Source organism: Convolutriloba macropyga, chromosome 14, assembly GCF_964194025.1.
Source record: "Convolutriloba macropyga chromosome 14, txConMacr16.3, whole genome shotgun sequence".
Lineage (NCBI taxonomy): Eukaryota > Metazoa > Xenacoelomorpha > Acoela > Convolutidae > Convolutriloba > Convolutriloba macropyga.
In genome coordinates, this window is record NC_134481.1 from 28579762 (window position 1) to 28651850 (window position 72089).

The window sequence follows — 72089 nt, forward strand, 5'->3', positions numbered from 1 at the left end:
AACAAACTTTTGTTAAGTTTGCTTCAATTTAGTAGAGTTTATGCCATTTGATATCAATTTTGCGTGATTTTGAGCTTTTTTCTTGCATATTTGTTGGGAATATCTGCATCACAACAAACTGTACGCTCTGACGAACGTTATATTGCAACTAGTCAACTTAATACTTAATCAGTTTTTTTGTAGTTTATATATTGTATTTTGCTCATGTAATCTCTATACTTGTACTGAATTCAGTTAAGAATGGACAGTATTTTCAACCAATCAGAGTCAAGTATTTAACCTAGTCTAGAGTATCTAGAAAAGAGCACTGTATGACGTTGCAAAGTCCAGTATATTGCTGAAAATAACATTTTTCTAATTAAAAGAAAAGAAAGCTATTTTTCTACAGTTTTACTCATTCTTAGCTGAAAAATTGTATCATTTGTAAAACTGTTCATTATTGATATCGTTCCAAAAATCAATCTATTAATAAAAGTTTACATTAGATAACTGTTCTAGCGTTGTTAATCACTCAATAAAAATTCGGTTGTGTCCGAACTTTTTTTGGTATAACAGTTTAAACACGGTAGCCAGCAGACGAAATTATCAATTTGCTGAGCTTGAGCTCAAATTGATGATGACAAAATATGTGCAATGTCAATGCTCTCTATCCAAAATACTACCAGACTTTGTTGTTTGACATGAGAGAAAATGTTTTACCAAATTTTCTCTAACATTTTGTTGTTAATCTATCTCAAGAACAATTTGTTGAGTTTGGTTGGCAAAGTTCTGTTTTTTCTTGACATTTTTAAAAGACTTTGAGAAACAAATATTTTGAAAATAGTTTTTACAATTTTTACGCGTCGAATATATAATTTTTAGGTCATATGCAACGGTTATTGTGTGAGTTCTATATTTCTTCTGTTAAATTTTGCAGCTGAGTTGTTTCACGTAGACGATTGGTTGAGCTTGGTGGGGAAAATCCTTTGCTTTCATTGCCTTTCTTCGAAAATTCTCGTGGAGAGCCTCATTTTTTCACAAAATTTGTTTGGAATCAACTGATTTTGTACTAGTTGATACAAAAATATGTTTTTCAGTTTTTTAGCTGTCTTTTTTTCTGATAGTCAAGACTTTGTAACAAAAATTAGTGCGTGGAAATTTAATTTTGTCATTTCTTATTATTCAATTTTTACGTTAAAAACAACAAACTTTTGTTAAGTTTGCTTCAATTTAGTAGAGTTTATGCCATTTGATATCAATTTTGCGTGATTTTGAGCTTTTTTCTTGCATATTTGTTGGGAATATCTGCATCACAACAAACTGTACGCTCTGACGAACGTTATATTGCAACTAGTCAACTTAATACTTAATCAGTTTTTTTGTAGTTTTTATATTGTATTTTGCTCATGTAATCTCTATACTTGTACTGAATTCAGTTAAGAATGGTCAGTATTTTCAACCAATCAGAGTCAAGTATTTAACCTAGTCTAGAGTATCTAGAAATTAGCACTGTATGACGTTGCAAAGTACAGTATATTGCTGAAAATAACATTTTTCTAATTAAAAGAAAAGAAAGCTATTGTTCAACAGTTTTACTCATTCTTAGCTGAAAAATTGTATCATTTGTAAAATTGTTCATTATTGATATCGTTCCAACAATCAAACTATTAAAAAAAGTTTACATTAGATAACTGTTCTAGCGTTGGTAATCACTCAATAAAAATTCGGTTGTGTCCGAATTTTTTTTGTATAACAGATTAAACACGGTAGCCAGCAGACGAAATTATCAATTTGCTGAGCTTGAACTCAAGTTGATGATGATAAAATATGTGCAATGTCAATGCTCTCTATCCAAAATACTACCAGACCTTGTTGTTTGACATGAGAGAAAATGTTTTACCAATGTTTCTCTAACATTTTGTTGTTAATCTATCTCAAGAACAATTTGTTGAGTTTGGTTGGCAAAGTTCTGTTGTTTCTTGACATTTTTAAAAGACTTTGAGAAACAAATATTTTGAAAATAGTTTTTACAAATTTTACGCGTCGAATAAATAATTTTTATGTCATATGCAACGGTTATTGTGTGAGTTCTATATTTCTTCTGTTAAATTCTGCAGCTGATTTGTTTCACGTAAACGATTGGTTGAGCTTGGCGGGAAAAGTCCTTTGCGTTCATTGCCTGTCTTTGAAAATTCTCGTGGAGAGCCTCATTTTTTCACAAAATTTGTTTCGAATGAACTGATTTTGTACTAGTTGACAAAAAAAATATGTTTTTCAGTTTTTTAGCTGTCTTTTTTTCTGATAGTCAAGACTTTGTAAAAAAACTAGTGCGTGGAAATTTATTTTTGTAATTTCTTATTATTCAATTTTTACGTTAAAAAAACAAACTTTTGTTAAGTTTTCATCAATTTAGTAGAGTTTTTGCCATTTGATATCAATTTTGCGTAATTTTGAGCTTTTTTCTTGCATATTTGTTGGAAATATCTGCATCACATAACAAACTGTTCACTCTGACGAACGTTATATTGCAACTAGTCAACTTAATACTTCATAAGTTTTTTTGTAGTTTATATATTGTATTTTGCTCATATAATCTCTCTATTATTGTACTGAATTCCGTTAATAATGATCAGGATCTTCAACCAATCAGAGTCAAGTATTTAACTTAGTCTACAGTATATAGAAAAGTGCACACTTTGACGTTGCAAAATACAGTAAATTGCTGAAATGAACATTTTTCTAATTAAAAGAAAAGAAAGCTATTTTTCAACAGTTTATCATTTTTAGCTGAAAAATTGTATCAATTGTAAGGTTCTTCATTATTGATATCGTTCCAAAAATCAATCTAATAAAAAAGTTTACATTAGATAACTGTTTTAGCGTTGGTAATCACTCAATAAAAATTCGGCTGTCTCCGAACTTTTTTTTGTATAACAGATTAAACACGGTAGCCAGCAGACAAATTTATCAATTTGCTGAGCTTGAACTGAAGTTCATGATGACAAAATATGTGCAATGTCAATGCTCTCTATCCGAAATACTACCAGACCTTGTTGTTTGACATGAGAGAAAATGTTTTACCAATGTTTCTCTAACCTTTTGTTGTTAATCTATCTCAAGAACAATTTGATGAGTTTGGTTGGCAAAGTTCTGTTGTTTCTTGACATTCTTAAGAGACTTTGAGAAACAAATATTTTTAAAATAGTTTTTACAAATTTTACGCGTCGAATAAACAGTTTTATGTCATATGCAACGGTTATTGTGTGAATTCTATATTTCTTCTGTTAAATTTTGCAGCTGAGTTGTTTCACTTAGACGATTGGTTGAGCTTGGCGGGGAAGGTCCTTTGCTTTCATTGCCTATCTTTGAAAATTCTCGTGGAGAGCCTCATTTTTTCAAAAAATTTGTTTGGAATCAACTGATTTTGTACTAGTTGACAAAAAAATATGTTTTTCAGTCTTTTAGCTGTCTTTTTTTCTGATAGTCAAGATTTTGTAACAAAATTAGTGCGTGGAAATTTATTTTTGTCATTTCTTATTATTCGATTTTTACGCTAAAAAAACAAACTTTTGTTAGTTTTGATTCATTTTAGTAGAGTTTATGCCATGTGATATCAATTTTGCGTGATTTTGAGCCTTTTTCATGCATATTTGTTGGGAAAATCTGCATCACATAACAAACTGTTCACTCTGACGAACGTTATATTGCAACTAGTCAACTTAATACTTCATAAGTTTTTTTGTAGTTTATATATTGTATTTTGCTCATATAATATCTCTATAATTGTACTGAATTCAGTTAATAATGGTCAGTATCTTCAACCAATCAGAGTCAAGTATTTAACTTAGTCTAGAGTATATAGAAAAGAGCACTCTATGACGTTACAAAACACAGTGAATTGCTGAAAACAACATTTTTCTAAGTAAAAGAAAAGATATCTATTTTTCAACAGTTTTTCTCATTTTTATCTTAAAAATTGTTTTAATTGGAAGATTGTTCATTATTGATATCCTTCCACTTATCAATCTATTAATAAAAGTTTACATTAGACAACTGTTCAAGCGTTGGTAATCACTCGATAAAAGTTCGGTTGTCTCTGAACTTCTTTATAACCGTTTAAAACACGGTAGCCAGCAGACGAAATTATCAATTTGCTGAGCTTGAACTCAGGTTCAGGATGACAAAATAAGTGCAATGTCAGTGCTCTCTATCAAAAAATACTTGCAGACCTTGTTATTTGACATGAGAGGAAACGTTTTAGCAATGTTTCTCTAACATTTTGTTGTTAATCTATCTCAAGAACAATTTGTTGAGTTTGGTAGGCAAGTTTCTATTGTTTCTTGACCTTGACTTTGCGAGGAGACTTTGGAAAACGAATAATTTGAAAATAGTGTTAACAGATATTATGCGTCAAATAAACAATTTTATGCCATATGCAACGGTTATTGTGTGAGTTATGTATTTCTTCTATTAAATTTCGAAGCTGAGCTGTTTCACGTAGACAATTGGTTGAGCTTGGCGGGTAAAGTCCTTTGCTTTCATCGCTTGTCTTAGGAAATTCTCGTGGAGAGCCACGTTTTTTCACAAAATTTGTTTGGAATCAACTGGTTTTGTACTAGTTGACAAAACAAAAGTGTGTCTTTAGTCTTTTAGCTGCCTTTTTTGTAGAAGGTTATAAGTTGTAACAAAATTTGTTGCGTAGAAATTTAATTTTCATTTCTTATTATTCGTTTCTTACTTGGAAAATTACAAATTTTTGTTGTTTGCTTCGAGTTAGTAGAGTTTATGCCATTTGATATCGATTTTGCATGACTTTGAGCTTTTTTCTTGCCTATTTGTAGGGAAAGTCTGCATCACATAATCTGTTTACTCTGACGAAAGTTATATTGCACCATTCAACTTATAACTTGTTGCTCAGTTTTTTGTAGTTTATATATTGTATTTTGCTCATATAATATTTATATTTGTACTGTTTTAAATGAATAAAGGTCAGTATTTTCAAACAATCAGAATCAAGTATTCAACCTAGTCTAGAGAATATAGAAGAGGGCACTCTAGGACGTTACAAAATACATTAAATTGTTAAAAAAATAATCTTTTTTCTAAATACTTCGTATAGATTCTAACCAGCGAGTCCGCTAAGCACGGTTCAAAACCAGCTTTTTGATTTAGTGCAGGTAGGAATTCTCAGGTTTCGATGTAAATTGGGTGCAAAAAACATGATTAAAAGAATCTGCTGGCTCATAAATTCGATATCAATTTTTTATCAATTACACCAATTACTCAGTTAGCTACGCAAGTTTTTCAGTATATCGACTTTATTAACCCACTAGGCTAATTGTGTTACGGTTTTCAGTTATTTTGATACCTATTTAAGGTGTATCTCTGAGTCGTTTTGTAGTTTGATGTGCATAATTTTTACTGTCTGTAATTTTACTGTTTTAATTCACTTCCTTGGATAAAAGTCAGACATACTTTTTTAAATATATTTGAGCACGCAAAGACCTAATTGCGCATAACTCGTACTTGGTGCAACCACTAATTATAGGTGAAATCCATTTACGATCTTAAAACAAAGGTACGTCTTGCGAAATAGGAGGAAAACAGTCTGATATTAATCCTGATACATAGAAGCTATATCTAATCAAAATAAGTTGGAGCTATAAGTAATCCTAAGACATGGGAACTATTGCTAATCTCAATACATGGGAATTATATCTAATCGTAATACATTGCGAAGACTATAGCTAATCTTAATACATTGAACCTATGGCTGATCTTAAAACATGGCGTTTACACCCAACCTGAATACATGGAGGCTATACCTAATCTAAAAGCTTGGAAGCTTTGCCTAATCTTATTACATGGAAGTTATGCCTAATCCTAAGACATTTGGCCTATTTCCAATCTCAATAAATGGGTGATATAACTATTCTTAATACATGGGAGCTATACCTGATCTTAATACATGGGAGCTTTAACTAGTCTTATTACATGGGAGCTACATCTAATCTTAATTCATGGCTGCTATCTGTGGTGGCTATCCCTATTTTGATTAAATTGAGGATTAAAATATGAAAGTGTGTTTTTCAATCAAAATTTATTTTTTATTAAAATTTTACAAACAAGTTTAATTTGGTTTAGCAGAGTTTATGCTGCTTGATACAAATTTTTCGCGGTTTTGAGCTTTATGAAAGCTATATAGTACTAGTAAACTTATAGCTTGTTGATCAGTTTTTTAATGTCATTTTAAATTCCACTTGGCTAATTTTATCTATCTGTATTTTTTTGCTGTTTCGATTCATTGTTTTTAAAAAATTGTGGCACTTTCAACAAATCAGAATCAAGAATTTCACCAATGCGTGTCTCGAAATAAATAAAGCGGTAAAGTTTGAAAAAAATTCTGCAATATTTCTGTAGAATTTGCATAAATTCTGCAAAAATACCCTGGAATAACTTAAAATTTTTGCTGAATGAGCCTTATGGTTCTGTACCTTACCCTATTACATAGGTATGTCTGGCAAAAATGGGAAAAAAGCTAAATGTAATCTTAATACATGGTGGCTATAAATAATTTTAACAGATACAGGCTGTACCTAATCTTAATACACGGAGGCTATACCTAATCATAATACGTTACGGCGGCTATACCTAATCCTAATACGTTGCGGCGGCTACACCTAATCTTAATACGTTGCGGTGGCTATACTTAATCTTAATACGTTGCGACACCTATACAAAATCTTAATACTTGGGGGCTATACCAAATCTTAATACATTAAGACCGCTATGCCTAATCTTGATACATGTAGATTATTCCCCTTATCTTAAAACATTAGGGAGGACCCAAATCTGGAGAAAAATACGATATATCTATCTTAATTTATGGGAGTCCTCCCCCCCCCCCCAGTTCAGGTTGTTCCACTATATTACAATTTTCCAGTCTTGGTTTGAGTTTGTTTGTGTAGTGAGTGCCTCCAAAGATCCGGTCGTGCCGCGAATCTAATAGTGCGCACCAATAGTTTGGGGCATTGGTGGACGCCTTTTCGATGGTGACCCTGTTTAGGGTTTGTACTGTGTGCGTACTCAGCTGAGATTTACTTAGGAATTAGATAACAATGGAATTTTTTTCTAAATGATTGGTTGATAAAGTGCCCAGGAAGTAATTCCAGCAGTGCGTTATGTTTATTTAGTCTTTCGTTCGAACTGTTTGTCATTGTAGTGCGAACCGCTAAGGTTCCGGCGTTAGCACGAATTTTGATACAGCTCTCCAATAGTATGGGGCCATAGTGTTTGCCTTCTCGATTGCCATCCACTAAAAGTATGTACTATGTGCATACTGAGCTGAGATTCACTTAAAAAAATTAAACTATACTCAGTTTTTTATCAATGATTGGTTGATAAAGTGACTAGACAACTGTTCCGACAGTTGTTCACTTGTTTCCAGTCTTCTGTTTTCCGTTTGTTTTTGTATTGAGAGCCTCTAAGGATCCGGCCCTGTCGCGTATCCGGAGTTCTCCCCAACAGTCTGGAGCCTTAGTGGACACCTTCTCGATGACGGCAGTGTATAAGGTGTGTACTGATTGCATACTGAGCTTGACTTAAAATTTAATTTATACTGGAAATTACCTGAATGATTCAGGTGTCCTTTAAGGCAAAACTACCTGAACTTTTTCCAGAGTAATGGGAGGAGTCACATAATAAAAAAATCAAATCACTAGAAAGTTTTCAAATTTTATCCTATGAACATTGAAAAAGCTTTTGAACACGAGAATAAGAGACTAATCAATTGTTGTAAACGTGGAACCCACCCTTTTAAGCGATCTAACTTTTTCTGTCCCGTTCGAAAATTATTTAGCGTTTTCAGTGTGCAGAGCTGCGTAGCAAGGGAGCAAATGTGCGCGAGGGAGTAATTTTTCGATTTCTATTTCAAGAATTTTAGGCATTTCTGATAAATCTTTGAGCGCCTGTCGTTTTGAGGAAGTGGATCAAGAAGGATTTGTGGTTGGCGATTTGAAGTGCACCCTTAATGAGATATGGTATAATTTCTTCGAATTAAATGTCTGTGACTTCGGAGCCACGTTGCCCAAAAATAACTTTTTTGACAATATTACTGAGAAAATGCTTAAAACTTTGTCTAATATCTCTGACGAGGTAAAACGCCGAATGAGTCTGACGTCCAAATCAGCAGCCATTAATTCGAGATTAAAACAATATTCCATCAAAACTAAATTTATTCATGTATAGAATATGCATGTGAAACGTGAAGAGCTGGTATTAGCGCTGAATGGGGGTCCAACGAATTCTTGGTTTTTATCATCTAATTCAACATCAGCAGTAAACTAGACATGTACATGTTAAAAGCAACGAAACTAAAACTAACTGAGGTAGAACAAAATACATTAACAAAGAGAAGAAATAAACAACATAACTAAACAAACAACACCTCAACGTAACGAAGATTCATCATATTTAGCATGCATGGGTTCAACTTGACTTCTCCTTGCCTCTTTACTACATAGAAAATTAAAAGTCACAAATACAAGGTAGAGAAGAGGTAACAACAATTTTCACTATTTCGCAACAGATAAAACATTGTGGGTCCTTCTATTATAGCCCCAACCATCAACCTTAGTGGGCATAAAGCCTATACCCCCCCCAATGGTCGCATACCATAATGGCAGGTTATAATTGTTTCGACTCCAAACATGTACATCAGAACTAACCACTTCTTGTTTTCCAATAAATTTATTGTAATTAAAAAAATCTGTAAACATGATTATAATATTATTATCCTTGCCGCGTGGGGTTGGGAGGCTATAACGAGAAGGCTATAACCGGAGGCTATAACTATAACGAGAACCCATAAATTGATGGCGGCCAAATCGTTGCTGCCACATTCTTTGCAACAGGTAAAGGGCTAGCAACAAATAGGTGATTGGGCACTTATTCTAAAATACACACCAAACAACACAAAATAGTTGTGGCAAATTGACTTGTCAGCACCGAGAGTCATTTTAGCATAGATTTCAATGTAATCAGAACAGAACAGAACAAACAAGCACTCTAAAAATAATTATAAATTTTGGTTCATTTCGCGTAGAAAATATCATTATATGTCAATGCACAGATCGGGTACCAAACTTGCACATTTCAATTTTTGACCTCCGGATAGTACGTACTTGAAAACGGCCATTCTGTGGATTCTAGAGACATTTTTTCGAAAGCCAAATCAGCGAAATTGGTTTTCCAGATCTATGCTGTCTCGGCACCCAATATTTTTTATGATCCCAACTTAAGCGTTGTTATATAGCACGTTACTATTTCAAAATAGCACGTACGCTTGGGGGCTTAAAAATTTTGCGGGTGGGGGGGGGGGGAGGAGATCCTAGATCAGGTCTTCCCTATGTCAATGCACGTAGACAACCGCAGCAATTTTTGGCGTGACAAATTCTACTGACAATTACAGTGTCTTAATATTGCTTCGATTTTAAAGGTATTAATAGTGCGTTTACTTGATGCACAGTTGAGATAGCAAAATGAATTCCACTAAAACGACGTAGCAATTTTGTTAGACATTATCAGTATCTGCTCTGTTGAATATTTAGCAGCTTCATAAAATGCATCTAAAACATCTAAAATATTGCGAAATAACTTTAGGGGTCTCTTATAAAACTAAAAACTTGATCATGCAAGGAGAAACGAGAGAAAGCGATAGTCTGAAAATCCAATTTCTCTAAATCGATATGTTCAAAGAAAAGCATAATATTCACTCTTTAACTTCGAAAATAGTGTTGAATCATTTTATAGTGAGTGAGTGGAAGTTCGGACTAAAAGTTGACAGGGAAAATTGGCTTCTAATAGTCAACTCAAAAACAGTCAACCATGAAGAGTTTTTTTTACAGAACTTCAGTTTTAGGTCTTAGTATCTTCCTTACGATCGCAACAGCAAACGAGAATAGCTTATGAAGTTCTCGCATTTTACAGGGTCTCTCATCTGAAGCTCTCGCAAGATGCAATAGGTCTTACAAAAAATCCAAAACCGGTTTACCAAAAACAGTTTCTATTTAGCTAGATGAAAGCATAAGTAATTTTAACCGAGTTCAATCTATTTCGCAAGCTGTGCTCTACTCATTAAAAACGTGAAATTATATTACTCTCCTATCTCTGGAGGTCTTTAGCGAAAAAATGTACATGCTTGAGCAATATGCATGCTATCACAAAGTTATAACTAGCAGCAGTTCAGGGCGAACAACGCATGAATTAGTTACGCCGATTTTCAACAAAGTTTGAGTGCCTTTTGTGCATGGTTGTATAACTAAAACAAGTCAGCATTTCACACATACGCGTTAACATGATGTTGATTCGGGTCACCTTTAGATGTAAGAATCGGATGACATAATGCCCTTGTACAGTATGTTTTATCGCTACTTACAATCCCTTGTTAAACATAACGGATTATATGGAGGCAATTTAGAGCGACTCTTGCAAAAGCCTTGCCATTAATCATTGCAAGTATGCTAGTTGAACGAGTTGTGTTCGTGAGATGTAACAACGAAACAGACCTAACATCAGTAGTAATGTCTATTTACGAATTCAACATCTAAGTCAGTGAATCAACAATTCGACCAAAGTCCTACATACACTCCCCTCTAAACGTCTCAAAACAAGACCCACTAATCAAAACTGACCCACTTTGTTCAAACCCCAATTTCGGCCTGTGTGATCCAAGTACATTTCACGTTACTTACGGACTTTACTGTAAATCCAGGTCGATTTAAAGCATGGGTTTTGAATTGCGCGCATGACTTTAGAACCGGGAAAAAGCTCCCAAATTTAGTTCAGAAACAGGGAATCAAGAGAACAGGCAGCCATGATATTGATTTAGGGAAACAGCAATATCCATTTTTCCCTTCTCAGTAAACAAAGCAGCTCTATTAAGCAAATTTGATCAATTGTACAGGAATTATGCGCTGTATTTTTATCCCACGGGAAAAAAGGAAATGTAGCTCCAAAAGTATGCAGTAAAATGAAGCCTTCTAACTGCTAGATTCTGAATATTATTTGCACAAACATCATAATATTGGAAAAGCAGGAGGATGTATAAATGCCTCTCCATAGCCACTCACTCTTTGTGTGAAAATACTTTTCTGGGGGTATAGCGAAAGAATTGAATGCAGTCTCTTTGTGCATTTTAAATGTGCGTGTGTATGTGCATGGACTAAGCAAATATTTGACTACTTTTCTAGTTAAGCTAAACACTCGTTTTTGTAGTTTAGAATAATTTGGTTTGGCTCCATCAAACAAATCTTTGACTTGTCATTGAGACCACCGACAACAGTTTTCTCAACATTTGAGTTGTAATCTTTCGCATCACAATTCAAGTTTGCTCCTTCATACAAGACTGACATATTCTTATTGGCCTCAACTCCAGTAATGAGCGGCTCTTGAAACTCAATCAGGGGTTGATCATCATGTTGATAGGCCGATGACGCAAGGTCAATAAGTTTGTCCAGCTTTTTCTTGACCAGTAATGCTGGAATACGCGCTGAGGCGTTTCCAGCCCAGCATTCGCTCATAATATGCTGTAGTTTGTAATAGACTTCACTGCCCAAAACTCTTTCCTTTTGATGGCGGGTGATGGCCTCTTTGGCCAGGGTGGGGTGGGGGTTGAACTGGGGTCTCAACTGTCGTTTGAAGACTATGTTGTGAATTTCCTCAACTGTTGGTTCGCCTTTTGTGAAGTACTCGAAGAAAGGTAACTGTGCCGCCTGCAACCCTAAAATCAATTTCAATTTCCAATTTTGGAACTTTTTCCCCGTTAAAGCGACCAAACATAATTTTACCCAATTTTTTGGGAAAGAAGATCTTTCCACTAGACCAACTCTTTTGTTCAGCAAATCGACTTGTCAAATTGATCGAATTTTCTTTCCGAAACAAATTATTTTACTTTTTTTCCTGCCAAAAAATTTTTTTGTAGTGCTAGAAGTTAATCCATACTTACTTGTGATTACACCACCGAAACAAAGTTTTTATTTTTCATCTAACTAAGGGTTTCAATTTCCGAAAAAATGTACGTTTTTTTACACTTTCTAGCCAATATTAACCAGCCTCTTGCTTCCAAAAAAATCATCTGAAATTAAATTAGGCCAAGAAGAGTTTGTGAAACTGGAAATTTTAAACTTTGAAATTCTGTTTTTGGACCAGTAAATTTCTTCCGCCTGAGTATTAAAAAACATTCTATGAGAATACTGATAACGTTCAAGGACTATCGTCGTATGAATTGCTCATGAACGACAGGCGAGGGACGGCCTTGGTTGTAGCTAGCTTACTTAAGCTTAGGGATATCATCCGCACTGTAAGAGGAGGAGGAGGGAGGAGGGAGGGAGGAGAGGGAGGAGGGGGAGGAGGAGGGGGAGGAGGAGGGGGAGGAGGAGAGGGAGGAGGAGAGGGAGGAGGAGAGGGAGGAGGAGAGGGAGGAGGAGAGGGAGGAGAGGGAGGAGGAGAGGGAGGAGGAGAGGGAGGAGGAGAGGGAGGAGGAGAGGGAGGAGGGAGGAGGGAGGGAGGGAGGGAGGGAGGGAGGGAGGGAGGGAGGGAGGGAGGGAGGGAGGGAGGGAGGGAGGGAGGGAGGAGGAGGAGGGCAGAAAATCGGAAGCGGGGTTGTCCAAAAACATTAAAACCAAACCAAACCAAAAATTCATCTCACAAAAGAAATTTTGCTTCCTAGTAGCTTCGGTCATACGTAGACTTGAAACCCCAGAAGGGCTCAAAGAGATCTACACCTCGAATAAATGCCCTTCGGTTTTACCAGTTATCCCAGTTCTCAGCGCAAAAATTCAAAGTCGTTCAAGCGAACAAAAGAATTTTCTAAAACAGCTAAATTTTCGCATAAAAAAGACGCAAAGCCATTACAATGCCTTAAATTTGGTAAATCACGCTTAGAGGGTCTAAATTCACGCAATTTGAAATCATGTAACTTTAATCGAGCAGCAGGATATAAACACTGATCCTTAATTGATAAGTTGACAATTTGTGTGGTTTATTATTTTATCCGCAGCATAAAATCCGCAGGGAATTTAAAACGAAGCATCAAAACCACAACCAACTAACGTCGACAGAATTTCTCTTAAACACCTGGCGAGCGCGCGCTGGGTTATGGTGGCTAAGATGTAGCAGGGTGGGGATGCGGTGAAGTGGGGGGGGGGGGGGGGGGTCTGAAGCGGGAGACGAGGGCCCAACTATAAGAACCGCCCATACGACCATGAATTTCTCTCCAAAAGATTTTCAACGAATCGCATACTTAGAGTCTAGCAGACCGAAAGGCTCTATGAAATCTTAATGTCCTCCGTGCGCTACCTGTTTATGCCCCAATTGAGGACGAAAAGTAAAAGGGGCCCAGACGAAAAATCGGTCAAGCGAAAAATCCTTAAAAGACCACAGCACTGATAAAATTGATACAAACGTCGTTTGAGAACAAAATAAAACGGCCGCGATTGAATATCATAACTCGATTGAGATTGAACAAAGCATAGAATAACCGATGAGATAAAAACTTCCGTTGCTACAAAAATATTTATACGTGTTATAATTCAATGGATTTCGCAGTTCAGCTTATTCCTGATGAGAATATTGAAAGACTAGTACCAATTATATTACCATCAGACCCCGTAAAATGAGTGAAACAAAGTTTTACGTAATGCTCATCTTGACTATTAGGGGTTTTTCCTTTATGGGTATATGTTTCTCATTGTCGACACTGAATCCGTTCACTTTAGGTTGATGGATTGAGGAACAGCTCGTTAAATGCACATTGAAAACAAAGAGCGATGAAGGCAATCTGAGATAACGCAGCTGTTAAACACAAAATATTTTTACTCATTTTGGTACAAATTTTCCCATCAAAGATTTGACTGTCTTGTATCAGTACAAGAAAACTATTCCTCTATATACTATTTTACAAGAAAACAATTCTGAAAATCACAGAAACACAAACACGGAATAATTGTTTTTATTCAATCAATGAAAAAACAGAAAAAAATTTTTATCAATCAAAACAAAAGTTCAAAAATTAGAACATAAAGCAAAAAAGTACAAAACAATGAAAGACTAGCGAAAAAAATAAAGAAAAAAAACAATGTAAAAGAGATAGAAAATAGTAGACAAGATAGAAAAGAAACAATGTAAGAGAGATAGATAGAGCTTATTCCTAATTCTTTGTGAGAAAATTGAAAAACTAGTACCCATGCAATTACCAACAGACTCCGCCAAATGAGCGAAACAATGTTCTACGCAATGGTCATCTTGTCCATTATGAGTTTTTCCGTTATGCGTACATGCTTATCATTATCGACATTGAATCCGTTCATTTTATGTTGATGCATTGAGCAACAGCTCATTAAGGGCATATTGAAAACAAAGAAGCAGAGCGATGATAGCAATCTGAGATAACGCAGCTGTTAAACACAAAATAATTTCATTCATTCTGCTACAAATTTTCCCATCGAAGGGTACTGTCTTGTATCAGTACAAGTATACTTCTATATACTATTTTACAAGAAAACGATTTTGAAAATCACCGAAACACAAAAACGGAATCATTGTCTTCATTCAATCAATGAAAAACAGAATAAAATTTATATCAATCAAAACAAAAGTTGAAAAACCAGACGATGAAACAAAAAAAGTACAAGACAATGAAAGGCTAGCGAAAATATTAGACAAGAAAAAAAAATTTAAAAGAGATAGAAAATAGTAGACAAGATAGAAAAGAAACACTGTGAGAGATAGATAGAGCTTATTCCTGATTCTTTGTGAGAAAATTGAAAAACTAGTACCAATGCCATTACCATCAGACTCCGCCAAATGAGCGAAACAATGTTCTACGCAATGGTCATCTTGTCCATTATGGGTTTTTCCGTAATGGGTATATGCCTATCATTATCGACATTGAATCCGTTCATTTCATAATGATGCATTGAGCAACAGCTCATTAAGGACATATTGAAAACAAAGAAGCAGAGCGATGATAGCAATCTGTGATAACGCCGCTGTTAAACACAAAATAATTTTACTCATTCTGGTACAAGTTTTCCCATCGAAGGGCTTACTGTCTTGTATCAGTACAAGTATACTTCTATATACTATTTTACAAGAAAACGATTTTGAAAATCACCGAAACACAAAAACGGAATCATTGTCTTCATTCAATCAATGAAAAACAGAATAAAATTTATATCAATCAAAACAAAAGTTGAAAAACCAGACGATGAAACAAAAAAAGTACAAGACAATGAAAGGCTAGCGAAAATATTAGACAAGAAAAAAAATTTAAAAGAGATAGAAAATAGTAGACAAGATAGAAAAGAAACAATGTAAGAGAGATAGATAGAGCTTATTCCTAATTCTTTGTGAGAAAATTGAAAAACTAGTACCCATGCAATTACCAACAGACTCCGCCAAATGAGCGAAACAATGTTCTACGCAATGGTCATCTTGTCCATTATGAGTTTTTCCGTTATGCGTACATGCTTATCATTATCGACATTGAATCCGTTCATTTTATGTTGATGCATTGAGCAACAGCTCATTAAGGGCATATTGAAAACAAAGAAGCAGAGCGATGATAGCAATCTGAGATAACGCAGCTGTTAAACACAAAATAATTTCATTCATTCTGCTACAAATTTTCCCATCGAAGGGTACTGTCTTGTATCAGTACAAGTATACTTCTATATACTATTTTACAAGAAAACGATTCTGAGAATCACAGAAACACAAACACGGAATTATTGTCTTCATTCAATCAATGAAAAAACAGAATATAAGTTATATCAATCAAAACAAAAGTTAAAAAATCAGAAGTTAAAACAAAAAAGTACAAGACAATGAAAGACTAGCGAAAATAATAGACAAGAAAAACGATGTACAAGAGATAGAAAATAGTAGACAAGATAGAAAAGAAACAATGTAAGAGAGATAGATAGAGCTTATTCCTGATTCTTTGTCAGAAAATTGAAAAACTAGTACCAATGTTATTAACATCAGACCCCTCCGAATGAGCGAAACAATGTTCTACTCCGTTATGGCAATATGTTTATCATTCTCGACATTAAATCCGTTCATTTTAAGTTGATGAATTGAGCAACAGCTCATTAAAGGCTTATTGAAAACAAAGAAGCAGAGGGATGATTGCGATCTGAGATAACGCAGCTGTTAAACACAAAATATTTTAACTCAATTTGGTAAAAACTTTCCCATCGAAGGTTTGACTGTTTTGTATCAGTACAAGAAAACTATACTTCTATATACTCTTTTACTAAAAAACCATTCTGAAAATCACCAAAACACAAACACGGAATAATTGTCTTCATTCAATTAATGAAAAAAAAACAGGAGGGAATTTATATCAATCAAAACAAAAGTTCAAAAATCAGATGATAGAACAAAAAAGTACAAGACAATGAAAGACTAGAGAAAATAGACAAGAAACAAAACAATGTAAAGGAGATAGAAAACAGTAGACAAGATCAAAAAAAAACAAAATAAAAGATAGAATAGAGCTTATTCCTGACTCTTTGTGAGAAAATTGAAAGACTAGTACCAATGCCCTTACCATCAGACCCCGTAAAATGAGCGAAACAATGTTTTACGTAATGGCCATCTTGGCCATTATGGGTTTTCCGTTATGGCTATATGTTTAACATTCTCGACATTGAATCCGTTCATTTTAAGTTGATACATTGAGCAACAGCTCATTAAAGCCATATTGAAAACAAAGAAGCAGATGATGATAGCAATCTGAGACAACTCAGCTGTTAAACACAAAATATTTTTTACTCATTTTGGTAACAATTTTCCCATTGAAGGTTTGACTGTTTTGTATCAGTGCAAGAAAACTATGCTTCTATATACTACTTTACAAGAAAACAATTCTGAAAATCACAGAAACACAAACACGGAATAATTGTCTTCATTCAATCAATGAAAAAAAAAACAGGATGGAATTTATATCAATCAAATCAAAAGTTCAAACATCAGAAGATAGAACAAAAACGCACAAGACAATGAAAGACTAGAGAAAATAGAAGGCAAGAGAAAAAACAACGTAAAAGAGATACATAGAGAGGTACCGCGTTAGATAGTTGGCTAGAAAAGTTGAAACAAAAGCACTAAAAAGATGGCGAGATCTTTAGTTTTAAAAAACCGTAAATAAAGGCAGCACACCTGCCTCAAACTTGATCTATAAGGCTCTTTTGGTTTTTGATCATTACATGCATCAGTTTTTTTGGTACTGATATGTCTCAGAACTTACACGCAACGTTATGCTGCATTTAAGGGAGCGTCAAAGCATGTGAGGATTGGAGGTTAAACATGGTTGTATACATCCGAGTTTGAATTAAAGCATAGTACTTTATTGTGTGAATATTTCAGTCACAATCGCTTTTGCATCAATTTGTTTTCAAATGCCGCTTGATTTTCATTTCAGTGGCATTTCCGGTCAATCACTTTAAGAAAACCAAATTGTTACGGCCATTTACAGTTGTTGCATCCAATTTTTGGAGCACTGTATTGTTGCTTCAAAACTTTTGTTCATTTTCTTAACTCTCTTTCGTCAAAGATCGTTGTTTCATCAGCGTTTTCGTCAGATAACAGCCTATCTGTTCCTTGACAATGAAACCAAGGGACCACTGTTAGCCATTTTGCACCACGGCGACTCAATATAATAGATAGATAGCATATAACTAATGTCGGGCGAATTGCTCTCAAACGAACGGTTAGCTTCGTCAGTAGCTAGTGGAGGTTTAGGGAGGCCAAGTTAAGCTTAATTGGGAGAAGGGTAAAAGAGTTTGAAATACAACCGACTAACGCTCATTGCTATCGAAACGACTGGCGAGCGGTTGGCTTCGTCAGTAGCTATCTACGGTTTAGAGAAGCTAGCTTTTCATTCAATGAAGGGGCGTGGGTGAGTGCTGCGGGGTGCGGGAGGAGGGGTGTGTGCAGGGCCTGCACACCATAAATTTGTCTCCGAAACAATTTTCGTGAATCGCATACTTAGAGCCTAGTATGCCTAAAGACTATAAGAGAACTTACTGCCCTTCGGGCGCTACTTTTATCCCATTTTTTAGGACGAAAAGTCCAAAGGTTCAGACAAAAAAGCAGCAGGACAGAATTATCATTGACTAAACAAGAAACTAGACTTGGAAGCTATGATTGAATTGGACAAAATCATTTCGAAAAAAAACAGACCAAAGTTAAAACGTACCCAGCAGATTGCCGGAAAATAGCCGCCGTTGATTCCAAGAAGCATGATTGGTATTGAAAGAATAGAAGATATTGAAAAAAAAGATTTTTGTACAAAAACATTTTTTAAAGTCCGATTTATTTTGATGGCAATTCGTAGTTGAACATACTTCTCTTTCTTAGAGAGAGGCTACAGGGGCTACTAACAATACCAATAACCATAAGAGATGTTAACTAAGACTTACAGGAACGACGTTCAAATAGCGGGCATCTAAAATTGGGCTTTATGAGTTTATCCCGTTTCTATTTCTGACTGCAATTTTTTATACTGACTCTGTTCATTTTGAATTGCTTTGCTGAGCAACTGATGTTCAAAATCACTTTTGGCAGAATGAGACAAGAGAGAAACTAGCCTAGAGAAGTCAAAAAGATTTCACGCAAAATGTCGAAAAAGCGGCAAAATGGTAAAGCGAAAAAAAAATGACGAAGTAAAAAAACATAGCAGGACAAGTCCTGACGTACAATTCAAATAATTTTCATTGACTAAACAGAAAACTAGACTTCGAACGCTCTATGAATGGATTGGGAAAACCATTTAGAAAAAAATCCGATCCAAAAAATCGAAAAAAAAACAGTAAAAATCAAAGTGAAATTGCCGCATGTGAACAAAAAACCACTAGCGAGAAAGCGAATTTTTGTTCAAACACCGTTTTCTCACTCTAGTTTAAATTTAGAGCGAAAAAATCTCACGCCGCAAAACCACTCGCTTTTTTGCTCCACTTCCACTCCAAAATCACCACTCCAATTTGACTTCAGAAATCATGAAAATGTGTGAACAGATCTTTAAAAAACATAGCCAGAAGAATTCCGGAAACGACTCGAAGTAGAAATCTGACTATTCTCACTAATCAAATGCATCACCAGCATATTACCAATCGAGAGACAGTGTAACCAATTCAGAAAGAGAAGTCTGGAGAACTGGAAACTTGACAAAGGACAAAATCAAAAAAATATATTCTCTAAAAATCCAAACAAAATTCTCTGCAAAAAGATAACATGCAGCTTCCCATCCATAATTCGTAGAAATCAATTATTTATATTTTTGGCTAGATCAATCGCCCAACTAGTACTTGCAGAAACGTTAAACAACAAACTAAAAAAAAAAGACAGAAAAACTCTTTAACGAATTAGACTTTTGTATAATTTGTTTAAATGAAAACTGCCCTGCTAAGCCTTCAATTACAAATTCATTGTATCGAAACCTACAAATTATTGAGAAAAAGTTACCAACAAAAAACATAAAATTGGAAGAAGTAAGCAACAAACTTAGAAAAAAGACAAAAAGTGGCCAAAATTTGCTCTGATTTACACGATTTTCTTTAACAAAAACAACTCGAAAATAATATCAATCAACACGAGACATCCAAAAAAGCTACAACAACTGACTTTCACTAGAAACCTCCCCAAATGCTATCAAAGGTTGAGGAAGAAGAGAAACGACATTTAAAACCAAATTGAAAAAAAAAACGAGAAAAAGTAAGGTGTTTTTTAAATTTTACAAGAAATAAAGCGAAATAAAGCTACTTTGAACAAATAGAGCAATGAAATGCTCGCGAATAATGGGCAAGTCATAACAAGCTGAAAAAAATCTCTACGATTGAAAAAAAAAAACGAAAAAAAGCAAAAAAAAAGTGGTAAAAAAATTCTCAATTTTTCTGTCATTTTTCTTCAAAAAAAAAAATGTTTTATACCAACAAAAATGTAATTAATTTGTATCCCTCATATTCCTTGAGTAACGAGCTTCTATGCAAATTGCACTTAAAGCAGTAAACCAAAACAAGAGGCCAAAATACATTAAATTTCGTCGAAAAATCAGCAAAACTGATCAAAAACCTCCAAATTTGCATAAAACTCAAATTAACTGCTTGAAACCTTCAATTCCTATCAGAAGGAGCCCAAATCCAATACAATATCATAATCAAACCTCATAAACAAGAAAAATTGCATAAACCTGCTTTTAAATGCCGCACGTGAACAAAAAAATTTCACTCGCTCATAGAAAATTTTTTCACACATCAATTTCTCGCTCTCTCAAAAACAGCGGTATGAACAAAAACCACTCTCTTTTCGCTCCGCTCTTCACTTTCGTTCAGCAACCAAATCACTCCGAATTTTTTCACGCGTTTCATTTCCCGCTTCAAAATTAAACTCCAATAAAATTGATTTAAAAAAGGCCTTCTCCAATACTCCTCTTCGAGTCGTAAAAAGACAGCGCCCCAATACAATTCAAATTATTTGAATTGTAAACAAACAGGAGCGCTATAATAGCCGGCTGAGAAGATGAGGGCGGCTAATAAAAAAAAACAGTAAAAATCTTGGTCAAAAAACCACATGTGAACAAAACAAATTTTCTCACTCTACTTTAAAAGTTAGAGCGAAAATAACTTACGCCGCAAAACCACTCGATTTTTCGCTCCTCTTCGTTTCGGCCTGACCACAACCACTTCAATTGGAAATCAAAAGTTATGAAAAAGTGTAAACATAAAACAGCAGGGAAAGTCCTAAACTACAAACCAAAAAATTGAGTGGAAAACGTGAAAATTCCTTAAGTAAAAACAGAAAATTTGGATAACACAAGCCAAAGAAAAAATTAGGGAATTAATTATCAGGTTGGGCCTTCCTCTGGGTTGAAGGTTGGCTCCAACTCAAGAAAGTGGTGGATTGGCTAAGGAGCAGCGTTAGTTAGGTGGCTTTGTTTGCGTCGTTCTGAACAAGTTTCCAAGCATAGTCAAACCAGAAAGTATTTCGTCTGCCCCTTCCGATATTCTTTGGAGAATTCTTTGGAAATATTCTTTGGGTGCTTTTTTACATACTCCAGCCTTTCTTTCATAATGCTTCCCCGAAGCTGTGGCGTGGTGCTTATTTTCGCCAGTACTTCTACGTTGGTTTTGTGGGCTGCGTACGGAATCTTGAAAATGCTTCGGTAGCACCACATCTCGGAAGCGTTCATTATGTCCCGGGTCGCTTGAGTCAATGCCTCTGTACCGTATCTCAAGACACTCCATACTCTTCAGGAGTCGCAGCCAGATAGTTAAGCGGAGCCCCGTGCGAAGTAAGTCTTTCTTTTCGAAAAACTTCTTTCAACATTGCAAATTTAGCTTTGAATTCATTAACGTCAGCGAGGTCTGGTTAGAGGCTTACTGTTAGGTAGCGCAAGCAAGAGAGTTCTTCAACAGGTTTTCTGCCAACTCGTATCTCAAGATTTTCTTCGTCGACTGGCAATATTATTTTCATGCACTTCGTTTTCTTAACATTAATTTCAATGTACGGATTCCCAATTTCATGCAGTTGGTCAACGACGGATTGTAGAGTTTCCTTAGACGCCGCTAATAGAACCGTATCATCAGCATACCAGATTCTGTTCAGGACTGTCACCCAATCGCACACCTATTTCTGATTGCATTTGGCTCATGGCAAGGTCTGCAAAGCTGTTAAAGAAGACCGGTGACAAAAAGCAGCTTTGTAGGACACCTCTGTCTGTTTTACCCTCTATTATAAAATTATAAAAACAGAATTTGAACTCTGTTGTCATAAACTGTTGTTAATTTAACGAGAACTAAAACGACGGTACAAAAACTTGGCATTTTATTGAGAGACTGAGTACAAGCAGAAACCACAAAAATAGTGAATTATTTGAAAAAGCAAGTACTTAATAAAATCTCTAAAAATTCTTGGTCGTACTGTACTTTGTGTCATCTCCTTAAAAACATTTTTGTATATTTAAGAATAAGAGAACCAACCAGCAAGATACACTACTAATTAACTGGTAAATTGCATTAAACAAACGTTGAAAAATTGATTTGAAAAAAATCGGGAAACAAAATTTGACAAAAAAATGGCAAACCTTCAGCCGGTGATACAATTTCGGGTTCCATTCAAGCAAAACAGGGCAACAAATGATTTAAAGCTAGAAAAAGACCTCAAAAAAGCAAAAGGTTGAAACTATTAGATATGATTAACACCATTCAGAAACTTCTGATGTCCCATAAAAAGCCAATGCTACTTAGCATTATTGCAATTACGGAATAAGACAAGTGCAACAACAAAAACGTGCGAAACTCAAACTCGCACAAAAACGGTTTCAGAAGACAGTGAATGTCATAGGCACAAGAAATTATTCCAAACAGTACAATGCCTAGTCAGTGGGAGATTCCATTATGGATAATAAGCAATAAACAAAAACACAACGGAAAAAATTCAAACATTTTTTGATAATACGTAGTAATAATGTCACAAAAACTAAGATATTGATTAAGAAATTAAAAAGGCTTAGTTAAGTCTTATAAAAAATCATCAGGACCTCATTATTGAGACGAAGCGATAGAACAACAAATACATTAACAAGTGTTCAATAATGAAAGAAGTTTATCTATTAATAGTAAGCCAAATGAACACGTGACTCTTCAGACAAAACAATAAAACAACACCCAACAACAAATACAAACAAAACTGAAAATTACACAAAATTTTTGAAAAAAGCACACTGACAAACGACAAATTCATAAAATGCTATCAACTGGACACGTTACAGAGGAATGTCTGTCTAATTAGAAAGCCAATAGTATCTTCAAAATCGATACCAATCGATAAGAGAACAAGAAGAAACAATTGACTACTGCTGGACAAAATTCTCTCAAGCGAATGGCAATCACTTGTCTCCGTCAGTAAAAAGTTGAGGCTTAGGTTATCTGGCATATGCTAAATTGAAGTGGCGTGGGGTGAGCACGCTGGGAATCGCACACCTGGAAACCACTTAGTCGTCAGGCTCTCAGAGAACTTAATGCCTCCCGGGCGTTACCTATTTATCATCTTTTTCTAGGGCGAAAATAAAATCCAAGGATCAGACAAAAACTATCGGACAAAAAGTTGTGGGTACAAATCGCATAAAAAGACTAGCACGACTACTATAAATTCTAGAGACTTTGTTTGAGAGCAAGTAACAAAAAGGGGCTAATCTTCAACACGGCCGCTAAATTGCCGGAAAACAGGCGCCGTTGACGCACATCGCAATTGAATCAAAAGATCAAATTTGACAGAATTTTTCCTCTAAAGTGTCAAAAATGTTTAGCTTATTACTAATGTCAGTTAGCAATGGCTCTAATGATATTTGACAACCTAACGCACTATGACTTAATGACCGGTCTTTATCGGTTTATCCTGTTTTTTTTATATTGCTCTTTTGACATTGACCGTATTCACATTGCCTAATTCAATGGGTGAAAGAATTTAAAATTTACTCAGTTGAAAAGTTCATATCAGTAGAGCGAAGAAAGACAGGGGCCAAACGTTAAAATGGTGACTTATGTAAAACAAAATTGCTATCAAAAAATGAACCGAATTTTTAAAAAGAAAGCCTAAAACATAACCGACTAGACGTCGGAAGAACTGATCTCGAAAGACTCGTGGGAGCTCTAATGAATCGCAGCCTGCTTCAGTCAGGGGGAGAAGGAGCGTAAATGGGACTAAGAAGTTCAATAGTGGGCTTCAAATAACCACAGAGGTTAACATATACCACTATTAAGATTTAAAGTAAAAAACGGCACCAGTTTCGGCGCACTTTTCATTCGATTTGTAGTATTAAATTTCCGCCAATTGAGTTCAGCTGCTTGAAATTGATTGAGAGGGAATTTTAGATCACGCGAAACGCAAAAATTCAAGGGGGTAAAAGTCACTCGAAAAGTCAAAATTGTCAAGCGAAAATTTTGCATAAAGACACACACGTTTACAATAATTGCTATGAAATTCGTTCAAGAGCAATTAATAATAGCCGTTGAGAGACTGACGGCGGCTAATAAAAAATAGAGAAAATAGAAGAATACTACCCAGATCGTCAAAATCGTTTCTGTGTTGTAAAAATCAATCCAATAACCCATTTTCGAGCTTTTAAAATGTTTATTAGCCTATAAAATTCCAAACTGAACAGTAAAAGTATTTTAAAAATCTAGAAAAAATTATCATGTGTTTGCACTCGGGTGTTAAGGTTCGCATAAATTACAAAAGGAGACCAAATACATTAGCATATAAGGACATTTTGTAGAGCATAATAGTCATATAAACTATTACCGACCTTTAAAACAACGAAATTAATTTCAAGAAAACTAACCTTTTCATCTTGAATTTAGGCCTTCCAGCACTTTTGACATATTAAGCACCTAAAAGGCTACTAAAGCCAGCTGAGTTCCTCTATTGAAACTTGCTGCCCGCAAGCTTTACGTTTATCACGTTTCAATTTTCATAGAAAAAGGCGTCAAGACATCTTAAAAAGACAGAGCACCAATACAATCCAAACTCGACAGCGCCCCAATTGAAATCAAAATCTTTGAATTGTAAAACAATAAAAGAAAAAGTTGGCAGTACAGAAAATTGCATAAAAAACCAACGTGACTAAAATAATTGCTACACACTTCGTGCGAGAGCTATTAATAACCTAACCAATGCAGCAACTTCAATAGTATGGATAGGTCAAATGCCAATCGGGGAATATTCTGCGTCACAAAATCATGCGAGCCTCGTCTATGAAGAGAGCTTAAAGAACTGTCCGGTCACATTACATTTAAGCGATAACGTGAAATAACGTTATTCTAGACTTCGGTGACCTCTGACCACAAGCACTTTGGGACCATCAAATAACTCGAAGTCACGAGATATTACTTTGCTATCTAAGAATCAGAGCCCACTTTCAAGATGCTTAATGCTCAAATATCTCAGAGACAGGTTTAAGTACATGCCTGAAATGACAAGTAACTCTGAGTTTATTGAGAAAAAGAGATAAGAATCCCGTTGAAAAGATCATAACAGTGGACAAATAACAGTCTATACCGTCTTTCCTAAGAGGAGCTAAAGTAAATAGACACAATTGACATTTTTAGCTTAAGGAGAGGTACTCGATATAATGCCAAATTACCTTCTGCGAAGATCTAATTCACGGCTACAAGTTTTATCAATCATACTAATATCTTTCAAGCTAGCCCGCAAAAGGTCAATGTTGAACTATTCGCAAAATTTAGAGGAACACCTTTTTAATCAGATTACTACCGAGAATTTATCAAGTAACAACTGCGCATTCTAAAATGACGTCACATATGAGTCTTCTTAATTATGCGGCCATGCTTTGTTGGTTGCGAATACAGTCAAATTCTACGCTACCTCTCACAGCCCAGAAATTTCAACTGCATCTATAGCAACCAATTCAATATAGGCAGCCCTTTACAATCCCTTCAGAGAAGGGACCAAGTTTACTGCCATAAGAAAAGAGCAAGGTCACATAACAATTAGACGAATGATCAGTCATTCAAAAATGCCAGTCAATATCAAACGAAGTGCCTTGTTTTCATCACAAAATGAGGAAAAATTACCCAATCACAATTGAAGAATGGCAAAATATGTTACTATAATTCCAATGCAATGAGGTTAGCTTTTAAACGCTACGACAAAACTCCTTACTCAGATGCAGCAACTTGGTTCCAAGAAAACAGATGCAATGATTTTATAGATAAATACAAAGAACCAATGCCGCGTAAGAATGTCGAAGCGACTTTCCTGCAGTAGAAAGTATATAGGAACAACCCTATCAAATAAATCTTTTGAAACTTTTTAGAATACATCAAGCCACGTTATCAATTCGGCCGCGATGCACTACCCTTTACAGCTTTTACTTAATAGAAGACGATTACTGCACTTGAAGGGGTCTAGACTAACTTCAAATTTGTCTTATGTAACTTAGAGAGTAAGGAATGTTCCGAGGAGAACAATATGTGACCATTTACAGACGGAAGACTCCGGAGTAAACACTTTAAAATAAGGGCTCATTTATTTAGATATTTACTCATACTTAGGTAAGAAGGTTTTTTTTCGAAATTCTCGATAAATACCGACATTAAAACAAATATCCAAACAACCAGCTGACGCTTTTGACTGGTAACAGAACAGAGGAAAAAACCCGCTCCAAAGACAATAAAAAACTAATACCTGAAAACAATTCAAAAGTATCAAAACGGCCCGTAAAATAAACATAGCCGGCAAATTGCCGCAAAATAGTCACCGTTGACGGGCTCGATGCACATTGGGGTTGAAACAGAAAAAAAGAAGGGATAGAAATTGACAGAATTTTTTTTCGATGTATATATGCCGAGAAACATCCATCAATGTTCCCAGCTCTCTAAAACTTTCCTCTGACAGGTCTGTGCAGTTTGCATGAAACCAATTGAGGCACTTAAAGCATTGTATGCTAAATCCAGTACAATTGGCATTACTGGAAAATAGACGCCGTTGACGCGCTTGATGCACGTCAGGATTGAAACAGGAAAAGAAAAAAAATGAGATAAATTGACCGAATTTCTCATCTAAAATAAGCACAACGGAAAAGGTAATTCAACTCGCAGATGACACAAGTATTGTCTGTTGTGGACAGAACGGTAGCTTACATGGAAAAGCCACGGAAATTTTACAAAAAACAGAAGAATATGTAGAGACGAACAAACTAACTTTGAATACAAACAGAACCGAATTAATCTTTTTTTCGCACGATAATTCTGATTTCGGAATTTTTTTTACAAAAACGAAGTTCTCACAACACAAAAAAGTTGCAGATATCTTGGTATTCAAATTGACAGGAACCTTAGTTTCGAGGAGCAGCTGAATAAAACCTTGAAAAAGATGGCTCATGCTATAAGATCAATTTACCTTATAAGACATCAAGTTCCCCTGAACGCGCGCATTCTTCTAAAATCACTTGTGCTTTCATACTTATCATTTTCGGCAATCCTTTTTCAAAATTTATCTGCAAAAAACCTAAAAAGCCTTAACCGACAGATTAACTGGGGTATAAAGGTGTGCTTTCTACGCAAAGAGTATGACAAAGCGAGAGATCTGCTAATCCAGACAAAGATCCTACAAGCTGAGCTAAGAATAGCAGAAATGTTGCTAATCAAATTTTATTATGATATAGCCAGGCCAGAAAATTCTGAAAATTTTCACGGTTATCTGAATCTTCAAATACTCGAACAAATGCGTACAAAAATGGAATAAGTTACCACAGTGGCTTCGGTTGGCAAAAAATGGAAACGTTTTTAAGAAAACGTTGAATGATTTCTTGCTTTCACAACATGAAAAAATTTCTTTGAATAGTAAGGTAGCTTTTGAAAGTTGATTTTATTTTTAGGAAGAAAACAATCAAAAGAAAATTTTATAATGTGATTCTTTAAGAATATTGTTGACGTTTATTAAATTATTTTGTTTGAATGATTTGAAATAATTTTTGTTTCAGGTATATTTAACCGTATGGTTATAATTTTAAATTACTTCTTGCAAAAAAAGAATTTCGTTCGTTTTTTTTCACCGTCAAAAAGTGTTCTAAATTGTCGTGCAGTTTCAGTTGAATTCTATAAGTCTATACTTAATTCAGCTCCTAAACTGAAACCTAATAACCTTAATACCAATTTCAGCTAGCAAACACTGTAATGAACTTTGATAACATTATTCTCAATGACTTGATGACCGGGCTTTATCGGCTTATACCGTCTCTTTTGATTTAGCTCTTTTGACTTCGATCGTATTCACTATATTGCGTAATTCAATGCATGAAAGAAATTAATCCAGTCAGTTGAAAAAGTGAGTGAAGTAAGTCAGAAGTCAAACGTGAAAATCGTGACTTATGTAAAACGAAAAAAGGTGATCAAAAGGTAAAGAGAACTAAAAAACATAGCAGGACAAGTCCTGACGTACAGTCCAAAGAATTTTTATTGACAAAACAAAAAACCAGACCTAGAACGGACCATAAGTGAATTTGGAAAACCATTTCCAGAAAACAAATAAGATCAAAATTTGAAAAAAGAACAAAATCAATGTCAAAACGCCGCATGTGAACAAAAAACCACTAGCGAGAAATGTAAATTTAGATCAAACAGAAAACTAGGCCTAGAATAAGAATTATGAATAGATTGTAAAACCATTTAGAAAAACTCTGAACCAAAAAATCGAAAAAACAGTAAATATCAAAAAGAAATTGCCGCATATGAACAAAAATACCAGTAGCGAGAAAGCGAATTTTTGTTCAAATACTGTTTTCTCACTCTACTTTAAAATCAAAGCGAAAGAGTTTCACACCGCAAAAGCACTTGATTTTTCGTTCCACCTCCTGTTTCGGCGTTACAAAAATTACTACTCCAATTTGACTTCAAAAATCATGAAAGTGTGTAAACAGATCTTCAAAACATAGCCGGAAGAATTCCGGAAGCGACTCGAAGCGTAACGTAGGTAACAAAGCGTAAGGTTCACAAAAAACCGTACCGTAATTGCAGCAAAATCCACTACCTTTTGTATTAAACGATTAACTCACTACCTCTCCAGGCCTGATCTAAAAATTGGTGAAATTTAAACCACTGTCACGAAGAAAAAACGCATATAATTGAAAACGTTTGGTAACGTTAAAAAAGTTGTAAATAAATAGAATGATTAAAAAACTGATAGGGTGAAAAAGCTGACAGGGCTATCAATTGCCCTCAAATAAAACATGATTCTAATCTAAAAAAGATCGCGAAAGCAAACGGCAGATAATAATCTTAGAAACTAAGTTAAAATTTATAAAAGAATGCTCAAATTTAAGAATCAGAAAACCACAATTAGATATCTAATCACTGTAATTTAGACAAAAACAACACATACTTTTGCCTTGTTGTATATATGCTAGACAACATGATTTCATACTGATTCAAAAATTAAATTAACCATAGAAAAAACAAGCAACAATAAAATTCAAAGGCAAAATATCGTTTTAAAACAAACCCAAGGCCACCAGAAAAATGCAATAAATAGTAATAAGTGAAAATTTTGGAAAATGCTTTCTAGCAACCTCTCAGTACTGCCTTATATTGAATGAAATCTATTGCAAACAAAAAATGACGAAAATTTAAGAAAAAGCTGAAATCATTATTTTTTAGCAACCAAAAAAATCAATATTACGAATAAAAATGTAGGTGCCAGGATAAAACTAGAATGATACAAAATAGAGTGTGAAGAAAATAGACACAATAAAAGGAACACCATAATAAAAAGACTAATTTTTGATTTTTGAAAGTTAAAAATCAAATTAAAAAATTCAAGAAAAACGAATACATTTTATTGTTCAGCACTCTAGACATAGAAAAGAAAACGAGTTATCCGAGAAAAAGACCCATCCTCCTGAACAGAACAAAAAAAGAAAAAGCAGAATTCAACAGTTTTACGAAACATTGAAACATTTTGCAAAAAAATGGTCTAAAAACATTTAAGAATGCATTTATGAAAAAAAACTTTAACTGTTTTTCAAAAAATTAACGCCAAAAAATGATTGAATTTTTATTGAAACGAAATTAAAGTCCCGCATGCTGCACAAAAAGAGTAATTAAAACCAAATTACTAACAAAAAACTGACTAAAATTGGAAAAAAATTACCAAAATCGGATTAGCATATGTAATTTTATAAAACAATTACATCCAGGTAGAAAGAGGGCTTGAGTAAATGAATTATCAAACTGAAGTTGTCAAACTAACTGGTTTTTGACAAAAAGACGATTGAGAACTGAATAAATTAATAGAAAAAAAAGCCAAAAATTAACAAAAAAATCAAGAACTATGTGCCAATTTTGAATTTGAAACGCATTTTCAGGCTCTTCAAAACACTGTGGTATCAATTCTGAGGTTTACATTTCAATATAGCATCGAATAAAAAATATTTTTACAAACAAAAATTACAAGCAAAAAAACTGGGCCACTTAAGACGAAAAAACGGCTAAAAACGGTTATCTATATGCGCCATTCAGTCAAAAACTACTTTTCAAAGTCAAAAAAACATTCACTAAACTCAGCACATGATCAAAAAACTTCTCTCGCTCAAAAAAATTCAGTTCACGCGGCAACTTTACTCACTTTTGCTTTTAGGTCAAAACAGCGTCTGAACGAATAGTATTTAAAAAAAAACCTTAAGAAAACAAATACTCCTCGTGGAGTCGTAAAAAAAGACAGCGCCCCAATACAATTCAAATTCTTTGAATTTTAAAAAAGAAAAAAAAGAGCGCCTAAAAAATAGCCACTGAGATGCTGTTGGCAGCTATTAATGAGACCTATATCGGCGTCAATTTCAGTTGAATTTTAGTAGTACAACCCCACTGATTGAGTTCAAGTGCCTGCGATTGTAAATGGGATACTAATTTAGAAATTTTCAAAATAATTCTGCGCGCAAAAACAAGAGTACACAAAAGTCACCAAAAAGGGCCAAGCAAAAAATTTTGCGTTAAAATGACAAGGGTGTTGAGTATAAGGGTTAGCGGTGCGAGGGTTGGGGGGGGGGGGTTGGGAGGGTACAAAACTTCTAAGAATTGATCTTGATAACATGAATCGGTGAGTCGCACACTTATTTTCTGGTTATTAGTAAAGCTTTTTGAGAACTCTTCTGTCAGCTAAAGCCCTCCGGCTTTATCAGTTTTCCTGTTTTTTAAGTCACGAAATTTGTTGGTCAGCTGAATAAGCGTTGGTCATTTTTGGTCAGATAAAATATCGGTAGAAAAAAACTAGTGAGAGGATGACTTTTGACAAATTCAAATAATCGCATAAAAATATCAAGAGTAGCTAATTGATGAATACTTGAAAAATACAATTCGTTTTTAATCCGTTGAGTGATGTCTAAGTTTACATTAACTTCTTTGCAAAGTTTTATTAAGGTTATCCTGAGCAAGAGAATATGTAAATGAACCCAAAATATTCCCCAGTAACGTCGGAAGAATTGCTCTCAAAGAACAAGTGAACAGTTAGCTTCATCAGTACCTAGCTGGGTCTCACGAAGGCTATCTTAAGCTGAACTAAGCCAAAATTTCCCATAAAACATCAGCAATTGCAGCTGTTCAAGTCATAATGACAAGTATATTACCCGACAAACTAGCTGGGGCTGGGCCTTAGGGGAGCTAACTTAGCTGAAATACGAGAGGGAAATACGAAAGGGAAAAGGGGATGCATTAGGCGGGGGGGGGGGCAAAACCACCAAAAAGACTGCCCCTCCCCCTCCGTGATTTTGTCTTCTCCGCGGCTTCGGTGATTTGTAACTTAGAGATAAGTAAAGCTATGAGAGCTGATTGTAAGAAATGCCTGTAGTACGCGCAATTATGTTCAAGCCAGCTATTTTCACAATCATTATTGATCACTTTCATTTTCATATATCATTGATCAAACTGCCTCGAAACTAGTACGCATGAAAGTTAAAACAAAGCGGAATTTGTTTATGGCAAGCTTTCAGAAGTAAATTCATCTTAATTTGTTTTTTTAACTTTCTAAGTCAAGTACTTTGTTTATCTTTTTAAGTTCGGGCATCTGAATCTTTTAATTCTAATTCTAAGTATTGTTAATACTATTCCAAGTGTCGAAATAATTATGTCGGTCAAGTGATAGCAATTGATGAGCAATGGCTATCGACACAATAGCCCGATTTCCTCAGAAGAGACTATTATACCCGCCTCCTCTTTTCGATGCCACTTTCGATTTATTCAAAACGGCCAGCCCTGCGTAGATCCTAATTTCTGATCAATTCAATCAGGTTTCCACAATCGATTCAAATCAGAAATTTCCTGTGTGTTGTTTGTTCATTGATGATGGTTTCTGTACAGCCTTATAAGAGGTCAGATTATCCATTACAATTTTTACATGTCATTAAAATATTAATTATGCAGGGCCATAATCAATCGGGGGTGGGGGGTGTTAAAAAATCTGCCAAATTGCACTAATACCAACAAAATATTTCAGCTCCACAATGTCTTGAAAAGCGCAAACTATACACTTAGTTTCTTTGCTAGTTGTTTAAAGTTTGATTCTCATATATGCAGTTCGTTTAACTCATATTCTAGCACTGGCGTCAAGCAAAAAAATTGCAAAAAAAAACAAATTATCGGACTACTAAAATTTGGACTACGAATAATCAGAAGAGCATGCAAAAGTTTTTGCTAGAATCTTTTTGCTATTTGCTCAATACATCTCTAATCGCGAGTCAATTTAGGTTTTAAAGCTGCGCAATATTTGCAGATTAACATCACCTACGAATGGAATGAATAATAAAATGTGATAGCTAATCTTAATCTTGTTCACAACCTTATTTGATTGACATATAACTGTTTCATTGGACAGTTAACTTAATAACTTCGATGGCATCTGTGTCCGTGCCTGGTCAAGTAAATTAAGTTATAATGAAACGAGAGGATTTAGCATTTATTGATAGCAGTCTTAGCGTCTTATACACGATGTAATCTTATTTACTAATACACATTTCTATTCTATCCCTCCCCAACATAAAAATACCCACAGGGAAAAGTTTAATAATACAGAATTTCAATTCTGTCTCTCACCACAAAAAATGCCAGCATTGTAAAATTGCACGCAAGAACAAAATTATACCAGAAAAGTCTATATTTAATTGAGCAAACAATTAACTGCTTGCGTCATTCCTAACATTTACCGAAATTAGAAAACTCGATTGCATTAACCTTAGACCGCGCTGACAATTGAAAAACCAAGAACCATTATTCAAGCTATACAAAATGTCATGCCATTTTTAATACTCGTATATCAATAGCTGAATATATCACTTCAGTTCAAATTTAGACCTTATTGACTATTTTGCAAAGTGTGTATAAATGTACACTTTCTGCAGCAGCAGAGACAAATGGCAAGAAAGTTACACAAATATGGGAAACAGTCTAAAAATAGCCTGCTGATAGTGAAACGGCTGTCCTACACCTTGAAAAAGTCATAAAGGCAATAAAGAAACAATTGAAAATTTAGGGCTCTATCCCCATTAGAACATAAAGCCTACACCAACTAATTATTCCATAATGGATGATGCTATTCATATCTTGGAGGCTATAATGCAAGATACCCGATATTTTAGTTTTCATATTGGCGTAAATACCGGATCTATAACATAAATTTTCTGTATGCATGAGGAACGCATTGCACTCAGATATCAATCAACAAACAAGTCCGTGATCAAACTGAAATCAGGTAAGAAAAACCGCTGAAAAAAATTGCCTGGAACCGGATTGTCAGACTATCATTTCACAAAGATCCTTAAAATGGTATTATGATTTACAGAAAATTAAAAAATTGCAGGCACCTCAAATTAACGCTTATACCAAAAATAAAAACATTCAAAAATTGCAGCAAACGATGTCTCAAAAGCTTCACAGAGGAAAAGACCAAAACGAGCATTCGAATAGAGTCACATTATGAGCGCAATAAAAGCCATCGAATAGCTGAAACAAGATAGCCGGCAATCTGTAGGACAAAAGCCACGAACTGACTTCGAGACCAAAAAAAGACCAGATCAAAAAACATTACGATTTTAATTATTACTTTTTCATTTCAAACACTAATCTCTTTCGAGCAATTTTATAGCCTTGTAATTATCTAGCTGGGTGACTTCTATTGAATTTAATCCTAGGCTGTTGTAAAACCGTAGTAAAACACCGAAGCAGAGAATTCAGATATATTTTTTCAACTAATTGCTGAGATGTATTTTTATTCAGAAACTGAAAAACTTGCTTGTTATTTCTATTGGCTGCTCTCAGATAACCTCATCTACTTCAATTAAAATAAAAATCAATAAGAGAGAGAATTCATTTAAAGAGAAGTCATGTGCGCCCCAAAATTGACTCAAATTAATTCGCTCCAATGAGAGCAAAAAAAGACGTCACTCGAAAAAAAAATCAAAAAACAAACTAGAGCAAAAAATCCCATAATATAAAAAACATAGCCGGCAGATTGCCAGCAAATTAGCCGCAATAGCTGCGTAGATCTCCAGTCTAAAAAAAACATTAAAAGAACAGACAGACCAACAAATAACTCTTTTCATTAAAGGATGAGATGTTATATTTTTTGATAAAGAATCTGTATATATTATTGCTGCCTCTATTAGCTAATCTCAAATAACCTTAATTTAGAGTAACAAACACGCACAAACACACACACACACACACACACACACACTCACTTGACCTTATTTCTTTAAATTAAAGTAACGAAAAGTCAATTTCAAAGTAAGGAAGTCATTTTTGAGAGAGAAGTAAGTCACGTATGACCAAAAACTTGCTCCACTAAGAGTGAAAAATGACGTCACAAACGCACTTCAGTTGAAATTGCATGAAAGAATTAACAAAAGGTAGATTTGAAGTGGTTGTGACGTCATATGGTCGTAACAAAAATCTCGACAAAATTAAAAACAAACCAAGAGCAGACCAATAATAGACCCAGCTATCTCTGTGCGGCTATTAAAAAAACCAATAAAATTCAAAGTCAAATAGCCGCAGGTGAAGATAAAAACCACTGGCGAGAAAATTTTTATTCGAACACTTTTCTCACTCCACTTTAAGAACGAGTGAACAAAATTTCACGTCAAAACACCACTAGTTTTTTGCTTCACTTCTCGTTTCAGCGTGATCACAATCATGACTCCACTTTGACTGACTCACTACTCCAAAAAGACCGCGACCCAATGCAAATCAAACTCTTTGAATCGTAAAAAGGAAAACGCCTAAAATAGTCTTAGAGAGGCTGACAGTGGCTATTAATAATTTGTCAGAAAACGATGAAAATCCACAGTACGTTTCAGAATGCTCGACAAAGTGAGTACACAAAAGACAAACTCAAGCCGGCTGAGTGATTAACGCCCTCCCTCTGACTATTACTTCAGTTCATTCAATTTCGAAAGCTCAAAGTCAGGGAATAAATGTGTTAACGTCTTCCAAAAAACTTAAGATGACAATCTTGAAATATAATCCAAAGCGTTGAACACAAACTAATAGATTCGCAAAAAAAGTGATAAAGAACCACTAGAGACAATCCGAATTTTTGTTCAAGCACAACTTTCCCATTTTAGTTTAAAATTAGTCCCAAAATTTCAAGTAGCTAAACCACTTGCTTTTATGCTCTAATTCGTGTTTCGGCTTAACCAAAAAACTTCCCTTCAACTTGATTCCAAAAATCACGAACATCTGAACAGCTCTTAAAGAAGACAGCGCTCCAACACAATTCAAATTCTTTGAATTTTTTTTAAATAGAAGGCCAATGATAGCTCCACACAGCTATCACAGCAAGAGAAAACAACAATGAGCTCAATAACAGCTCTGATATAGTCTAGAAACTACGGAAAAATGACGAAATCTCCGAAAACCTCAAAGCTTAAAAATGGTCACAATTTCAGCAGAAGTTGCTTGTTAACAGTGGCCCCATCAAATGAATAATTAAGTAAATATTTATTGCGATGGCCAAGTTATGGCCCAAAAATCCAATTGAAAGCACACAACTACTGTAAATAAGAAGAATATCCAAAAACGCTTAAGAACAGCAAAACTGAAAAAAATTGCACTAAATTTCATTAAAATCCCAATAATGATATTAAAGCAAAACAACACTATCAAAACGTTAGATTATTGTTTCTTACCACGCACGGTAACCAAATGAATATAGCTGGCAGATTGTCAGGACATAGCTACAATAGCTTTAAACACCTGTAGTCTCAAAATGCAAGTGAAAATAATGAGACCTAAACAATTTAAATAAGTTTTCAAAAAACGTACTGTGAAGCTGCCCTCAAATAAACCTTCAGTTACACTAAGATATCTTGAATTGACCTCACCACCTCTAATTGAGTTTAGCAGAAATCCATTTGAGAGATGAAAGCACATTTTGAGAATGAGGTGACCAAATGACAAAGGCCTTACAAACATAAAATGTAGGAAAACTTCCCAAAAAATTACCAAGCCATTTAAAAAACACTGAAACATAGCCGGCAGATTGCCGGAAAATAGCCGCGATAGACGCTTGTGGCGTTACATGAATTGAAACACCTATAGAAATAAAACAGACAGATCGACCACCAGTCCTTTAATAGACCACTAGACTTTTTGGGTTAGCTTCGGGCTGTCATTTTATGAGACACATAAGTTCTATAAAGAGAAAGCCCTAATAGGGCTTTTCAAAACTAGGATCTTTTCCGTTTGTGCCCCCTCAGCTTAGTGGGCGCATATTATTTGCACCCCCCCCCCCCCCCCCCCCCGATGCACGTGCAATATTTGGGGGGGGGGGGGGGGGGGGGGGAGGGCACAAACGGAAAAGATCCCAAAGTTAATATTCGAAATCAAAAACTCAAGATTCTAATATTCAAGAATTAGGGCATATGTTTGGCACTACTTAGATGCACACTATTGACCTTTAATAATTAAATGTTCATAAAATTTAAAGTTTCATAAGTGAGCTCAGAAGTCATTTTTTGAGTGAGGTAAGTCATTGAAAAAGTCAGTTCCAAGAAGTCACAGTAAGACGAAACAAAATCTGTTAGACAAAAATCCTAAGAAAAATTTAGGAGCACTATAATAGCCGCCTAGAATTGAGGACGCGGCTATTAATAAGCAGGAAAATGACATGTACGCAATTGTTCAAAAATTACATTAACAATTAACGTTTTCCACGTGATGCAGATGTCAGATGGTTGTAACAAAATTTTGATGACGAAATAAACACATGCCCCCAGAATGCCGGAGAATAGCGGCAATTGATTAGCATAACCCGATTGTGAATGAAACAACAAAATGAATTCAAATTGATTGTTTTCTCAAAGAAAGCTAAAAGTACGTCTTAAGTCCATTTTCAATTTTGTGATTGGGGTTACTCCTGCTTCGTGATTAGAAGATAAAGGGACTTTTTCGAATACCAATTATCGTTAGACCTGATAATTTAGACAAAGTAAAACACTAATGAATTGATGGATGTTAGGGCGGTAACGGGCATCTAAAACTGCGCTTAAGGAGTGAATCCCTATTCATTTCTGACTTCGTTTTTTGACATTTACTCGGTTTATTTTGGGTTGCATTGCTGCGCAACTGCTTCGTAAATGCACATTGGGTAAAATCAGAGAGGAATGAAACTTAACGTAGAGTTCACGCACAATAATAAAAACGCGCAAACATAGGCTTAAAGCTCAATATTATCAAATCTAGTAAAGAAGAAACTGCCGGAGGACTACGGAATCAACTACAAGTGAAACTTTACCTAGTCCCTGGCCGCCTATTAGACAAGTTACTTCATTAGATCACATATAATTTGAATTACCGATTCGAGGTATCATGAAAAGAGAAAAGTAAGATATAACATTGTAACCGTTAGATATATTAACAAGCTCATAACAAAAAAAAACATAGCCAGCAAGTTGACGGAAAACAGCCGCCACTCATCCGCTTGACGCAAATCATCACCGAAACAGAAACGATAAAAATTGACAGAATTTGTTTCTAAGTGTCAAGGAGTGTCCCCCAATTTGGTGTAGTTTCAATTAGACTCTAAAATTAAACTTCTTTCAACTTTTAAACTGAAAACTATTAACTTAATAGTAATACCAGCTAGCAATCGCTCTAATGAACTTTGATAACCTAATGCACTACGATTTTATTACCAGTGAAAGTCGTGACATTCTTTTAAGTCTTCTTCAAGTCTAAAACAAAACCCGTGATCGAAAGGTAAAGCCAATTAAGAAAAAGGAGAGCGCCTAAATAGTAGCTGCTGAGAAGCTGACGGTGGCTATCAATAACTTGTCAATAAAATTTAGAAAACCAACTTCGGTCAAAAAACGTTAAAATATTTATTCGAAAAAGCCTCACATGATTAAAAAATTCGCTTTCTTAAAGCGACATTTTTACGTTCACTTCTATCAATTTCTTTATACAAACAGCATGAAAAAACCACCCTCTCTTGTGTGGCTGCTAATCACTCAAAAAAGCAAAAGAAAACTATACAACACGGTCAAGCAAAAATTTTACTTAAGAAATTGACACATGACTACAGTAAATGCTTCGAACTTCCCTCGAGAGCAATTCAACAAAATATCCCGACCAAGCTACAACGTACGATTAGTTTGCTCTGTTAGATTGCATTTCTACTTGCCAACTCCAACGCTGAATTTGATTTTTTTCAATTCACACCAACTAAATGTTGAATTAGACGCTGATCGATTTATTAGAGCCATTATATTTCTCAGCTTTTAAATCGCATCTTCTTACCCCAGGGTTTAACTCGTCGACATATTTCCCATAGCACTAGAGCTACACTGTAAAGATCCGCCTGTCTACATTGCTCAAAAGTCACAAACTTCACGTCATCTCGACGACATGTGTCTCCTCTGTGTTGGGAGGTTGAGTCATCGCGCTCCGGGTGACATCCAGTACACTCACAGCTGTTCATCTCCATTTCCAGAAGATCTGGGGCGCTGTAGCGTCGAGTTCCAATGATGAAGCGTCGTCTTCGGGATTCAACGTCGGGCGTAGAAGGGAGAAAACTTTCGTGTGTGACGGCGAGGCCGAAATCGGCAATGCAGCAAGTGAGATCATCTTTGACGAGGATATTGCGACTCTTCAGGTCACAGTGCGCAATGCCAGGCTTATCTAAATGTTACAACATTTAAACTTCAACCAATTTAAATTGGGGTCTTGCCATTACAGCCTCCATAAAAATAATCCAATTATAGTATTAATAGGTTAATTGGGAGTGCGGGCTGTGGCTTTTGGTTATAGCATCACTACGCCGTGACGAGAGTGATAATGGGATAGAACCCTAAACTGTACACATTAAATTGACAGGAGCCCTACTGTTTCATGTGATCTTAGCATGACCGATGTGGTTTTTAGGAAGAAAAAAAGATATTTTAAACAATACCCAACATGGAAAGCGCGAGAACTATTTGGCGAGAACAAGCAAATTTAAGAGTACATTGGATTACTGCTTCTTTATGAAAACCAAAATCTTCTCCCTGGAAGGGGGCAGCTTCAAGTGTTGATGAATTGAAGCGATGCCCATACAGCGACTGAGAATATTCATAACCAGCAGTCAAAAAACAGTAGTCTAATGAACTTTTGGATTTATTCTGTTTTTCTCCCGCACTAACTACTGCGCTATGCGTCACTAATTTTCCCAAACTGCTATTATATATTAGCAACAAGCTTTACTTCGGAGAGAGCAATATAGAGATCACTCAAAAATGATGAACGAAAGCGTAAAAAAAGTCACTTGAGAAGTCAAAGAATGTTCTAGAAGAAAAGCGCAAAATTGTCAAGCAAAAAAAATTGCATAAAAAAAGACACACACGTTTACAATAATTGCTATGAACTTCGTTCAAGACCAATTAATAACATCATATAATTTGTAACTGAGGGGCGTAAAAAACACTGGGGGGGGGGGGCTAAACAGAATAGATCCGAACTTTTTAATAAACAATATGGGTCTTTCCCATTATAGTCCCCCTCCGAGCTTAGTGGTCAGATATCCTATAGCCCCCCCCCCCCCCCATTTATATGATAAATATACCATAATGGGGGGCTATATTTTCATGAGGGGGATATAATGCGAAAGATCCAACAATACTATGGATAGTTTTGCCCAATAAATCCAAATTAATGGAAAAGAAGTATGATGTAGCATTCTTAACGCATGCAGAAAATATATTAACCGTATACCGCATCGTTTACATTAAATCACAATTTTCAAACGCAGGCTTATATAAACAGTATAATAAGATGTAGTTTTCTGAACACGTGCTGCGAAAAAATTCGATAAACGCGTTTGATCAAGTAATAAAATCAGTTAAAGCTGATATCGAGTTCAATTGACCTGATAATTTACAAAGAATATCAAGTAATAACCGGCCTCAATTGAGCATATCACTTCGTAAAAACTTTTACTTTGTACTTGATCTCTCAAAGAAAAAGAGTTACTTAGCATGATTAATTTCATTAGGCTAAAATCATTTTCGGCCAGCTGCGAATTACAAAAATGCCACGCCCAGAGTTAAACCTCTAGGAGGGGATTGACCTTGAAAGCCACAAAAGTTCAACTCTCACATCAACTTCTCGCATTCAAACCGTTGTCCAATGATCGTAAAAGCAAACTAAAGAAGTCATATGGTTTCAAACTTCTCGTCACAAAACAAATCTGAAAATTGGCGTGTCGACAGAAACCAAACAGAGTCGGCAGATGTCGGATGGTACCCTTCACAGATCGAAACAAGGACAGAAAAATAAAATCAACGGTCTCAGTGTTCTTAAAGAAAATTGCTTTGTTGAGCAACTGCTGTTTTAAAGCACTTCGAAGAGAATGAGTGAAACTCCCCTAGAGAAATCAAAAAGATTTCACGCAAAATGTCGAAAAGCGGCAAAATAAGGTAAATCGGAAAAAAAAAATTGTTCGAAGAAGTATAACATATTAGGACAAGTCCGGACGTACAATTCAAAGAATTTTCATTGACTAAACAAAAAACTAGACCTAAAACGGACGATGAGTGAATTGGTAAGACCCTTTCTAAAAAAATCAAAAATTTTTTAAAAAAGGGAAAATCAATGTCAAAATGCTGCATGTGAACAAAAAAACCACAACCGAGAAATGAAAATTTGGTTGAAACAAAAAATTAGGCCTAGAATCAACTATGAATGGATTGGGAAAATCAGTTAGCAAAAAATCCGATCCAACACATCGAAAAAACAGTCAAAATTGAAGTGAAATTGCCGCATGTGAACAAAAAAACCACTAGCGAGAAAGCAAATTTTTGTTCAAACACCGTTTTCTCACTCTACTTTAAAATTAGAGCGAAACAATTTCACGCCGCAAAACCACTCGCTTTTTCGCTCCACTACCTGTTTCGACGTGACCAAAATCATCACTCCCATTTGACTTCAAAAATTAAAAAAAAATCGGCGAACAGATCTTAAAAAAGACAGCGCGCCCCAATACATTTCAAATTCTTTGAATTATAAAATTAGGAGCGCTATAATAGCCGACTGAGAAGAAGAGGGCGGCTAATAATCTGCGTCCAAATTAATCTATCATTCGTTTGCAAAAATTTTTGAGTTCCCGTAATCGCATCGGAGAAAGCAAGTTGATATATAAATCAAATGCTAATCCGTCTATTGATACATAAAAAATTGTATATTTGAATACTTTAATGCTTCTGAGCAATTTTTCAAAAAAAAAATTGGCCGATACTCAAAGATTAGAGTGCGAGAATTTCGTAGAAAACAATTGCAACAAACGTCAAAAGAAATTTGCTTTCAAACGACTGGTGAAATTTTGGCATTGGTAATAGGCAGTTTGTATTGGCAATTTGTTAGCGAGCCTCGTAGAGGGTGACAAGAAAAAAATTGCAAGGTTCAAAAATGACGGGTTCAAACTTCCCAAAATTGATCTTTAAATCATGAAATTATAATTCCTCGGCAGTTTCTGTGAACCGTTTTGAGACTAGCAAACTCTAACAAATCTTCAAGCAAATTAATCCTCTAGAATTGCGTTTAACTATTTCATGGCGTTCCACATCACGAAACGTCAAATGGCCAGACGAAAAACCGAGTAACCAAAAAACCAGAACCCAAAGAAATAACCATACGGGGGAGGGGCAGTAGCTTATCATGTTATTAGAGAATTTGGTATAACAGAGAGGTCTGTTCTGTTTCTTCCCCCAGTGTTTTATGTGCCCCTCTTACAATTGCGTTACATAGCGCGTGCGTCATTTTTTTAGGACGAAGACCAATCAAAATCTCTGTTATACTACAATGTTATATACTGATGAAAAAACTTTATTTATATTTATTAGTGAGCGTAGTAATTATATGCCCACTAATTGGGGAGAGGGCAAAACAATATTGATCCGAACAAAATAGAATAGTCCACAATTGCTCTCAAACGCCCGGCAAGCGGTTGTTTTCGGTAGTAGCCAATAGAGCTTGCCGATGCTAGCATTAAGGGAGAAGGGGGTAACGTTGAGTGCGGAGGGAGGGTGGAGGTTTGGAAGGGCTAAATGAGAGGGGGTATAAATTGCCAGGTGGAAGAGGGTGGTTGGGGGCGTCGGGGAGGCGACTGGAGGTCAAACGTTTAAGATAAAGAACCACCCTTTACATCATGAAATTGTCTCCTCAAAACAGCTTTCCAGAATCACATACTTAGAGACTAACAAGGCTAACGCTTTAGACAGCTTCTCAGCCACTTAATGCCCTCCAGACGCTACCTGTTTTTTCCGTTTTTGAGGACCAAAAGTTAAAAGGGTTAGAAGAATAAAGGGTAAAGAGACAAATTGCATTTATGGGCTTAAACCTATTTTTGATTTCGTTTTTATGACTCTGCTCATTTTAGATTGCTTTGCTGAACAACTGCTGTTTAAGAGCAGAATGAGCGAAGAATGAAACTATTCTAGAGAAGTCAAAAAGATTTCACGCAAAATGTTGATCAAGATGTGAACTAAGATAAAGCGAAACAAATTTTTACTCCACGAATTTAAAAAATCAGGAGCGTAATAATAGCCGGCTGAGATGAGGTCGGCTATTAGACATAACTGACTCACTAGAATTGCTCTCGAATCCATTGCAGCTTGCTTCAGTCGGTGTGATGGCGAGGGGGTAACTAAATTCACTGAGGGGGAGGGCTTCAAATGACGCCATTAGAGGTTATATACACCTATTATCTCTAATGAAATTTAAAGCAAAAAAATAAACCAATTGCGTCGCGTTCTCATTGGACTTTTATAAGTGAAATGCTGGATTTCAGCTGCTGAGACGTTTACCATAATTGCTTCTACCTACCTTCGCGAGCAAAACGTTTAACGTTCACTTTAAATGCTTGAAACTTCGTTAACAATGGTTACTGAGGTGCTGAAAATCGCATTTAAGAATCTGTTAAGAATGTTTCGGAAAAATCTTGAATATGAAATTGGTAGCGACCCGTACAATTATTTGAGCTCTAACAGAACTGCTGAGTGACTTCACACCCGTTGGTTTGATAAAAAGTCACACCAGTAAGAGAAAAATGATGCCACAAAAGACACCAGGACTAAAACAAAGTTTTTTATTTATCCAGCTAAAGCATTTAATTCAATATAGCACGAAATTTTTCAGAAAGTGCAGTTGATTTCTTTGCTTCATTTCTTAAAAACAGACAGCAGTGTGTTAAGATAAATTATTTTACTCAGATTGGTTGGAAACTAATCACGTTGTCCCACAGGGAACGGTTAGAGTCATTAGTTTTTACTCTCAAAATTGACGATTTTCGAGAAAATGTACAAAGAAACTTCGACATAATTCAATTTGCTGATGACACAAGTTTCCATGTTAGCAGAAACAATGTCTTCGAACTAGAAAAATGTGTTTTTGAAATACTGGAGAAAACAGATAATTATCTAAAGCAAAACAAATTAACCATGAATAACGTTAAAACTGAACTTCTTTGCATCTCGAAAGATAAAAACTTTGGTCCAATAGTTTTTTGGTGACAAGAAATTAAGCCACAAAGTCACTGCAGATACTTGGGTATAATGATTGATTCTAAATTAAACTTTCATGTACAACTGAAAAAAGTCCTATCAAATATGGCCACAGCGATTAGATCTATATACCTTAAACGTTATCTGTTAACTCTGAAAGCACTATTGATGCTATTAAAATTCCTAGTCCTTTCTCAATTAACTCTCAGTGCTCTATTTTTTCAGAACTTGAATTTCTCTACAATGCAGCGAATTAATCGACAAATCAATTGGGGAATTAAAGTTTGCTATATGAGAAAAAAGTTTGAGAGATCTAGATATCTCTTAGTAAAATCTGACATTTTGCCTGCAGATATTTTAATAAGCCAGATGAGTGTTTCAAAACTCAGGACAGATATTTCATTACCGAAATCAGACGGCACTGAGAATTATTCTAAGTGGTAATGTCTTGGTAAGAAAAAACAACAGAACTGAACTGCTAATTCTCCTAAGATCAAGCAGTCCATCATTACAAAAAAAGCATCCAAAAATGGATTAAACTTCCGCGTGAAGTCCGGATTATCAAATTACGCTCACAGTTTAAACGCATGTTAAAACAGCATCTGCTCCAACAATTCAAACTTGCACCGTGGGAAAGGAACGTTGGTGGCCTCAAAAGTTATTTTTACCTATAAAAAACGGAACCACTAATTTTGATTTTTAACATTGCACTAAATTTGTATCTAACATTTTAAACTTGTAATATTTAACCCCTGTGTTATATTTTCAATTTACTTTTTAAAAACATAGCCGGCAGATTGCCGGAATAGCTGCGAAACAATAGACCTGCGTGCCATATAATAGAGATAGAAACAGATACAGATCTAAATTGAAAAAAAATCGACGCCGCTCAAAAAACTAGGTAAAAAACATTCAGCGATAAATTAATTGAGCTTGTTGAAATTCATTCCGCAGAAGCCTTTTATTAGGGACCTTTACTGTACAAATGAGTTCCTTTGACCTCAAACAAATTCAAATTAAACTTAAGTTTTAAAGTGCAAAAGTCATTTTATTGAGTGAGGTAAGTCACGTATGATCAAAATCTAATCACGCAAATAACCTAAAAACTTTTGCTAAAACGAGTGAGAAATTACGTCACGCGCGCAAATGCCGTTAGTGAGAGGAAGAAGTCATTCAGAAAATTTGACTTTTTCAGCTTTGCTGTGTGAACAAATGTAAAACGAAAAAAGAGCGTCAGACGACGAAACAAAAAAACATAGCAGGACAAGTCCTGACGTACAATTCAAAGAATTTTCATTGACTTAACAAACAACTAGACCTAAAACGGACAATGGGTGAATTGGGAAAACCATTTCTAAAAAAAATCAGATGAAAAAAAAAACAAAAAAAAAACAGAAAATCAATGTCAAAATGTTGCTAGGGAGAACAAAAAACCACCAGTGAAATATGTAATTTTGATTCTAACAAAAAACTAGGTCCAGAATGAGCTGTGAATGGATTGGGAAAACCATTCAGAAAAAAATCCGATCCAAAAAATCGAAAAAACAGTAAAAATCAGAGTGAAATTGCCGCATGTGAACAAAAAACCAGTACCGAGAAACCGAACTTTTGTTCAAACACTGTTTTCTCACTCTACTTTAAAATTAGAGCGAAAAAAATTCACGCCGCAAAACCACTCGCTTTTTCGCTCCATTTCCTGTTTCGGCGTGACCAAAATCACCACTCCAATTTGACTTCAAAAATCATGAAAATGTGTGAACAGATCTTAAAAAGACAGCGCCCCAATACAATTCAAATTCTTTGAATTGTAAAAAACCAAGAGCACCGCAATATAGCTGCGCTCAGCTTACAGCTTCGCAGCTATAATAAATAAATTGCGAGCACGTAAACAGTTCCGTGGATTTTAAGCTCTTCTTTACTCACAATCGGGAGGTGTACCCCTGATGTCCTGGTGAAGGTACGCGAGGCCAGCTGCTATACTGGACATGGTCTTGAGGGCCTGTTTCTCAGTGTGGAACACACCACTTCCCTCTCCTGTCCCGCAAGCGGAGTTGAGAAAATCGAGGAGAGATCCATTCTTGTGGTAGTCCACGACTAACCACAACTCTGTCGCCAAATTCGTTGCTAAACACAAAAAGTATTAACATGAAACCCGGCCATTTGAACTAGGGCACCATATACGTTGCCACATACAAACCAGAAAGATAGTTGTATCATATCGTAAGAGTATGAAAATTCTGCCAATTTTCATTACAAGCTGCCTCTTCCAAACGCATCATCCCATTTAATGTAAATTGCAATGGCTACTCATGCGTCCTATATCGGCGCAGTACAAACCGTTATCAGTGCTAAAACACTCATTAGTTTAGGCTTATATTGTCAAAAATTTTACGAGGGGGGGGGTGGTCTTCATTTCGAGGTATATTTATATCAGTGTACTTACCAACTCTGTCGGAGGCGACGAACTGCAAAATGGAGTTGTGTCTCAAATGAGCATAAATAGCTCTCTCATTGGCCCAGGAACTCTCCTCTCTGATTGGTAGCTTCTTCACTGCCACATCACTGCCTGCGTAGTGGCCCATGTACACTTGTCCATACCTCCCAGTCCCAATTGCCGTGATCAATTTGATGTCGGAAGAGATTGTGCGCATAGACAGGTACACACCTGAACAACCAAAACCTTCCAAACTATTCTCATTATTTGCTAACTTGTCATTTTTTAAAAAATCAGATAAAGGTTGACGTCTTTAGACCAGTTCCACATGGAACAACTGGGTCTTTTAAAACCAAAAGCTCTCAAATTCTGTAGTTCGCCTCTTTACATATCAGACTCATGGATTTTTATGCGCTTTTGAAGACTCCTTCCATATTCGAGCCACATCTTCGATTCAGAAGTATCTCGAATGAGGACATTCTCGTGAGCAACCCTTGAATATAAAAGCCAATCCCTTGAAGAAAATCGCGCTCTTGGATTGTCTTTAATGAGGGTTCAGAATTAAAAATTGCAGTACGCGGACAAATGAAATTATTACTAGAGGCATAGAACACGGTTATTTGCGGACGTCGTTCAACTTCAATTTCATTCATGAAATGTCTCGAAACTAACGCTAATAAAATTTAAATCACTCGAAGCCCGTTTTTTTTTTGCATTAATAAACATCAAAGTTGATCCTCTTCAAATAAACAGTTGAGTCAATCAACAGATAAAAATATTTGTAGCTGTGGGTAACGTAACCGGGGCTCTGGTTCGCCTTAACCATTAAAATCCAATTTTAAAAAATTAAGAATACTTTACCTGGTATTTTTGAGTTGGAAGTATCGGGTAGCCTTGATGACGACAGAAGCGGGTCGTTGCTGGAGCCCCCATAGCTCTCAGACACTGAATGATGTGAGTTTATGCGTTGGAAACTCTTGCTCGGGACATTTTTGACTTGTGCTGATGACGCATGTGTAGTGAACACATTCTGACTTGCTTTTCCGTTTTCAGCTGTAGAAACGGTGAATGGAGATGTCAGAGATTTGTGGGTTTTTCTCTTTGAACAGAATATGGCGAAACAGGAGACCAAGGCAATCACGAGCAGCACTATTGGGAGAATGGCGACTATGATGATGTTTCCACCTACCGAGGTTCTGGGCTCTGTCAACACGGTACATCGAAATTGCCCTGAATGTTACTTTAAACGATTCCTAATTTTCCTCTCGGCCCTCCTGAGTGCGAACATATTATCTTATTGAGGGAGCATTAAGCGCTCTTTCTAAATTAACAAATTACCATCTGCTATTTAATGGCACACAATTAGTAACTAGGTAGGTGCTCATAACCCACTGGGTGGTCAACAATGGAAAAGTCTCGGTAAAATTCAGCACGTAGTCGCAACGTTCCGCACAAATTAGCACTCTTGGATCTGAATTAGAATCAACATTTGATCACAGCTTTCAGCTTGAACAAGATCATTTAGCCTAAACTTGCCTTGCGAAAAAGATTATTGAATAATTAAGGTATTTTGAGATGCCAATCGTTCTCACGAGCCAAGATATGAGCAAGCACTGATCAGCAATTAGTTTTCTAAACCCTCAATTAGTAATTTGAGGCACTTTATACGATCATTTACCAATTAGCTATATTATGAAACGGTGCGATGATGTGTACGTTGTTAAAAACTACCGCTAATTTCGGAAAGCTGCGAATGAAAACGGTAGATTGCCGCAAAACGCCACCGGTGAGCATCTTCGCGATTATTAGGATTGAAGCAGAAAAAGAAATGAAGATAAGAAATTGGCTGCCGTTTGAAATAGGCCTTTCTCCAAATTTTAAAAAAATAGGTCATGGGCAAGTTTTTGGAGTGGTGGTTCAAAGTTGCCTATATTGCTATAAACACATTAAAATTATGCTTCGTAAACAGTTCCAGCAAACCGTACACAGACAATTAGCGCTCAAGCCATCCACCAGCTTCAGTCAGTCAAAAACCAAAATTTCTTAAAAGAGACATGCATGACCCAATGCTCGCGCCACTTTAAATCAGCAACAAGGGTCATCAGACAGCAACAAATAACTTTTGAAACCGAAACAACTTGGAATTTGTCAAAACTGAAAAATTCTACAAGTTGGGACCGAAAATTTGAACAACCCCCGATTTTGGGAAGGGAAAAGCTGAGCAACTCGAGGTTATGGCACACGGTTACGGTATCCTCTAAGCTATTCATGGACCCAACGAACGTTATCGCATCAAACTCAAAAGCGCAGTTATTAGCACTTATATGGTGCAAAATCGGCATTTTTTATATTTCATTTATTGTCAAATTTCTCAAATTGTTCATTCTATGATCCTTTAGGTGTTTATTTATGCTCTAATGTCATAAATTTGAGGCATTTAGAGTTACTTACGTATCAGCCTTGCTTATTTTAACAATTTCCAGAAAATATTCCAAGAATTTGACATTTACTATGTAAATTTTGATCTAAATATCTTACTTGATTAACCAATCAGAAACGAGTAGCTATGATGTTAGAAAGGATATTTATCTGATTATTTACTTTAACCGATTTGTTTGAATAGCAAAACTATGTTGTATTTGCAACCAGTAGAAACTGTTGCCAAGAGCAGGTTGCTCTCAGAAAAGACTAAAATTTGATTCTTCATCACTCAGTCTTTTAATCTAAGTTTTGCCAGATCTAAAGATCTTTAAAGTTTCAGTTAGTTGAGCTTTCTAATAAGTTAGCAAAAAAACTAGCTATTGGCTGAAGCCTTAAAAACTTTAGAACGAGATTGAACATAGATTATCACGGAGGATTTTCAACATAACTTCAATCAACAAAATAAAAGTTACAGTCCCTTAAACGTCCGAGCGACTAATTGTTTCCACGAGATCATTAAACAATCGGATTCAGTGAAGAACTAGGCCGACGTAAAGCTCGGGAACCATGCTGTGATATTTCCGTTCCGCTGAGATTCTTGAGCAGCCGCAACACCCAAAAACCACAAGCTATAATCATCAGGCAATTAGAACATATCTCTACACACTAAATGTCTATAACAAACAAAATGTCTACACACTAAATGTCTATAACAAACATAACCGACGAACGTCGGAAGAACTGCTAGTGTTAGCTGTAATCGATTGCAGCACGCTTTAGTCGGGGGGGGGGGGTAACTGAAATCACTAAGCGGGCTTCTAAGGAGGTCAATATACCACTAATAAAATTTAAAATGAAAAAAATTTCAGCAACATCAGCGCACTCTTCATTTGACTTTTAGTAGTGAAGTGCCACCACTTGAGTTCAGCTATTGACACTTGTAAATGAGAGATGTTTCCATCACGCAACACGAGAAGTCAGATGCGTGAAAGTTAATAAGAAAGTTAAAACGATAAAGCAAATAATACCTAACAGAATTCTAAGTAGAATACCAATAGACCACGTGTCATTACATAGTAAATCTTAAAATAAAAAAGTAGAAACTGCGCTTGTGGTGCAAGTAATATGCACCCATTACACTTGGGGCACCATCGGAGATGATACTCACGTCCCTATTTCGTGCCTCGTAGTTGCTTGATATTTTCCCTTGTATATCCATATAAATTGCTATAAATTGTCATATTTAAACAATTCTCATAGCGATATTAAGTACGTATTTCAATCTAGTACTCTTACTTCTAGTTTGTTTATGTTTATTGAAGACAATCGCGGAGTGATAGATTACTAATAAAAATATTAGGGACCCAAAAGCCTCAATATTTACCATTAAAATTTGAAGATGAATTTGTATAATTAGTAGATGTAAAAATGTAGTAAAGAAAGTGATGTACTTGGTGAAGTAATTATGCTGATACGGAAATTGTATATGTTCTCAACCAGCATCAAGAAACGTACAAAAGCCGGAAATTGCTCAACTTGGATATCAGTAAATATTTACAAAGGATCAGCACGGCTCGAGGTGCAGTACTGCGGAATTTTTAATCATCAGAACACCGAGAAGCAGCCTGATAGTCAGTTGAAAGCTTTCTTTTGAAACTAAAAATATCTTGTGAAACTACTTATTCTACTCTTAAAATATTCTTTTAAAAACTAAAATATTAAAGACTGAACTGGAAAATCTTTGTCCCGAGTTACGAAAAATTTCTGAGTTATAGTAGACATTGAGGGAATTTAATTAGAGCAGCGAAAACCTATCAAAACTCAAGGCAACTAGCGGATACAGATAGCATTCAAACCACTCAATTAAAGGCTATAACTAGCTAATTGCACTAAAACTATAACCGCTAAAATTGCACTATGATACAAACACAATAAGTCCTTTTGAAATGGCAACAACTCTATTTAATTACTCTAAACATCAACACCAAAACAGCTACACACCAACCTTCAAGAGTTAGAGAGTAACAGATACGGATAACGCACGCAAGTCCATCCTATCAGAGGAACATTTCAAATCGTTTGAAATTCGTGAGCAGTTTATAAAATAAACGTTTATAAGTTTTGATATATATTTCATTATTGTTTTATCGAATAACTTATATTTAATCAGTGACACTTAAGCAGTTTTACTGAATTAATTATTGTCCTATTTTAACCGTCAGAGTTTGTAATTATACCAAGGAGTTGACTTGCTGCCCTGAGTTGGCCAACTTCTTTTACGTGAGGGTATTTTCTTAATGGTCAGTTATTTACCATCATTAGTTTATATTGCATAGTTCACAGTTTTACCACCGTGAAACTATAGCTGTGTAAGGGGTAGGGCTACACGACAAAAATAAGTCGAGGGTTATAAGGGGAAAGAGCCAAGATCTCACTGAAGAGTTCCCGTTCATTGTGTTCACCTACAGCGAACGAAATGAAACCGCAACTCTTTACATGGTGGTTCATGGTCAAAAAGGGAATAGGCTATTTTTTTTAATCTTCAAAAATGTAAATTCAAAGTTATAACCACAACAAAAACGTTTGGTTAAACGTTTACATTTTCAAAACCGCCTCGTAAATATATGAATATTTTGGTCTTTATAGTTCAGTAGAAAAAATTCCTAAAGCCTCTTACTTGTCTATCTATTGGAACACGTTCATGCGGTTTGACCATTTCGCTGCTTAGTTTTTCCTTGAATTTATTTTTAGTTTCTTCTTTTCGGATTTCAATTGTTAAATTATTTCACTTCCCAGAAAAATTTCTGATCAGTGACCTGTTTGGATTGGCTCCATTTGGATTGCCACTTATTCTTTGGAAACAAACTGGACAGTTACGTTTGGTCATTTTTTTTACAAAAATCCTGAATGAGGAGTTTTTGGTTTCTCGACTGCTTTCTTTATATCGTGAGAGGTCAAAAAATTTAAGAAGACAAACTTTTTTAATGAAAGCTCTGCTGTTATAATTTTCTCTTTCAAAAATAGATCTCTTGCACAGTCAAACTTCTTGCTCAGGAAGCAAATCTTTATTTCCCAGTTTATTTGTCTATTAACTCTATAAAGCAACGATTGGAAAAAAAATTGCACTGAAATTGAGAGGGGACAGAACAAGTGATTTAAAAACACTGATTCTGGCTTTTAATGGTAAAAGATGTCATTTTAAGTAAATTGAGATAATAGCATTTGCCATTTCTGTTAATGTTATGTTTAGCTGTATGCCAACATTTAGATTAATATCAATCATTATACAACAATAACGACAACTTGTTTTTGGCTCTAAAAATTCCATTATAATGCAATTGTTCAAATTTTGATTCACCAATAGTCGGAAAAACAAAATTTTCTTTGATTTGGGTTTAAGGTTAAGATATATTGCCTCATATAACTGTCAGCATTTTCAAATACACTGTTAATTTTGCATAAGAGATTTTCATCGGATTTGGAATGACAAATAATGCATGTGTCATCTGCAAACTGTAAAACGTCCTCTCTGTTTTTTCTGTGAAATCGTTGATATACATTATAAAAATTAGAGGTCCGAGAACTGTTACTTGAGGTACTCCGTGATTGATTGTCACCCAGTTCGAATATTCAATGCCGTTCTTTACGCATTGTTTTCTGTTAGACAAAAAGGATTCTAGCAATGCAATTGACTCCGTACTAAATCCATATGTTAAGTTTTTCGAGAAAAATTGTTAGATATTGAGTTAAAAGCTTGAGCTAAATCCAAGAATATCCTGACAACAGTTTCATTTTCTAACATACTGTTCACTGATTCTGTCAACGACATAACTGTCATTCGAAGAATTTCTTCAGAAACCCCAATTCATTTTTGTTGATTCTTTCATATTGATGTTGATTCTTTCATTAATTAACGACTACTGATGACGATGCAAAATGAAATATCAAAGCCAACAGATGCTGAAATTTTCAATCTGCTAGCAAAAAATTTGCCCAGAAAGCAAACCTACAAGTATCATGACTCTATAAAAAAGAACAAATACAAACAAAGAAAAATTGACGTTGAGGAAGCAACGTTTTGTCCGCTTGTCTTTGTGTTCACTGGTGGAGCTGCCCATCAGCTTCAAAAGCGCTGAAATAACTGGCATCGAAGCTCTCTGCGCGAAAAGATGACAGCTACGCTGACATGTCATATCTAAGGACAAAAATCAGCTTCGCTCTCCTAAGGAGCTCCGTCCTCTGAATTTGAGGCTCTAGGATACTTCTTAGGGGCGCGCATGCTCGTGGTTCTTGCAAATGAAAAAGTGGTAGGCATTTTCCTCAACTTTTAAATTCTCAATTGGGAGAAGCTGCTTGGCTTAATTTCCATTTCATCTCCTTGCATTCCAAGGAGTTTCCAAATAACAGCCCAGCAATCTTGTTTGCTTTGTATGAATTTCCGCGGAACAATGGGCTTTTTGTTCATATCTCTGGGACAAATATCGGGAAATTTTTTAAAACTGCCAATGTGTAGGGACTCTTCCATCTATTGGTCCATTCTTTGTTGACAAAATCTGTTATTGATTTCGCTGAGTATTGCAGTGGATCCCTGTTTGGGCCATTTGCTTTTGATATCTTTCTAGATTGCTCTGGAGGCTATGACTTGTGCTCCTTTGTAAATGAAGTGCTTCATCGTGGGCAGTAGATATCAGGTCTGGGCTATTCTGTCTTGTTTTGATGAGGCTCCTGACATTCAAGCTTTTGCCAAAGATGTCCACCGGTGGTATACTGAGGAGACACTCGGCTGCTGGAATTGATGGTGAGAGGCAGTTTAGTAGTAGGGATCGAATAACCTTGTTTTGAAAAGCTTGGAGATCTTTCGTGTTTTTTTGCCCCCAAACCGGGAAAGCATAACGCTTGTGGTTGGATTACTGTCCTGTATAACAAGGCTTGGGTTTGCAATGGTAGTCCCCAGCTCCGGGAACATTTGCTTCTGAATTGGTTCCAGGTTCCCATTGCTTTTTTGATGACTGAAAGGGCATGCTCTTTGTATTCAAGTCTCTCGCCTATAGTCAGAGTGATTCGGTCTGTTGTGTAACTGCACAGCTGTCACCGTTCACAGTTGATACACCAATCGCTGTTGGTGAGCTGTTCAATATCATCAGCTCAGTCATTAAGCCGTTCCGACCATTCTCCATTTGGAGAAAAGGTTCTCAATGTCACGTCAGGCATTGTTCAGCTGCGCGTTGAAATTTTCAATTGTCTCTGCTTCTATTAGTACCGAAAAGTCATCCGCAAATTTGAAGTGTGATTTTTAGTCTTTCAAGAAGTCCTCAATGTATAGCATGAATAGCACATGTGAGAGTACGCTGCCTTGAGGTAATCCAGTTTCGATCTTGAATTCAGAAGAGTCATGTTTATCAATCCGTAAGCAAGCAATTCTGTTTTTTAGAAAAGTGTGCAGGATGGCAAGTAGTACTTAAAATACTCCCATTTTTTTCAATTTGTAGATCATTCCATATATACAAACGCTATCGAACGCTTTCTCCATAGCAATGTTTAACACGGCTGCCGGTTTCCGAATTGTTTTTTCTATCAAAAGATAGACGATAAAGTGACCTTACTATACTTTTCTTGGGTCAGAATCCTTCATTAGTAGGGCTCATGCAATTGCTTGCTTTTAGCCTTTTCGTCAGCCGTTGTTCAACTATTCTCTCAAAAAGTTTACCAACATAACTGCTGATACAGTGGTCTGAAGCTAGGGCAGAGTAGATAAGATTTTTTGTTCAGTTTTCTGATGAACGATATCCTTGCTTTCATCGAGGGCAAATTATATTTCTGCCAACATTTGTTGTAAAGCTGCAGAAGTCAGCTCTTGAATTTGGGGCCGATATGCTTGAAAATTCTTGGATGGAATTCCTCATTGTCCATTGAGGAGCATTTAGTGCCATTACGAAGAGCAGTATCAATTTCATTTTTTGTAATATCATCTTCAACTAGGGCGTGTTGTAAGCATTCTGGAAGTTTTTGCACGTCATGATTAACCATATTGAAGTGGTTGTCAAAAACTTGGTTCTGGAGACGCCTCGTCTCAAAGAACGTCCCTCTGAACTCCATGGCTATGTCTTCAGTGGTAGTGAGTATTTCTTCGTTCTGGTTGTTAACTGGTCCAACCCCCGCTCGTTGATTACCAAAGATTTTCTTGAAGAATCCCAGAAACTTTCAGCTTTCTGGTGACCTAGTTCCCCTAGATGTTCGCTCATCCAGTCTGCTACACTGTCTCGTAAAAGATTCTTGAAATTTTCTTTCGCTCTTTCCAGAGCGATACGATTCCGAGGAGAGGAGTGGTACTTAAATACTTAAATACGTAGGTTCCGTAGTTGCTTGCTGGATTCTGTGAGAAGCTTATTCCAGAAAAGTTTGTGTGCAAACTTTCTTTGTCGGTATGTGTTTTCTTATTGCAGTCTGGATAGCCTCCTTGTTGGTGTCCCAGGTATGGAGAACTTCGCCCTTGAACTGAACTGTTTCTGTCAAAACCTCTAGTGCCTGCGACCAATTTTCCCAGTTGGCTTTTTCAAACCATTGTTTTCTAATTGTTCTGCTTCGCTTGACGTTTCTGTGTAGGGTAACAACTACTGGGACATGTCCACTCAAGGGAGCAACAGTGAATAGTTCCGTTTCGTCATCGGTGGTCAAGGATATGTTATTGGAGTTGCTGATTCGGCCTTGAGGAATGCATTGGTCGATCACACTGTTCCCATTTTTGGGAGAAAAAGGTGGGTTGTCCGTCGTCGAGTTCTGTAACTAGCTGGTTGAGGTTATCATAAAAAATTTGCCCATGTGAATTGTAATTCGAGTCTCCCCAGGCCAATGTCGAGCATTGCAATCACCTAGGAAGAAAATGTCTTCAAGTTTGTTCTTTTTTGCATAGTCAAATGCTTTCTTAATTTGTTCAATCCACATCTGCATGTGGTCTTAGGATTGTGATCGAATGTAGGCCGTCGACACTAGTAGCTTGGTGTTATCCAAGAGAATAGTTATCCACAGAATCAAAGTGTTTGATTTCTAGCTCCGTTATGTGGGCATGTAAAACTGATTTTTCAATGAATATCGCAACTCCAAGGTCGTGATAAAAAGAATCAGTGAAATAATATTCAAACTCTCTTAGGATTTTCTGGTCTCGTTCAATGCAACTATTTTTGATTTGTTTTCATAGAAGTATCTTTTGAGGGCAGTTTTTGCATAATTACTGATTCCACACGTATTGATCTGTACGATGAGGAGCCACCTATGATTTCAGGGTTTTATGTGATTTTCTCTGCAGTTCTTTTGGAGGATCTACACATCGAGATTGTTACACAGTCAATGACTGTTTGATGAAAATGGGGCAGTCTTCCGAGTTTGAAGGATGCTTTTCGTAACAGTTTGAGCATTTGTGGGGTTTTGATTTATTCGGGCCATCTTTAAAATCGTGTCCTTCACAGCAATATCCGCAGCAGTGTTTGCATTTGCAGTTCACTTTGACAGGCCCAAACTTTTGGGATTTGAAGCATCGTCTAATTTTGATGCCTTGTTGTTCAAATCGTATGGGTGGGTGGAAAATAGTGACAAGGACAACACATGCAGTCAGTGCCTTCTCCGTTTGTGCAGTAGTAGGGAAAATTAGCTTGATAGTAGGGAGGGCACTGCCCCCTTTTTCACGAATCTGATAGCTTTTAATCTTGCGTAGTTTGATGACAGCATTCGTTCGATTTCTGTTTCTTCGATATCAGTTGGTACCCCGTTTATCAGTACCACTTTGTTGGGTGCTTCGATTGAATTAATCTTTCGGGCCTGGCTAGCTTGTCCTAAGCACTCTGGTTTCCAGTTGTGATAGACTTCTTCGGCTTTCTCGGCTTTTAGAAATTCTGAGTGGATGTTTCCTCTTGCAGTATTGAATGCGTAGACCAATTTTCTTAGTGGAAAAAGTTTTGCAAAATCTTTTTTGATCTGGATGCTATTCGCATAATTTGCAGTGCGTGCAACAATTACTATTTTATCTGGATCGCGAAGCGGTTTCGTGACTTTACTGATGAAGTGATCCTTCAGTGGAAGTTGTTGTTGAAGAAGGGAGGTTGTACAAGGGTTAGTTTTGCATTCGTTCTTTGCTTTCATGTGAGCATTCTGGTGAGCATTCTGGAAGTTTTTGCACGTCATGATTATCCATATTGAAGTGGTTGTCAAAAACTTGGTTCTGGAGACGCCTCGTCTCAAAGAACGTCCCTCTGAACTCCATGGCTATGTCTTCAGTGGTAGTGAGTATTTCTTCGTTCTGGTTGTTAACTGGTCCAACCCCCGCTCGTTGATTACCAAAGATTTTCTTGAAGAATCCCAGAAACTTTCAGCTTTCTGGTGACCTAGTTCCCCTAGATGTTCGCTCATCCAGTCTGCTACACTGTCTCGTAAAAGATTCTTGAAATTTTCTTTCGCTCTTTCCAGAGCGATACGATTCCGAGGAGAGGAGTGGTACTTAAATACTTAAATACGTAGGTTCCGTAGTTGCTTGCTGGATTCTGTGAGAAGCTTATTCCAGAAAAGTTTGTGTGCAAACTTTCTCTGTCGGTATGTGTTTTCTTATTGCAGTCTGGATAGCCTCCTTGATGGTGTCCCAGGTATGGAGAACTTTGCCCTTGAACTGAACTGTTTCTGTCAAAACCTCTAGTGCCTGCGACCAATTTTCCCAGTTGGCTTTTTCAAACCATTGTTTTGTAATTGTTCTGCTTCGCTTGACGTTTCTGTGTAGGGTAACAATTACTGGGACATGTCCACTCAAGGGAGCAACAGTGAATAGTTCCGTTTCGTCATCGGTGGTCAAGGATATGTTATTGGAGTTGCTGATTCGGCCTTGAGGAATGCATTGGTCGATCACACTGTTCCCATTTTTGGGAGAAAAAGGTGGGTTGTCCGTCGTCGAGTTCTGTAACTAGCTGGTTGAGGTTATCATAAAAAATTTGCCCATGTGAATTGTAATTCGAGTCTCCCCAGGCCAATGTCGAGCATTGCAATCTCCTAGGAAGAAAATGTCTTCAAGTTTGTTCTTTTTTGCATAGTCAAATGCTTTCGTAATTTGTTCAATCCACATCTGCATGTGGTCTTAGGATTGTGATCGAATGTAGGCCGTCGACACTAGTAGCTTGGTGTTATCCAAGAGAATAGTTATCCACAGAATCAAAGTGTTTGATTTCTAGCTCCGTTATGTGGGCATGTAAAACTGATTTTTCAATTAATATCGCAACTCCGAGGTCGTGATAAAAAGAATCAGTGAAATAATATTCAAACTCTCTTAGGATTTTCTGGTCTCGTTCAATGCAACTATTTTTGATTTGTTTTCATAGAAGTATCTTTTGAGGGCAGTTTTTGCATAATTACTGATTCCACACGTATTGATCTGTACGATGAGGAGCCACCTATGATTTTTAGGGTTTTATGTGATTTTCTCTGCAGTTCTTTTGGAGGATCTACACCTCGAGATTGTTACACAGTCAATGACTGTTTGATGAAAATAGGGCAGTCTTCCGAGTTTGAAGGATGCTTTTCGTAACAGTTTGAGCATTTGTGGGGTTTTGATTTATTCGGGCCATCTTTAAAATCGTGTTCTTCACAGCAATATCCGCAGCAGTGTTTGCATTTGCAGTTCACTTTGACAGGCCCAAACTTTTGGGATTTGAAGCATCGTCTAATTTTGATGCCTTGTTGTTCAAATCGTATGGGTGGGTGGAAAATAGTGACAAGGACAACACATGCAGTCAGTGCCTTCTCCGTTTGTGCAGTAGTAGGGAAAATTAGCTTGATAGTAGGGAGGGCACTGCCCCTTTTTTCACGAATCTGATAGCTTTTAATCTTGCATAGTTTGATGACAGCATTGGTTCGATTTCCGTTTCTTCGATATCAGTTGGTACCCCGTTTATCAGTACCACTTTGTTGGGTGCTTCGATTGAATTAATCTTTCGGGCCTGGCTAGCTTGTCCTAAGCACTCTGGTTTCCAGTTGTGATAGACTTCTTCGGCTTTCTCGGCTTTTAGAAATTCTGAGTGGATGTTTCCTCTTGCAGTATTGAATGCGTAGACCAATTTTCTTAGTGGAAAAAGTTTTGCAAAATCTTTTTTGATCTGGATGCTATTCGCATAATTCGCAGTGCGTGCAACAATTACTATTTTATCTGGATCGCGAAGCGGTTTCGTGACTTTACTGATGAAGTGATCCTTCAGTGGAAGTTGTTGTTGAAGAAGGGAGGTTGTACAAGGGTTAGTTTCGCATTCGTTCTTTGCTTTCAATAGCAGTCCATCTTATGTTTGACATTTTTCTCAATTAATGTTTGTGTAATATTTTCATTTTATGAATAGATTTGAAAAATAAGATATGCTTCATGAAGACGTAGTGCTGGGAGGGTCCGGACCAACAATATTGGCCATTTCTTAATTGTGTCGTTTCACGGTGGGGAGGGGCAAGCTGTAATGGGCAGTAAAAGACTCACAATCTTTTAAATATAAACCTAATAAAATCGAACAATGATAACAGCATCATATAACATTACCTGATTTCACTGACCAAATATCAGAAAAGTATTTACCTGTAATGCTTGTAGGCAAAGCTGAGACAGGCTGGCGAAAATACTTGTCCCCCATTTTCTGATTGCATAATTCGGTATCATTGCAACAAAGCTGCGCCTCCTTTCCAGTGATGTTCGCTAGATCTAAAGGTTCATTGATTGTGTTTGAACACCCAATATGTGATCCATCATTGCAGAAGTAAAAGGGTATGAAATGGTCAGATAACATAAGCACGCAGTACGAATCAGTTTTACAAGTAGCATCGGAAGAACAATTCGAATTAACATCGGAACGAGATTTATGACAATAGCACTTCACCATTCTTTTTCATTACATCTAAAACAAACAACAGACCACCTATATTATATACACGGTGTTTCTATCTACTCTTAGCAGACGCCTAAGCTGCAAATGAAATTTACAGCAACTAAATCCTAATTGAATTTCAGCCACTGAAAAAGATCGAACTACATGTATTCCGTGCAAAAAACCTCGGCGTAATGCTCCGGAAATTAGAAAGCTAAATTTTAACCAAAAACCCTGTTCACGAAAAAAATTCGGTGAACTGTTAAAGGACCTCAATTTAAACCAACCAATTGTTCCAAATCGGTTTCATGCAAAATGCCAAGGTATTACTGACACGGAGTAAAAACAAGCAGGAAATTCAGGAAATTGCATGGATCTGTTCCTATTGTGCAGAAAAAAGTACAACAGAATACACAGAGTTAAAATTATTCAAGAGGTATTTGGACGACATAGTGTGCACTGTTCAGAGGAATCCTCTAGAGTACCTTGAGTATGCGGATTTTCTTCACTAAAACTTACAGTTCTGTTGAGACAGCCAACGGTAATGGAAACCTGACGTTCCTAGATCAGAACACAGACGTAAACGATGCTAAAAATTTAGCTGTCACTGTTATCAAACATCTGATACCGGCATAATCCTAAGTTTCCGCAGCTGTGCACCGTTACAACACAAAAAAATGTGACTTATGGGACTGCTCATGGGATTTTCAATGCAACCAGTGATTGACAATCTTTTGATGTAAGGCAATCTTTTCTCATAAAAATTAGAAAAATCAGATCACTAAAATTAGGACTAAAAAAACAGTATCCCACCGAGTGCTCTTCCAGAGTTCTTAATGAGAAAACAATAGAGAAAACACTACTAAAATTTTGCGACTAATCTGCAAAAATTGCGCGATACTCAAATCAATTTTACGAAAAATTAAGCACTTGCTTACCCACTCTGAATTCTTCTTTTATAAGTTTGAATCGCATGTGGTATTTAAAGCTGTCACAAACTCTTATAAGAGCTTCCAGACCTTTTCAATGATGAAAGAGTAATCTCATTTCAAGAAGAACCAACACATGAAATGGATGCAATTCTATCTATGTGCGACAAACCTGCCGACATAATTTTACATAAACTTTTCTATCCTTTAAAGTAATCAAACTCTTCATTTTGTGTTGTTGTAACCATTTTATCATGCATTTTTGTAGTATATGATCAGGCAGCACTCTTTCTTTTTTACTCATTACAGTAATATATTAATCATCATGTTTACATCTATTCTCAATTTAATTTTTTTTGTAAACACTGCAACTAGTACTGTATTATCTTGGTCCTAACGCTACGAACTATTTTACGTACTTTCAATATCAAACTCGTCTTTAAATCTTAAATCTTCCTGTAATTTCATTTTTGATCTTATCTAGTATGTCAAAATTATTTAGCTCAAAAGGTTTATTATCAAAACTGCCAGCTTTAATAATCAGTTTGAAAAAATATATATCCATGTAGTGTAACATTAAACCAGTGAGACTAGGTGTGAGTACATAATAGAAAAAACCCAACAAATGTAATTTACTCAATTCTGAGCCCTTGGCGCCAAGATATAAAGCTGCGTCATGCTCTATTGTTCTCTTTGTATAATCAACGTGTTGGTCCCACTTCAAATTGTCAAGATTCCTAAAGTGTTAATTCTATGATCCTTTAGGTGTTGATTTATGTTCTTATGTCGTACATATGGAGATATTCAGAGTTACGTAAGTATCAGCCTCGCTTATTTCAGCAAGAGCAAAAATTCCAGTAATCTGAAACTAACTATAAAAATGTGGATCTAAACAACTTACTTGATTAATCAATCAGAAACGAATTCACCTTAATTTTAACTCTAAACGATTTTTTGCAATAGTGAAACTAAATTGTATCTAGAACCTTTAGAAACTGTTGCCAAGAACAGTTGGCTCACAGAATAGACGGAAGCTTGATTCTTCGATATTTTCCGTCGTTTAATCTAAGTTTTGCTAGATCTTATGATCTTTAGATTCAAAACTAGTTGAGTTTTTCCATATGAAGTGAGCAACAAAACTAGCTATTGGCTGAAGCTTCATAGACTTCAGCACAAGATTGATCAGAGATTATCACAAAAATTTTTTTATTTCATTCAAAGTTAAGGTTAGTCTTTTAATGCGTCCAAGCGCCTTATTGTTTCTAAAAGAATATTAGTCAATCGAACCCAATGAAGTTGGTCTAAATTTCAAAAACTAGGCTGTGATAATCCGATTTTGCTAATTCAGCTCAAAGTGGCCAAAAATATGTGCGCAATCTGAAAGAAAGCGAGTTAGTAGGGCTAGTAGATGAGTTTGTGAAACGCTGTGGGTACAAGTTGGGATTAGTCTTTGAATTCTTCACTGGTAACGACAGTTTTGTGCAATCAGCGAGAGTCAATTCAGCACATGAAGAGCTGAACTAATTAGTAGTGAAGCTAGTGTAAGTATTCTTCAATGGTGTTTCCGAGAACAAAACAGGGCCGGCAATGTTGGCGCCACTTCAAATCAGCAACAAGAGCCATCAGATGTAACTTTTGAAACTGAAACAACTGAGAATTTGTCAAACCTCAAAAATGGTCACAACTGAAAAATTTAGGAAGTTGGGACCAAAAACTGGTACAGTCCCCATAATTTGTGAAGGGAGAACTTAAACAAGCCGATGTTATGGCACACAGTTATGGTATTGTCTAATATATTCAAGGACCCAACGTACGTTATAGCATCAAACTCATTAATGTGTTTATTAGCACTTATATGGTGCAGAATTGTCATTTTTTGATATTTTTATATTGTCAAGTTGATGAGAGTTTTATTTCTATTTGCTTAGTTGCTATTGCTGTAACAGCAAAACTAGCTAGCTCTAAGTCTCTTATTGGATTATCAGTCGTTTTTTACACAGCTAATTGCAGCTTTATCAACCTTTAAACGAAATTTGTTAAACCTAGTAATTCAATAACAGCATCAGGTACTGTCATTGACTTTTTTGTTTCGCATTTTATACATGTTCTTTTTATTATCTAGAAGCCTTGCGTTGTAATCTCACAATGAATACTAGTGTTAACAAAGTAATGACAATCACCGATATAAAATGAATTAACATTAAAATATCGGAAGAAACTTTGTTCTGGTTCAAAGCAATGTAAAATTTTAAAGGATTAAAAATGAATATAACATTGTTTATTCCCGTTACTAATGCTAAACCTAATTATGAACATAAACTTCATCCTAATCCTGAATTTAAATTTAATTCACTTAATTAAAAGACACTTGATATTATAGATGAGAGAGATTTCTTAATCATTATAAAAACGAATCTAGTCATCCTTTTAAATATTCATATTCCCCATTTTTTGTTTAAACTCCATACCCAAACCCATATAACAAACTCATCACCATATTTTCAAATCTCTGTAAGAAACGAAAAACTACCATCATAAGAAAACCAAACAAAATTTTTTACATAAACATTTTTGTCCTTTAAAGTAAACAAACTCTTAGTTTTGTGTTCTGTTGTAGCCGTTTTATTACGCTTTTTTGAAGTCTATGATCAAGCAATACTCTTTGTTTTTCACTCATTGCAGTAATATATTAATTGCCATGTTTGCCTCTCTTCTGCTTTTAAAACATCTCTCTTTGCAAATACTGGAACTAGTACTATATTATCATGGTCCTATTGCTACGAAATCTGTTATAACTTCAATTTGAAACTCGTGTTTAAATCTTAAATCTTCCGGTAAATTCATTTTTGATCTTATCTACTTTGTCAAAATTATTTAGCTCAAATTGTTTATTATCAACAATAACAGCTTTACTAAACAGTTTGAAAATATCTGTATCCACATAGTGTAACATTAAACGATTGAGAGTAGTTGTGAGTACATAATAGAAAAAACCAAACAAATGTAACTTCCTCAATTTTAAGATTTTGGAGCCAAGTTATATAGGTTTATCATGCTCCATTGTTTTCTTTGTACAATCAACGTGTTGGCGCCACTTCAAATTGTCAAAATTCCTAAATTGTTAATTCTACGAACTTTTAGGTGTTTATTTATGGTCTAATGTCATACATATTGAGACTTTTAGAGTTACGTAAGTATCAGCCTCCCTTATTTCAGTAAGAGCAAATATTCTAGTAATTTGAAATCTACTATTGAAATATTGATCTAAACAACTTATTTGATTAGCCATTCAGAAACGAATAGCTCTGATGTCAAAAAGCATATTCACCTGAAAGTATACTTTAACCATTTTTTTGTAATAGTGAAACTAAATTATATCTATAACCTTTAGAAACTGTTGCCAAGAGCAATTGGCTCACAGAATAGACTGAAACATGATTCTTCGTCATTTTCACTCTTTTAATCTAAGTTTTACTAGACTTTAATATTTTTAGATTTCAAATTAGTTGACTTTTTCCATAAGAACTTAGCAACAAAACTAGCTATTGGCTGAAATCTCACAGACTTCACCACAAAATTGATTATCACAAAGGATTTTCCTAAATTCAATCAAATTTAAGTTTAAAGTCTTTTAATACATCCAAGCGACCAAGCAACTAATTGTTTCTAACATATTTTTGGTTAACCGAACCCAGTGAAATCCCAAGATGGCTTAAATTTTAATAACCAGGCTGTGATTTTCCGATTTTGCAAATTCAGGTCAAATTGGTCAGAAAACATGTGCGCAATCTGAAAGAAGGCGAGTTAGTATGGCTAGTAATTGATCTTGTGAAACGCTGTGAGTACAAGCTGGGACGAGTTTTTGAATTCCTTACTGTTAATGACTGCGTTTTGCCATCAGCGAAAGTCAATATGGCACATGGAGAGCTGAACTTTCCAGTAGTGATGTTTGTGTAAGTATTCTACAAAGGTGTTTCCAAGAACGAAAACAAGGTCGGCAATGTCGGCGCCACTTCAAATCAGCAACAAGAGCATCAGATAGCAAGAAGTAGTTTTTGAAACTGAAGCAACTGAGAATTTGTCAAACATCAAAAATATTCATAACTGAAAAATTGAGCGACTTGTGTCCAAAAATTTATACAGCCCCCAAACTTTGTGAGGGGGAAACTTAACCAAGCCGGTGTTAGGGCACACGGTTATTGTATCCTCTAAGATATTTGTGGACCCAACAAGCGTTATAGCATCAAACTCACAAGTGTGTTATTAGCACTTATATGGTGTAAAATTGTCATTTTTTGAGATTTTATTTATTGTCAAAGTGATGAGAGTTTTATTTCTTTTTGCGTAGTTGCTATTGCTGTACCCACAAAACTAGCTAGCTCTAATGCTCTTATTGGATTATCACTTGTTTTTTCTGCAGCTAATTGCTGTTTTATCAACTTTTAAAGGAAATCTGTTAAACCCAGTGATTCAATAACAGCATCAGGTACTGTCATTGACTTGTTTCTTTTGCATTTTAATCATTTCCTTAAAACATCTAAGTACCTTGCGTTGTAACCTCACAATAAATTTTAGTGTTAACAGAGTAATGTCTAGCACCGACATAGAATGAATTAACATTAAAATTTGGGAAGAAGCCTTGCTCTGGTTCAACGTAATGTGACATTTTAAAAGATTAAAAGTGAGCATAACAATGTTTCTTCCCGTTACTGATGTTAAACCTAATCTCTAATCTTAAACAAAAACATTATCCCAATCCAAAATTTAAATTTACTTCACATAATGAAACTTGATATTATCGATGAGAGAGATTTCTTAAATCATTATAAAAACGAATCTAGTCATCCTTTCAAATATTCATGTTCCCATTTTTTTTCTTTTAACTCCATACCCAAACTCATATAACAAACTCATCACCATATTTTAAATCTCTGTAATAAAGAAAAAACTATAATCATAATTAAATTAAACAAAAATCTTTCACTTAAATATTTTTATCCTTTAATGCTTGTCTTTTTGTTTTCTGTTGTAACCGTTTTATTACGCATTCTTGTAGTCTATTATCAAGCAGCGCTCTTTGTTTTTCACTCCTTACAGTAATATATTAATCACAATGTTTGCCTCTATTCTACTTTTAAAACTTCGCTCTTTGCAAATACTGGAACTAGTACTATATTATCTTGGTCCTAACGCTACGAAATCTGTTATAACTTCAATTTGAAACTCGTGTTTAAATCTTAAATCTTCCGGTAACTTCATTTTTGATCTTATCTACTATGTCGAAATTATTTAGCTCAAATTGTTTATTATCAACACTACCAGCTTTACTAAACAGTTTGAAAATATCTGTATCCACATAGTGTAGCATTAAACGAGTAAGAGTAGTTGTGAGTACATAATAGAAAAACCAAACAAATGTAACTTACTCAATTTTAAGATCTTGGCGCCAAGTTATATAGGTTTATCAGGCTCCATTGTTTTCTTTGTATAATCAACGTGTTAGCGCCACTTCAAATTGTCAAAATTCCTAGATTGTTAATTCTACGAACCTTTAGGAGTTTATTTATGGTCTAATGTCATACATATTGAGACATTTAGAGTTACGTACGTATCAGCCTCGCTTATTTAAACAAGAGCAATAATTCCAGTAATTTTGAAAATTACTATAAAAATGTTGATCTAAACAACTTACTTAATTAACCAATCAGAAACGAATAGCTATGATGTTAAAAATCATATTCATTTGAATGTTAATATTTAACGATTTTTTGTGATAATGAAGCTAAATTATATCTAGAACCTTTAGAATCTGTTGTCAAGAGCAGTTGGCTCACAGAATAGACTGAAACTTGATTCCTCGTCATTTTCAATCTTTTAATCTAAGTTTTACTAGATCTTAAGATCTTCAGATTTAAAGTTAGTTGAGCTTTTCCAAAGGATGTTAGCAACAATACTAGCTATTGGCTGACTTCTTACAGACTTCACCACAAGATTGATCATAAATTATTACAAAGGGTCTCCTAACTTCAATCAAATTTAAGAATAAAATCTTTTAATACGTCCAAGCGACTAATTGTTGCTACGAGATTATTAGTCGATCGATCCCAGCGAAGTCCCAGGCCCGCCTAAAATTCGAGAGCCAGGCTTTGATATTCCGGTTCCACTGAGATTCTACTGAATAATCATAATATCTATTAACACCCTCACATGTTGATTTACTGACCCATTCCATTAATTTTTCTCCATAACGTAAGAGTTTGGCTTGACTGAATTTCCCTGAATTTATACACGTTTTTCAGAATTTAGTATTGCTGATGTTTTTCCAAAGATCTTTCTCACCATCAGTGTTAGCTAATGTATTTTTAGATTTATTATTTTGGGTAACATCTCCTCACATATAGTCTTGTTTTTTTTAAAAAAAAATCACGCTGTTAATATTAGTTATCTTCAATGCCATTCTCATATCAAACACAGCCTTAAGAGCCTATTTTTGTCATTTTTCTCCAATATGAACATATCACTTCTACATGAAGCCTTTTTTTCTGTATCCCAATTCATGATCTTCAACTTTCCTTTATATGGAATTAGTGGTAACTTTCTTGTTCAAAACTTCATAGTCATTAAAGTAGTCAATATCACAAAAAACGCAATAACCACAAAAGGCATCATCTCGTCTAAACTAGGTCTTGTATCTGCGAAGCAATTTGCCTGATTCAAAAACTTTTTATGAGATAACTTTCGCATCAATGCCAACCCATATGGACTATTTGCATCTATATATCAAATCATTCTGCCATTAATATCTACATACTCAATTATCTTAGTTTTAGTATTAGTAAGGTATCCAATTTTAGATGTACAAGCATACCTAATTCCTATAACACCCCATATACCACCTTTCATTCCAATATTTTAATATTCTAGAATTTTATCTTCTATGGTAGCTAATGTGGCTATTTTTGTTTTAAACAAAAAATCAAAGCCATAGCGTGATACACCAACAGAGTGTAGTGGGCTAAGACAAATATTTCTTATATTCATCTTAAAGAATTCAATAAAACAAAATTAAACATATGCACATCATTCTCTCAAAACTGCAGTGTTTACTCTTGTCCTGTTTTATACACTTTCTTTAAACAACAATTGAACATCTGCCTGTAACTTTAATTTTGTTGATTTTGTTGAGAGTGTTTAATTTTGTTGATTTAAAATTTTATATCGTTAGGTCACCTTTAATTTTGTTGAAACGTTCTACTGCAAATTCTTCATATGGATATAATGTTTTTGTGTTACATCTTTGTGTTCTAGCCAGGTGAAAAAGAGACATTCGTAAGAAGCTATAAATATCTGTAAACTTCCAAAAATTACACTAACTATCTTAAGTAATGCTAATATGCTACCCACAGGTAGTGCTGATACTTTTCGTTTGTCAGTGCTTGCTTAAATATCTCGATAGACACATCTAACTAAATTGGCTTAAATAAACAAAAAGTGGAATCATATCCACTATCCTTGTGAAATACAATTGGTATGTTGTTTTGTTGTTTATGAAATTATTTGAATAATATCATTTTCACCAAATGTAAAAGACTGAGTTTTATCTTTATTGAACTTATCACCCATATCATCGAGTACTCTTATAAATTTTTGGAGTCTGGTTTTTCATCTCAGTGATGTCATTGTTATCACACATTTTATATCTTTCTCAATCTGATTATCGTCACATATTATATTTAAACTGCATTCAGTGTTGTTTGTGTTACTTTTTGTTTCATCAATATCAATTTCACAACTTTAATGAATATCAATATCATTATATCGTTGTATAATTTTTTAACGAAAAATGTTTGAACAGTACCAGCTGCTCCTTAAGCAATAGAGTGTATTGGTGACTTATTTAATTTGGTTGAAAGCATATAATTTCAGTTGTTCCAATAATTGATAAAAAATTTTCAAAAGACATGCTTCTATAATGAATAAATCAAAATAGGGTTGCAATTATTAAAGAATTCATTGTAAATGTTGGTTGTAATATAGATAGTTTTTGTATTGGCCTTAGACATACAACCTTCCATTCCGTGGTTAGATTAAACAGAAATTTGTTCTTGCATAGTAGCAAATGTGACTCTATTTGTTTTAAGCCAACAAACAAAACTATAACCTGGTATACTTACAGAGTGTAGTGGTTTAGGACCAGACTTTTTCATATTTATCAGAAAAAAATCGTTAAAAATAAAATATGCACACAATTCTGTAAATATCAAAATATTCCTGTGATTATATGGTTTATCTTCATGTTCTATAATTATATCACTAAACATTAGTGTGATTTCTTAATCAGTAAGATTGTGAGTTACAATTGGTATGGTTTTTTGTTGTTAAAAACGAAGATTACATGCTTTACTTGCAGACCCTCTATATCTTCTTTTTCAAGGCAATGATCTCTACTTTGTTCTACACTAATTCTAGCACATATGACATTTACTATTTGAATAATGATTTAACGGACCTTTTTCTGTGAATATCATCTCCATGTTAGTTTTGAATTAAAATAAGTTTAAATCTCCACTAAATCACTAGCAGATCTTTCAATACATAACTTCAATCAAAGTTAAGGTTACAGGGTTTTAATACACCCAAGCGACCAATTGTTTCTACGAGATTATTAGTCAATTGAACCCAGTGAAGACCCAGGCCCGCCTAAATTTCGAGAACCAAGCTGTGATATTCCGTTTCCATTGAGATTCTAATCTATTATCAAAATATCTTTTAACACCCTCATATAATGATTTAGGGGCCAATTTCATAAACTTTTCTATTTTTTCTAATTTTCATAAATTCTCTATCATAAACAAATTTTATATCGTTTTCAATCTGATTATCTGCACATATTACATATGAACTGCATTCAGTGTTGTTTGTGTTTTTGTTGGTGTTATTGTTCGCTTCATCATTATCAATATCACAACTTTGATGAGAATAATTATCATTATATCTTTTTGTAATCTTTCTAACGAAAAATGTTTGAACACTACCAGCTGCTCCAAAAGCAATAGAGTGCATTGGTGACTCATTTAATTTCGTTGAAATCATATAATTTCAGTTGTTTCAATAATTGATAATAATTTTTTGAAAGACATGCTTCTGCAAAAAATAATCAAAATACTGCTGCAATTAATAAAGAACACATTGCAAATGTTACTTGTAATATAGATAGTTTTTGTATGGGCCTTAGACATACAAAAATCCATTCCGTGGTTAAATTAATCAGAAATTTGTTCTTGCATAGTAGCAAATGTGACTCTATTTTTCTCAAGCCAACAAACAAAACTATAACTTGGTATACTTACAGATTGTAGTGGTTTATGAACAAAATTTTCATATTTGTCTAAAAAAATTCATAAAAAACTTAAAATATGCACATCTCTCTTATTAACAACATCCTCCTGTGATTATATGTTATTATCTTCCTGTTGTATTAATATCTCACTAAACAATAGTGTGATTTCATAATAACTAAGATTGTGAACTACAACTGGTATGGTGTTTTGTTTAAAGTGAAGATTACATGCTTTACTTGCAGACCCTCTATATCTACTATTTCATGGCAATGATTTCTATTTTTTTTCTACTCTGATTCCAACATATGCGACATATATTTTTTGAATCATCATTTAACTAGTCTTTTTTTGTGAAAATAATCTCCATGTTATGTTTGAATTAAAAAGAATTTTCAATCTCCATTAAATCACTAGCAGATCGGTCAATACAGAACTTCAATAAAAGTTAAGGTTACATGGTTTTAATACGTCCAAGCGACTAATTGTTTCTATGCGATTATTAGTCAATCGAACCCAGTGAAGTCCCAGACCCGCATAATTTTCGAGAACCAGGCTGTGATACTCCGTTTCCACTGTGATTCTACAGAATTATCATAATATCTGTTGACAACCACACATGTTGATTTAAGTACCCATTTCATAAACTTCTCTCGATTGCTATCAGAATCTTATATTTTTCTCAATCTGATTATGTTCATATCATATATTATATTTAAACTGCATTCAGTATTGTTTGTGCTTTTGTTGGTGTTAATGTTCGTTTTATCATTTTCAACATCACAATTTTGACGAATATCGTTACCATTATATCATTTTGTGATCTTTTTAACGAAAAATGTTTGAACAGTACCGGCCGCTCCAATAGAAATAGAGTGTATTGGTGACTAATTTAATTTTGTTGAAGTCATATAATTACAGTTGTTTCAATAATTGATAAGAATTTTTCAAAAGACAAGCCTCTATCAAGAACTGTTCAAAATAGTGTTGCAATTAATAGAGAATGCATTGTAAATGTTAGTTGTAAAAAAATAGTTTTTGTATGGGCCTTAGACATACAACATTGCATTCCGTGGATGAATTAATCAGAAATTTATTCTTGCATAGAATCTAATGTGATTCTATTTGTCTTAAGCCAAAAAATAAAACTATAACCTGGTATACTAACAGAGTGTAGTGGTTTAGGACCAGACTTGTTCATATTTATCAGAAAAAATTCGTTATAAAAATTAAAATATGCACACAATTCTGTAAATATCAAAATATTCCAGTGATTATCTGTTGTTATCTTGCTGTTGTATAATTATCTCACTAATTATTAGTTTGATTTCTTAAACAATAAGATTGTGAGTTAAAACTGGTATGGTTTTTTGTTGTTAAAAACGAAGATTACATGCTTTACTTGCAGACCCTCTATATCTTCTTCTTCATGGCAATGATCTCTACTTTTTTCTACACTGATTCTGACACTTAAGACATATATTAATTGAATAATGATTTAACTTATCTTTTTCTGTGAAAATGATCTCCATGTTAGTTTTGAATTAAATTAAATTTCAGTCTCTACTAAATCACTAGCTGATCTTTCAATACAGAACTTCAATCAAAGTTAATATTACAGGGTCTTAAAACGTCCGAGCGACTAGTTTTTTTCTACGAGATTATTAGTCAATCGAGCCCAGTGAAGTCTCAGACCCACCTAAATTTCGAGAACCTGGCTGTGATACTCCGGTTCTACTGAGATTCTACTGAAAACTCATAATATCTATTAACACCCTCACATGTTGATTTAACGACCCATTTCGTAAATTGTCTCCCTCAAGATCACAAATTTTATATCTTCCTCAAGGTGGTTATCTTCACATATTATATATAAACTGCTTTCAGTGTTGTTTGTGTTATTGTTGGTGTTATTGTTCGCTTCATCATTATCAATATCACAACTTTGACGAATATCATTATCATTATATAACTTTATGATTTTTTTAACGAAAAGCGTTTGAACAGTACCAGCTGCTCCATAAACAATAGAGTGTATTGATGACTCATTCAAATTCGTTCAAATCATATAAATACAGTTGTTTCAATATTTGATAATAAATTTTTAAAAAACATGCTTCTATATAAAGAATTATTCAAAATAGTGTTGCAATTATTAAAGGAAAGATTGTAAAAGTTAGTTTTATTATAAATAGTTGTTTTATTGGCTTAGACATGCAACCTTTCATTCAGTGGATGAAATAATCAGAAATTTTTTCTTGCATAGAATTTAATGTGATTCTATTTGTCTTAAACCAACAAACAAAACTATAACCTGCTATACTAACAGAATGTAGTGGTTTAGGACCAAACTTTTCCATATGTATCTAAAAGATTCGTGAAAGAAAATTAAAATATGCACATCATTCTCTACATATCAACATTTTCCTGTGAGTATATGTTATTATAGTGCTGCTGTATAAAAATCTCACTAAACTTTAGTGTGATTTCTTGATCACTAAGATTGTGAGTTAC

At 35.2% G+C, this 72089-nt stretch overlaps 1 protein-coding gene across 1 annotated transcript; it reads right to left on the bottom strand.

Annotated features, from left to right (window-relative positions):
* Positions 1–10930: 10930 nt before the first annotated feature.
* Positions 10931–59335, bottom strand: LOC142353206 (bone morphogenetic protein receptor type-1B-like). The gene is made up of 6 exons (XM_075405431.1): positions 59023–59335; positions 46875–47216; positions 46023–46244; positions 45503–45703; positions 38346–38726; positions 10931–11758 (listed from the first exon to the last, which is right to left on the bottom strand). The coding sequence occupies exons 1-6, from the start codon at positions 59321–59323 to the stop codon at positions 11229–11231; spliced, it is 1977 nt and encodes a 658-aa protein (XP_075261546.1). The 5' UTR covers positions 59324–59335; the 3' UTR covers positions 10931–11228.
* Positions 59336–72089: the final 12754 nt, after the last annotated feature.

What these genes read in the sequence shown, in the direction of transcription:
- LOC142353206 (XM_075405431.1), bottom strand. Translation starts at nt 59,323, where the DNA reads ATGGTGAAGTGCTATTGTCATAAATCTCGTTCCGATGTTAATTCGAAT. An exon ending in CGTCGCCTCCGACAGAGTTG is followed by an intron (nt 45,704 to 46,022) that starts GTAAGTACACTG and finishes TTTTGTGTTTAG; the next exon opens with CAACGAATTTGGCGACAGAG. An exon ending in TCGACGAGTTAAACCCTGGG is followed by an intron (nt 11,759 to 38,345) that starts GTAAGAAGATGC and finishes AATTGATTTTAG; the next exon opens with GGTTGCAGGCGGCACAGTTA.